The sequence below is a fragment of the Lactuca saligna genome, chromosome 5 (genome assembly GCF_052625555.1).
Source record: "Lactuca saligna cultivar CGN05327 chromosome 5, ASM5262555v1, whole genome shotgun sequence".
In the NCBI taxonomy this organism is placed as follows: domain Eukaryota; kingdom Viridiplantae; phylum Streptophyta; class Magnoliopsida; order Asterales; family Asteraceae; genus Lactuca; species Lactuca saligna.
The window spans coordinates 158,802,003-158,874,091 of NC_136421.1; the positions used below are offsets into that span (position 1 = coordinate 158,802,003).

General features: G+C 36.2%; 1 protein-coding gene and 2 long non-coding RNA genes across 3 annotated transcripts; all 3 read left to right on the plus strand.

The window, feature by feature from the left end:
• The first annotated feature begins 19,545 nt into the window (after positions 1-19,545).
• On the plus strand, positions 19,546-20,542 carry LOC144998447 (uncharacterized). Its single transcript, XR_013660327.1, has 3 exons — positions 19,546-19,610; positions 19,743-19,955; positions 20,050-20,542. It is a non-coding gene; the product is annotated as an uncharacterized LOC144998447 (long non-coding RNA).
• Positions 20,543-39,256: 18,714 nt separating this feature from the next.
• Positions 39,257-41,180, plus strand: LOC144997516 (uncharacterized). Its single transcript, XM_078957417.1, has 6 exons — positions 39,257-39,329; positions 39,415-39,769; positions 39,857-39,961; positions 40,228-40,413; positions 40,642-40,851; positions 40,948-41,180. Exons 2-5 carry the CDS (start codon positions 39,629-39,631, stop codon positions 40,840-40,842), a joined length of 633 nt encoding a protein of 210 aa, XP_078813543.1. The 5' UTR covers positions 39,257-39,329; positions 39,415-39,628; the 3' UTR covers positions 40,843-40,851; positions 40,948-41,180.
• A 10,893-nt stretch (positions 41,181-52,073) lies between these two features.
• Positions 52,074-53,059, plus strand: LOC144997989 (uncharacterized). The gene is made up of 3 exons (XR_013660048.1): positions 52,074-52,128; positions 52,261-52,470; positions 52,552-53,059. It is a non-coding gene; the product is annotated as an uncharacterized LOC144997989 (long non-coding RNA).
• The last annotated feature ends 19,030 nt before the right edge of the window (positions 53,060-72,089 follow it).

A 72,089-nucleotide genomic window follows, 5' to 3' on the forward strand; every position in this document is an offset into this window, starting at 1 on the left:
TGTATTTCTAATAAATATATATTTCTCAATTGTAATAGTCACTACAAGAAAAATGCTAAATAGTTACGAAAACTTGCTACAAAATTGAAATCCATAGCTATTCTATTACAGAATGTGTTACAAAATGATTTTTTTAGCTATTTTGCTACGCAAATGGCTACGGAGTTACATTCTGTAGCTAAACTCGGAATAACTACAAAAAATTACTACGTAATCAAAATATGTAGATATTATACTATGGAATATGCTACAAAATGATTGGCTGTAGCTATTTTTCTATAGAAATAGCAACGGAGTTGCATTTCTGTAGCTAAATCTTGAATGGTTGCTACAAAATCAAAATTTGTAGCTATTTTACTATGAAATATACTACATGGTTGTTGGTTGTAGCTAGTTTGCTATAACATTTGTTACGTAATCCATTTTTGTAGTTAGTTGGCTACAAAATCGGTTACGGAATAAAAAAGCATACCTAGTTGGCTACATAATAGAAATTCATAGCTACTTTGTGATGAAAATTTGCTACACAATAAAAATATATAGCTAATCTACAATGGAACTTGTAACGGATTTCTGTATCTAAGTTGTTTATGAATTTGCAAAATAGCTACAAAATCTAATTTTTTAGCTATGTGGCTATGGAATATTTCGTAGTCAATTAGTTATAGAATATACTTTCGTAGTGAAATACAAAATAAATATTTGACTAAAAAAAGAAATTATTGTTTTTAATAGTGTTATGATTTTTAATTATAATTTAATTATGATTAATAAAAATCTTTACATATTAGTATAGGTTTTCTATTTATTCTTATTATCATTATTTTGTTATATATATATATATATATATATATATATATATATATATATATATATATATATATATATATATATATTGTAATGCCCGGTTCCCTGGTATGCATTTACTTATTTATTTATTTTGAAAGAGGGACTCAACGAGTTGGTATCCCAGAATCATCGAGTAGAAGGCAGTTTACGCGCGGGATTTAAGTGAGCTACTCAACGAGTCGCGACCATGACTCGATGAGTAGGACATGCTGGATGAAACCTTAATATTTAGGGTTTGCACCCTTTTTAAGCATCATATTTGGCCTCCATTCCAGCCTCCATCAACTCCAAACCCTAATCTCGAAACCTTAATCCGCATATATATATATATATATATATATATATATATATATATATATATATAATGATAATAAGAATAAATAGAAAACCTATAATAATATGTAAAGATTTAAGAGGGAAGGAGTACATCCAGGAACTACACTCCATTTGCTACATTTCCTGGTAATCAAGTATCCAACTTGATCATTATTCTCTTAGATCTATTTGTTTCAATTTTATGAAAGTTTTGGTTCAAGAACCTTGGTCCTCGGGGTTGGGACGTCTCGAGTGACTTAGATCTCAGATCTGGTATCTAGGAAGGGTTCGATGGCATAAAGGTGCAAACTTTATGACCATGGAATCCCCATTCAAGTATATAAGCAAGTTGATGGTGTTTTTAGCGATAAAAGATGATGCATGGATGGAAAGCTCGGGACTTTATGTTTCCAACATATGTTAAAACCCTAGATCTAGGTTTACCCTTTTGTAAACACTTGTTTTACATAAAATCGAGCTTTAAATGAACTTTTGTTACTTATCCAATGCCGGATTGATCTTTGAACTAATATAGACCAGTCGCTCCAAGAGTCCCAATATCGACCAGTCCATTCAAAGAACATATATCGACCAGTCGCTCCAAGAGTCCCAATATCGACCAGTCCATTCAAAGAACAAATATCGACCAGTCGCTTCATGAGTCCGGTTCAGTCAATTTATTGACGAACCTACTTGATATATATTTATATATTTATATACTTTATTATAGCTTTACGTCATTTAAATATAGTCATTTATATTATTTATAGCTTTATGTCATTTAAATACAGTCATTTATATTATTTATAGCTTAACGTCATTTAAATACAGTCATTTATATTATTATAGCTTTCAGTCATTTACAGCTTTCATATTTATACTTATTCCGCAATTCTTATTCTTTATATATATATATATCTATCTTATATCTTAAACTAATATATCTGTCACACAGTAACTGGTAACCGAGCCTTTTGTTGTGGTGATCAGATTGTTATATTTCCAACAAATCGGTATCTGAGCTGATATATAAAAGGAATAATATCCAACAGCGTGGGATGATGACATGGCACACACCACCGTTTTTGTAACATCCGAACTCATAGGTATATTATTTATGTATTTTATTTTTTAGATTTACTGAGTGACTTGACGAGCTGTGTGACCAACTCGTCGAGTAGAGTCGTGACTGTTAAGTAACCAACTTGACGAGTCAGACAGCCGACTCGCCGAGTTGGCGTTGTGGGATGAAACCGTAAATCTCCGAGTTTGTGACCTATTTAAGGGGCCTTAAGCCCTTATTTCCGCCTCACCAGATACCTTACAACCTTGAGAGAAACCCTAAGCGCCCACTTGAGCTAGAGAGTGAAAGAGAAGCTAATCTTGAGATTTTTAGTACTTCAATTGAAAAGAAGAGAAGGACATCAAGCAAGGAGGAAGGAGGAGGTTGTTAGGTCTAGTGATACTTTGTCCAGAGCTTCAGGGGGAGCTAAAAAGTCTACACTTTTTTCATTATATTGGTTGGATCTCATGTGTATGGAGTTTTAGGGCTTTTTACCACCTTTTATCGGGTCTTCGAGCATACTAAGTTATCATGAGGTTTAGACCTCATATCTAGACCTTGTGAGGTCCTTAAAGTCCAAAGATCCTAACGGTATTCATCCATATGAGGCTTATTGTGCTGAACACCTTGTGATAGCATGTATTGGTATGATTGGAGAAAAATACCATGCATGAATGTCAAGATTGAAGCTTTACGTGACAATTGAGTCTTGGGATGCTAGACCTATTGGCTGGAGTGGTAGATCTGCTTTAAAACATCTGAATGAGAAATCAGATTGAAGGGACTCTCTGAGTCCATGAACTGACTCGACGAGTCAGTTAGGGTTTTTCCCGATGCGCTTGATCATGCGGTAACTCGGTGAGTTGGGGCTTATCTTGATGAGCTGAGCTGGACCTTCACAAGACTTCTAAGGAAAACGAGTGGACTCGACGAGTCACATAGGTGTACTCGGTGAGTCGCATCAAACATGAACTGTTAACTCGGATATTGACTTCTGTTGACTTAGGGTTTTGGGTCAAGACCAGTTATAAGAGCCATGAAGGGGTAAAATGGTATTTTACCCATTCCAAGAGTTGGAGAGGAAGAGAATAGCCTTGAATTATTTAGAGTGTGAATACAGTATTAATTAGAAATAATTATCCTATGTGTTAGGCAGAGGCTAGTTCGAGATTCGTGTACGAGGTCATCACTTGCTTGTTTACAAGGTGAGTCTTCTCAATATACTTACCTTGAGTGGTAATCTACATGTGACTGGAGGGTCTTATTTGCTTATATACTATGTATTGAGATATCCTGTTTTATGTCTTTGTGATATATGCGGTGTATTATAGAGAGCTTAGTAATTTGAGGTATCGGAGGGTCCAACCGAGTTGTAGGACCGGAGGGTCCCACTGAGACACATTGACCAGAGGGTCTTATCCGAGTATCGCCATGAGATGCTAATGAGTTATGTGTGGTATTTTGGGGAACTCACTAAGCTTCGTGCTTACCGTGTTATGTGTTATGTGTTTTAGGTACTTCTCAGGATCACGAGAAGGAACCGGCTTGATAGTACACACTGGAGCGAGAGTATTGTTATGATTCTGGGATAATGAATTTTACTTTGTGGATTTTTTCATGAAAATTAAGAATATTGTGGTTTTTGAGAAAATGTGATATGAGTTTTATTGTGTTTCAAAATGAAAAATTTGGTTGAAAATCTATAGTGTTACAAGTTGGTATCAGAGCCTTGGTTTAAGGGATTCAGATATATCTTCGGGTGTGTCTGGACTCAAACTGAGGATTTGAGAATAATTTTCAGAAGAAATGATTTTTCTAAAATTAGAAAGAGTTTAAGAGAAAACAAAACGGAGCAGTATGTTCAATCAACTAGAGTCCGAACTGTGATTTCCCAAAATACCCTTACTTATTTGTGTTATGAGATATTTATGACATAATAGTCATGCATGCTTGAGGATAGAGTAGGTATTTCATATCTTAAGGCTAGAGTTGCCTGATTTGTCATGCCTTAGCTTAGGAGTTGTTGCTATCTATTATGTGTTGTGAGTATGCGCTGAGTAAGAGTATCTAACATGAATCACTTAGAGAAAGGGTTCTGAGCCGAGAGATAATTTAGAGGAGATACATGGATGAGCTGTGATGGGTCTACTAAGAGAGTAATCTGATATTCGTGAAAGATTGAGTACTTGTGAGTTAAAATCCTACGAGGAGGACTTAGAGTGACTATAGGTTGGTGTGGAAGGTAGTATTGGGCCCATACTACTGAAAACACTGGATCTGTAAGCAACCCAAGTAAGAATCGTTAGGATGCTAAGGAACAAGTACGGACGGGTGATCGAGTGTGAGTAAGCTCGAGCGTGTCTCTGATGATTTTTGTATTGTGTTTCAGAGACATCATGGTGGGTACACGCCACAACCCATGGAGCAGTGGGAATAGCGATGATGAGATTCGCAAGATGATTCACAAGGAGGTGGGCGCAGCCATACGATAGGCGATACCTGAGAAGTTTGGGTCTATCAAGACCACACTGATTGATACATTTGACGAGTGATATGCCACAGCTGTCACCGCTGCCAGGCCACATGGAGGTGACTCGTTGTTTTTTTTGGAGTTCAACAACATGAAACCACTCAAGTTTGATGGGACACATGATCCGATTGCTACGATAAGATGGATATCTGATATTGAGGGGTGTTTTTACACATGTTCATGGCCAGATCACTTAAGGGTTCTATTTGCGCTGCACCAGCTTCGCTTGGGAGCGAAGGACTGGTGGAAGTTTGTGACAACCAGTTTTTCCCCTGTAGATCTTACTGCAGTGACATTGGAGAGGTTTGTTTTGATGTTCCGAGACGAGTATGTTCCCCCGGTGGAGAGAGAACGATTGACACAAGAGTTTCTGTCTCTCAAGCAGAAGACAGAGTCAGTGACTGAGATTTCGAGGATGTTTCATGAGAGGGCATTGTTCTGCCTTGAACGTGTGTGGTCTGAGCAGGCATATATGAGCCGGTACTTGAGCATTCCGAGGAGGGATATTCGGGAGTTAGTGGTGAATTCGTCTTATCAGACATTTTCCAAGCTTCAGGTAAATGCTAGGAGGAGGGAGATCGAGTTGGAGACACATGCCAGGGAGGAGTTAGAGTCTCAGGGGAAAAATCAGAGACCAGTACAGTCGCAACCGGAGGCTAAGCGGGTTAAGCCCGCTGATTCGAGAGCTGGGGGCCAGAGGGGCTGCACTTGTGGCAAGTGCGGAAAGAATCACGAGGGATCTTGCTAGGTAGGGATTTGCTACAAATGTAGCAAGGAGGGGCATATGGTGAAGGAATGCCCCAAGGCATTTTCGATTTTCTTTCATTTCAACCAGACTGGCCACCGGAAGGCAGAGTGTCCACAACTCACTCGAGGATTAGTTCAGACTTCTACTCCTCCTGCACTGCGAGGTACTGATAGCTAGCCGGTGAAGGCCGAGACTCCGAGGGTTCGTGGGAAAGCCTTTCAGCTGACAGCGGAGGAGGTCCGCATAGCACCTAACGTCGTGGCCGATATGTAATTCTTGTTTATGTTCTGTTGAGATATGTTGTGCTTATATTATGCTATGTGTGGGTACTTTTCTTGTGAGTTTTGTACCTGCTTTGGTGTTATTTGACATGGGTGTGAGTCGATCCTTCGTGTCTTTAGATTTTAGTCATCACATCCGTATCCAACGTGAGGCTGTTGAGTCAACCTCTGAAGGTTTCTATAGCCGATGAGCATGTGGTTTTTGCTACTAACATGATACGAGGGTGTGTATTAGAGATTTTTGGGGTTGAGTTTTTGATAGACCTAGTACCTATCACTATGGGTGATGTATGTGTCGTAGTGGGCATGGACTGGTTGAGTCAATTTGGAGCTGTGATCGACTGTGAGCGATAGTTAGTAACTATATGAGACCCTAGTGGGGGAGTGCTTACAGTGTATGATGAGGGTACTAAATTTGGATAAACTTTTTGCTCTACTGCCAGAGCGGGACAGATTTTACAGCAGGGTTCCATGGGTTATCTGGCGTATGTTATGGATACACGGGTTGCCATAGAGAGGCCGAGTTCTATCACCGATGTTCCGATATTGTGCGAGTTTCTGGATGTTTTTCCCAAGGAGTTGACGGGTGTGCCTCCTGAGAGGCAGGTGGAGTTCCGGATTGATTTGGTTCTGGGGGCGGCGCCTATCACCAAGGCACCTTATCGCCTTGCTCCACCAGAGATGCAAGAGTTATACTCACAACTCCAGGAGCTGCTGGGGAAGGGCTTTATCAGACTGAGTAGATCAACGTGGGAACGTCGATCCTTTTTGTCAAAAAAAGGATGGTTCACACCGGATGTGTATTGATTACCGGGAGTTGAACAAGCAGATGGTCAAGAACGGGTATCCACTACCGAGGATCGATGATTTGTTCGATCAGTTGCAGGGGACGTCTTAGTTCTCCAAGATTGATTTGAGGTTTGAATATCATCATATTAAAGTCTGCGAGTAGGGTATCCAGAAGACGGCCTTTAGAACTCGTTTTGGGCATTACGAGTTTGTGGTGATGCCTTTCGGACTCACCATTGCACTAATGGTGGTCATTTATCTCATGAACCGGGTGTGCAGGCCTATATTGGATCGATCAGTGATCGTGTTCATCGATGATATCTTGGTGTATTCGAGAACCAGAGAGTAGCATGAGGAGTATCTTAGAGAGATTCTTTGAGTATTGAGGACGGAGAGGCTTTATGCCAAATTCTCCAAGTGTGATTTATGGTTGCGATAGGTCCAGTTCCTAGGACACCTTGTTAATCAGAATGGGATATTGGTCGACCTGGCCATGATTAAGGCAGTTATGGGATGGGAGGTGCCGAGATCCCCAACCGAGATCTTGAGTTTTCTGGGTTTAGTCAGCTACTATCAGAGATTTATTAGGGATTTCTCTAAGACTGCTATCCCACTTACCAGATTGAGTCGGAAGGGTGTTGCTTTAGCTTGGGGGCCAGAGCATCAGGCCTGAATCGAGACTCTTCACCAGGGGTTGTGCGAAGCCCCAATGTTAGCCCTCCCGGAGGGAGTGGAGGACTTTGTAGTTTATTGTGACGCATCTATATCAGGGATGGGTGCGGTGTTGATGTAAAGGGGCACGTGATAGCATATGCATCAAGGCAGCTAAAGCCTCATGAGATGATGTATCCCACTCATGATCCGGAGCTGGGGACGGTAGTGTTCGCCTTTAATATCTGGCGTCACTAACTGTATGGGGTTTAGTGTGCCATATATACGGACCACAAGAGCCTAAAGTACCTCATGAATCAGCGCAACCTGAATATGAGACATATAAGGTGGTTGGATGTAGTGAAAGACTGACTGCAAGATCTTATATCATCCGCGTAAGGCTAATATGGTAGCCGACGCCCTGAGCTGTAGAGTAGTGAGTGCTCCGATCCGAGATGTGTGTATGAGGATGACAGTGATGACTCCAGTCTTAGCCACCATTCGAGAGGCCCAGGTGGAGGCCGTGAGACCAGAGAACCACAAGAGGGAGTGGGTGATTGGGCATGTTTCTGAGTTTGTGATGGATAGTCGTGGGCTTATGACCTTCCGAGGATGGATTTGGGTGCCCTATACGGGTGGAGCTTGCCGCATTTTAATGGAGGAGGCATGTAGGTCGAGGTTCTCGATCCATCCAGGAGCCACGAAGATGTATTTGAATCTGAAGAGAGATTTATGGTCCCTTGTATAAAGAGAGATATGACATGGATAGTTGAGATGTGTTTGACCTATCACCCCGGGTTAAGGCCGAGCACCAGCATCCTCATAGCAAGTTGCAGCCATTGGAGGCTCCCCAGTGGAAGTGAGAACAAATTTCCGTGGACTTCATTACCAAATTACCGAGGACAACGCGAAGTGTTGACGTGATATGGGTGATTGTGGACCGGTTAACAAAGAGTGCTCACTTCCTTGCTATCAGTGAGAGCTCTTCCACAGAGAAGTTGGCCAAGATTTATGTGAGAGAGGTGGTGGCTCGGCATGGAGTGCCGACATTGATAGTGTCAGATCGGGATGTGCATTTTACTTCCAGGTTCTGGAAGATGTTTCATGAGGAGTTGGGTACACGGCTGCAGTTCAGTACAACTTACCACCCACAGACAGATGGGCAGAGTGAGCGGACGATTCAGACCCTCGAGGTCATGTTGTGTGCATGGTTTATAGACTTTGGTGGAAGTTGGCACACTTATTTTCCCTTGGCTGAGTTTTCATACAACAACAGCCACCATTCCCGTATTGGTATGCCCCCCTTTGAGCTTCTTTACGGGAGGAGTGTCGGACTTCCATCTGTTGGGGAGAGGTGGGGCAGCGAGTGATGGTAACACTGAGATAGTGCTCAAGACGACTAAGAATATTCAGTAGGTCAGACAGAGATTACTGACGGCACAAAGTTGCCAGAAGAGTTACGCAGATAGGCGACGATCTGAGCTAGAGTTCCAGGTTGGAGATTTTGGCCTCCTAAAGGTATCCCCTTGGAAATGGGTGATCCGATTCAGGAAGCTGGGAAAAATGTGGCCCTGATACATTGGTCCTTTTAGATTGGACACCAGAGCGGGTAAGGTAGCATACCTGTTGGAGCTACCTGCAGAGTTGAGTCAAATTCATAACACTTTCCACGTGTCCCATTTGATGAAGTATGTATTGATGAGATGATAGTGGTACCACTTGAGGACATCCAGGTTGATGCGAGCCTAAATTATATTAAGAGGTTGATAGTGATTTTAGATCGAAAGGTGAAGGTTCTGAGGAACAAGGATGTGCCATTGGTTCAGGTCCAATGGCAACATCGGAAGGGATCCGAGTGAGCTTGGGAGCCGAAGTCCGAGATGCGCAAGCAGTACCCATAGCTATTTCCAGCTCATGACTTTAAGGGCGAAGTCTGATACTAGTGGGGAGAATTGTAACATCTGGACTCTCATGTATATTATTTATGTATTTTATTTTGAGAATTACTGAGTGAGTCGATGAGTTCTAAGACCAACTCATCGAGTAGAGTCGTGAATGGCCATGGTTAAATGCCCAACTCGACGAGTCAGAGAGCTGACTCACCGAGTTGGCATTGTGGGATGAAACCCTAAGTCCCTGGGTTTGTGACCTATTTAAGGGGCCTTAAGCCCTTATTTCCGCCTCATCAGCTACCTTACACCCTTGAGAGAAACCCTAAGCGCCCACTTGAGCTAGAGAGTGAAAGAGAAGCTAATCTTGAGATTTTTAGTACTTCAATTGAAAAGAAGAGAAGGACATCAAGCAAGGAGCAAGGAGGAGGCTGTTAGGTCTAGTGATACTTTGTCCAGAGCTTCAGAGGGAGGTAAAAAGTCTACACCTTTTTCATTATATTGGTTATATCTCATGTGTATAGTGTTTTAGGTCTTTTTATCACATTTTATCGAGACTTCGAGCATACTGAGTTATCATGAGGTTTAGACCATAGATCTGGACCTTGTGAGGTCCCTAAAGTCCAAAGTTCCAAGTTTCTTCATCCATATGAGGCTTATTATGGTGAACACCTTGTAAGAGCATGTATTGGTATGATTGGAGAAAAAATACCATGAATGAATGTAAAGATTGAAGCTTTTCGTAACAATTGAGTCTTGGGATGCTAGATCTATTGGTTGGAGTGGTAGATCTGCTTTAAAACACTTGAATGAGAAATCAGACAGAAGGTACTCACCGAGTCCACGAACTGACTCAACGAATTGGTTAGGGTTTGTCCCGATGCGCTTGATCATGCGGTCACTTGGGGAGTTGAGGGTTAACTCGACGAGCTGAGCTGGACCTATTGGGTTTTGAGCATTCTAACACTCCTAAGGTATGCATGCAACCCTAATAACCTTGGATCTATGTTTTCTCTAAAAATATATGCAAATAATAATTTCCAAGGTTTACATACTAACTAGCATAGCATGAAGAACTAGAATCATAAAACACTAGAAGAATGACATACCTTTTGATAGTGATTGATCACTTGGTGTTTGAGAGCCTAGCACCAATAATGTGAATGCCTCAAGTGGAATCACAAATCTCCACAAACTTGGAAAAACCTTGAGAGAATAATATGCTATGTAGAAATCGGCCACCGCAAAGTCTCACACAACTAGTTGCCATTTGTTGCAATATGTACATCTTTATATAGTGTGGAGGATTAGGGTAAACCCTAATAACCCATGTCTTTTCCTTTCCAAGGATCAATGGGTTAAAAGCTCTGTGGATCATCCATGGACCCCCATGCATGCTTAGCCCATTCATAATGAGTTTAAGCCACATTATATAAAATGCAATAGCCTATGTTTAATTAGTCTTCCTTTTAATCACTAAATTAATTCATAATTAATTTAAGATAAAAACTAATTAAATAACATGAGTTCATATTAATATATTATAACTTATAATATATTAATAAATCATAAACATACTGTTCTCATAAGATTATCCATATAAATTGTTCGGGTGAAGTGCAACCCAAATGGACCATGCCAGGTCGAGTCAAGTATATACCAAATAAGTTATGGCCTTAGACACCTTATCCAACAGTCTCCCACTTGGATAAGTCTAATAACTGTATTTGCGTATATTACTTCAGGAACCAACCAACAACCGTAGCTCTCAAAAACTCTGTTGAACTATGAAGCACCATTTTTGATAAGTGATCATATAATCCTCTTTCTCATGATATCAACCGGACAAATACATGGAACAACGTCATACTTATTGTCCAACAGTTTGTTTCCCGATTTCCGATTTGTCTGACAAAGAACTAAATTGAACACATCAATTAGGTTCTGACCGGGCCCGGTACATAGGTCAAAACAAAATCATCGAGGGGCCCAGATATCGCTTCTATTTCTAGAAGGAATAGATAATCGTCGACTCATATGCTTGTTCTACTACTTGTTGAATTGTACACAAAGATAAATTTTATAACATCAAGTTACTAATGCGTTTACATGCAATTAATGCACAACCAACTCATAGGTAACAACTCATATCTCTAGGTTTGAAGACTTATATGATATTATCGTCTCACGATCACTCGAGATAAATTCCATGAAGTGATACAAGTGAGCGTGGGTTAATTCCAATACTCATAACTTTTGAGTACTCATGAATGTTGTAGCAACCATTGCTATGTCTAAACACGTTTAGCCATCTACAAACTCGATTCATGACAGTCTTAATTCATACCTACTTCCAACATATGAACGATTGTGGAGTGTTTAAATAACTTAGTCATTCAGAAAGAATAACCTAGCTATTCTGGAAGTCAAAACATGCAAAGTGAAACACAATAATAATCGAATCCAATATGGTATCAGAACCCTTTTGAATATAAATAGAACCACCTTTTATTTATCACCATATTGATTACACATTATTCATTGTATAATGTTTCAAATAATCAACTTAATACTTGAATAAAACAACAGTTGTCCCATGCTCCTAGCATGTACACTTTGTTTTCTAAACAGTAGTTATGCCATACTCCAAGTATGCACACTATGTATGTCTATGATCTTTACTTTTGTGAAATAGATCAATTGAACATGATTCCAATGATGCTCATTTCACAATCCCAAATCCTTATTGTAAATGTAAGAACTCCTAATTCCTACCATTTACCAAAAAACTATTAGATTTCAAACTTTTATGCAATGTTCCTCTTGTAATGATTATGCACAAAGTCACAAAACTTGTCAACAGTGATTAAAGAGTATTCCAACGGAGATCAACTCTATGGAAATGAAGTCTCATATTCAAAGTATATTGCTTTGAACATCCTTATTGCATTAAGGTTTTCCTAATCTTACACATATTGAATAACTTCCACCTATGGAGACATTTCCATAGTCCTATTTTGACTATCATTTCCAAACAAGAGTTACCTATTTTCAGAATATGTTAATATGATCATTTACAACAATTTACATCATACTTCCAACTGTCCCTGAGCAACCAATCTTTGGCGAACCTTAGACTGTCCTCGACAATTTTTTAATCACTTTAGTCAGATCCCGTTCTAGACTTTTCCCTTCTTAATTCCCTAAGCATTTGGAAAATTTAGATATGATGAATATTATAGCACATGCAATCAATCCTATATCCAAAGCATATGGGACACGATTTATGATGTTTCACATAAAGACGTGATAGTAGACCAGTCTTTTGCTACAATATTTTTTATTTGCCATGTTTTCAAAATTTAACTATGAAGAAGGTTGCCGTAATCATAATCAAATTTTTGAAAACGCAATATATATATATATATATATATATATATATATATATATATATGTATATATATATATATATATGTATGTATATATATATATACACACACACACACATATATATATATATTATTTCTTTAAGTTAAACCATTCCAACATAAAATATATATATATATATATATATATATATATATATATATATATCTTGACTAAAGATGATTAAAATCTTAATCTAAGCTTTTAGGATTGAATTGAATTATAATTTCCTCTCCCTTAACTATAGCAAAACAATTTTCAACCCCTGCGACTTCACGAATTGAAACTTTTATTTTTCTATAATTAACATTGCTAGCTTGCAATAAAAAGAATCATAATTATCATGCTCCCACTAACATGATGATTATTAGCAAAACACTCATGCTCCCACTAGCTTTGATATGTATTCAGAAATCGGTTGGACATCTAAAATTTAGATTCATAAACCTTTTCGTAGATAGCTCACATGTGTGTCTGAGCAATTTCAAGAACTATGAAAAGGGATGCTGTAATCATAGTCTCAATTGTTTAGACCTTTGCCCTTTCTCACAATTTCATCTTAGTGTGCCGGTTAACCACACACGCTCCACTAACGACTTTTGAAAATGCAAATAACATAATTGCTATCTACTTAAATCTACTTAATGAAAGCGTTTCCTCACCATCATTCTTATGAATCGGAGAGAAACCTTATGACACTTAGATTTTATGGTGTATGAGTTACTATCCATGTGAATTTGTCAAAACCATAATCACAAGACAAGGTTAGTGAAAAATCAGCCTCACATGGATTAAACCTTTTAAATCTTAATTTCTTGTCACTTGGTAGCACAATGCCCACCAATGCTTCCAAGCTGTTATGCACGCAGTTTAGAACTAACAGAAAACATATGCATAGTCAATTTAGTTGGCACAAGAATTATGTCAACGTGATAGGTTACAAACCTCAAGTCATGTGGTAGTAACTAAAACACAGGTTTTACTCTTGATTATATCTTGAAACTCTTTATGATCTTTAAGGCTCCCACTGTCCTCTTGACATATAAGTTTCCGTAGTCAAGGACCATTCCTTGACATAACAAATATTTCGAGAGTTGGTGTGGATTCTTATCAAGATAAACACTTCACACAATTGGTCTTAGTTGGTGTTTGTCTTATCCAAGACATCATAGCTTACCAATTTCAAATGTACAGGAGTAGAAAACATTTTACAATACATTTGATAAGTGTTTTAAACCTTACTTTATGTCACTCAATGTTACAATCTTGAAGTATGACTCTAAGAGTTGTTTTGGAACGACGTATGATTCATCTTCTTGATTTTAACCATTCCAATAATTCATGGCCCATCTTCTTAGTCATAACAATGCACTAAGATGTCCTTATAATATGAATTTGTGATATGGTTTCATAATCATTAAGATGATCATAAAACATGATACAAAAGTACTCTCTAATCTTTTCAGATTTGAAAAACTTTTATCTCTTTGCCAAATTTGATTTTTTTCCATTCGTTCTGCCACACATTGAAAACTTTTCAATGCTTCAGAATTATACTTAAACTTGTAAGTATAACCATATTTACTAATCTTTAGTAAATCATGACGAATCAATCTTCGTGGTGGACCTTGAGCAGCACACACCCAGTGTACCCGATCCCTTTAGTCCTATCCTTGATCACATAAGGAATTAGTCTTAATTTTCCAAAGATGAAGATTCTTATTCATCATACAATAAAGCTTCTATGATTCCAAGTTTCGATCCAATTGAAACTTGGGTGATGAGAACCTTTCCTTCTTTGGTAAATTTTGACACTACCACAAACGAAAGAATCAAATCCACTTTCCAATATTGCTATTACTGGAAACATATAAGCAACAATTTTTCACAAATGCCATTATAAGGATACTTTTAAAATAAATAAAATTAAAACCCTTTTTTGATTTTAAAAATTTACGGAAAAACTTATCCTTACAATCCATATGAAAACCTTGTTGTTATCTATTCCTAAGTAATATATCATAACTCTCAAGCAACAGCTCAAAATTCTGATCACCGAACCATGCGATCGAAACCCAATTTTGCAATCAGAAGCAACATATACTTCCTTTAAGATTCCTATCTTCTCTTTGGTTCTTAAAACCATTAACATGTTACCCATTCAAATTATGTAATAAGAGTCTCCAAATAGGAACTTAATAGAGTTAGACAGTGGACTTTAACTAAAGTAGAGTCAAACTTCTTGACTTGATCAATCTTATGATCTTTCAGGTATATATGGCAACTTCGCAATCAATGTCCCTCCCTTTGGCAATAAAACATATGGACCCTTTGGTACTGGCACATGAGACTATCTCAGACTTAGCCTTTCTCTTTACTATTTGGTCAACCTAGTTGACTATGGCTGATCCCTTTCCGTTGGGAAGAGAAATCCTTTTCTAGATATCCAATGCTACCATTGTCAATGTCCATTTAAGGTTTGGGAAGTTGATCTTCTAACAAAATTTGCTTTACTAGTGTTCCAAATCATTGCTGATTCCGCAGAACCAAGCAAATAGATAAGATCACTAAGGCTCATGTCATAGTCTGTCTCATAGTAGTCCCAAAGGGACTCACTATCTTACCAAGAAAGTGATTGAACATCCAACTTTCACAAGACTTTGACACCCAACTCTCCTGGCTTGTCAATATGTGACTATATCTCCAAGATGTGAGCACACATAGACTATGCTTGCCCTATAAACATCGCTTCTCGAAACATTTTTGCTATTGATTCATCACCACAAGGAGTTTATCGCCCCCAACTCAATGCTCACATTCAATCCCCAATACAACTCCAATACCAAACTGTTGAACAATATTACCCGATGCATGTTCCAAATGTTTCGCCGCAAATGTTTTCAAACTCAAACCCAATCCCACCAACAATGCCAACTTGTCGACGAGTTGGATGACTCGGAAGAAGAAGAGATGGTTCCCGAAACTCAACCAACACCACCCCCACAAAGACGTAAAGGGAGAAAACAAGGGCCACTACAAGAATTATCGATATTAGTGGCAACACCTTTAGCGTTGACACCAGCTATTAGCGGCGACATGTAATTGACGCGTTAAATGTCGCCGTTAATAGTTGGTGTCATCGCTAATGATGCTACATCGTCGATCCGCATCAAATCAACCATGTCCGTTCGATCTGCTTTTCATCCAATGGTGGGAAATGAGGAAAAAGGGTGTTGTGTTTTCCCTCTAAGGGTGTCGCCACTAATAACCTATTATCGCCACTAAAACCCTAGCGTCGCCGCTAATACGCGTCGCTGCTAATACTCGTCGCAGATAACCCCCCCACTGCATCACTTTCCTGTTCGTTCTGCTTCCTTTCACTCTTCCAACGATTATCAGTGACTGCACTTCTGACGATGACCTCGTTTCACTTTCCTGTTCGTTCTGCTTCCTTTCACTCTTCCAACGATTATCGGTGATTGCACTTCTGACGATGACCTCGTTTGTGCCACAAGACTCGTCTCCGGCAGCCATTACCACCGGCCACCAGTGGAGCTCCATTATTACCGGCGACCACACTCATTTCCGACGACAAAAGTTCGATTTAAGATCCGATTTCTTCCCTATTTTCTATTCAACTTCTGTTTTGGAGTTTTGTTTACTGGTTTTAAGTGTTTAATTTAATGTTTTTTGAATCCTTGTCGGAAAATTTACTTATGCCGAATCTGTTGCCGAAATTGTTGCCGGAAAACTGGATTTCTTATCGGAAAATCGCTAAATTACACTAGCACAGGTACCTTTTCTTGACTTTTGAAATTATATATTTGATTTGTATGTTTTGGTATGTTATTTGTATGGTTATTATTTGGAATTTGGAATGAATTGTCGCCGGAATTGTGTTTGTGTGTTATTTGTATGTTTTTGTGTGTTATTTATATGGTTATTATTTGGAATTAGGTTGCTATAACAAAAAATAAGTATGATATTATAATGAATATGTGTAGGAAAATGTTTATATGTATTTGTATGTATAATGTGTGTATTTATGTATGTAATGTGTGAAAAACAAAGCATGTATATTACAAAGAGTAATTTTCAAATCAAATTTAATATTTATGTGGTATTTTAATTTTAAAATTATTCATAATCATAATTTTTTTTTGTAAAACTATTAAATTAAATTTTCTATTATTAAATATAGTTATTCATAATCATAAATTGTTTTGTAACTAACTTTTATTCATATTGTATTTCTATATTGTACATCTTTTAATTTTACAGGTTAAAAATGCGGTTTACGTGGACGATATTCTTTGTTATGATGACCGATATTATGGGCCTTGGTTACGGAGGTGATGGAGCTAGGTATACACCATCTCCAGGAGGCTTTGGTCACGGGTAAGATGAACAAGATGATAAGTTTTATTATGATATATTTATTAGCTATTTTAATTAATTTATTATAAGTTATCGTGACTAATATTCTTAATTGTATTATTGCAGTCGAGCTTCCAAAGAAAAGAAGGGGTTTGTCAAAGAATATAGAGCTAGGAAAGTGGATAAGGGCAAACAAGGAAAAGATTGTGGATTTGAATTTTGACTGGGAGATCACATATTCCCTTGTCGGGAAGCCTGCCAATTGGTTCACACATGAAATTGGGAGGTATTTGTGGAATAACGTCCCTTTAAACGTATCTAGTTGGGACAATGTTTCTCCCGCGTTCAGGAATGCGACGGTTGTGAATCTAAATGTAACTTGCATAATATTTTAAGTTTCATTGTGATTGTTATTTAATTAACTAAATTTTTGTATTTGTAGAATAAGTTTGATTTGGATAAGGTTAACATGGATCCGGAGCGTGCACAATTGTTGCGGAGCATTGATTCGAGTCTTGCAAAAGTTTACAGAGGCCGAAAAAGAAAAGCCCATTCTTATTTTAAGGATATCGGGGGGCCTGCAGATATCCCAATGGCACTAAACAACCCCCCCCCCCCCCTTCACAATGGTATGTCACCAGAAAATTGGATGAAGGCAGTCGAACATTTTCAATCGCCCGAAATTTTAAGTCGTTCGGCGTCAAACAAAGAAGTCTGTGCAAAACAACTGGTTGTAAACAGAGGGGGGTCGAGCTCGTACAGTAATGCATGTTTCAGAGAAGTAAGTTATGATATATTTAAATGTTTATTTAAAGTATAATAAATTTATTTTTTGTTAAATAGGATATGACTCGAATCGAAGCATTCCGTAAGGCTAATTCCAATCGCCAAGGGGTGTTTTATAGTCCTGCAGTCGAGCAACAATACGTAAGTGGTTAATTTGTATTTTCATATAAGTGTTTATATCGTCATGGGTATCTAGTAATCTATTTTTATGATGTTTACCATTTTATTGAAAATACAGAATGCTTTACTTCAGGAGATCAATCAACAAACCCAAAATTCTTCTTCAGCAAGCGGTCTAACGCCAAGTGATACAAGAAAATGTTTTGAAAAAATATTGGGTGTTCGACGCGGACATATTAGAGGCATTGGGCGTAAACCCCTTACCGTTGTGTCTATGTACGATCAAGAACAACTGATGACACAAGAACCACCACAATCACAGAAAATTGTTTGTTTAAGTTGAAAACTATAATGCTATAATGTTATAATGATATGCTGGTAGTTTTTGAAAAGTATAATACTATTATGATATATTGGTAATATATTTTGATTTCTTTATATATGGAAATGTTGCAAACGATACTGAAGGACCCGACATGTTCTGCGGTATTAGAAGAGTGGTTTCGTTCATTGCCACCACCAAATAATGAAGGAAATGATGAGAGTGATGGCGATGAGTAGGAATTTTAGAATTTTATGAAATGTTTGTTTAGAAGAATATTTTAATTAGGTTGTATAAAATAATATTTTTGATTGTGGATTAATATTTTATAATTGTTATATTGTTTTTGGTTGTGTATGAGTTAAATATAACTGATTTTATAAAATTGTAGATTTATATTCGATAAAATTGTAACAAAAAAAAAAGAAAAGGGTCTTTTGCAGCGACGCTTTTAACAGCGACATATAATTATTAGCAGCAACAGATTTTAGCAGCAACATGTAAGTATTAGCGGCGACAAGAAGGACATTAGCAACAAAACATTAGCGGCGACGTGTCGCCGCTAATATTTTTAGCGGCGACAAACCTACTCTTTTGCGGCGACGGCTGTCGTCGCTAATACCCGTATTTCTTGTTGTGCGTGCGAGGGTGTCGCACAACCGGGAAGACAAAACGCTACTGTATGGCTTCCACATGAAGAGCTAGTTTTGGTCAAAGCTTAGGCTGATATTTCTGAAGATTCGATTCAAGGAAACGCACAACCGAGAGAATATTTTTGGTTTCACATTTTAGAACGGTTTCGAGAGGAGCTACAAAAAGACGGAGAGAAAGGGAAAAGGGACTTCTTCAGATGCATCTGATTTCAGCAGGGACATTGACGAAATGCGAAAAATAACATTGTCGTTTGATCGATATGATCTTAATTTCTCCGAACGTTTGACGTTCGACATAGAAAAAGAAAAAACAAGGAAAAAAGAGTGGACGGAGAGACAAATTAATCTTGCATAGGAGTACTTTTTTTTTTAACAGCAAAAGTGTAACAAAAAGTCTGCAAAACGCCTAACAAGACATGGAAACAGAAGCAAAGATACAAAAGTTTTGACCCTTGTTTATCAAATATCAATGTGTTAGGTACTAATTATTGTTTGATGTCTGCTTGAGTGCTTGTAATTACTGCACGAAGAAATATAAGACGATCACACCTAGACTCCTTACACATGCATCATGTGAGTTTTTAATCAAACGCTTTATTTTGAAAATATTTTGTATCAATCGGATTAATTATTTTTTCAACAACCATCTCTAGCTTTTAGGAATTGGAAAACGTGCCTCACCTCGTTCTAACTCCACCATTCAATTATAAACCCCAAGCTATTCAATTATACAACCCCAAGCTCGTGTCTATATATAGTCAACCACTTAACGGACTAGACGTACAACTTCAGTTCCACACTAACCAAAATGGTACATACTTTCACCATATTCTGAGAGTTTGTTATCCATATTTGAATAGGGAATGTGAGGTTTAGATCGTTTCTTCATTGCTAAAGTTCTTTCATCTCTTTTAGTAATATTTTATTCTGGATCCATATGCAGGCAGCCAATGCAGAATGTGTATGGGGTACACCTTGGGGAGGAAAGGGTGGATCACGTACCTGGGAATTCATAATACCTGATGGTTCAACACTTACCAAGATAGCTTTAAGCAGTGGAGACGCTTTAGATTTCATCCGCTTCACTTACAAGGATGGGTATGGCCGCACCCATACTTCTGAAAAATTCGGTGGCGATGGTGGCATACCTCATATGGTAAGCTTGTAATTCAACTGTCATGCATACAAGTATCGAAGTTAGGTTCTTATTTTACAATATAGCAGTCATGATATTTATATTTGGGTTTCAGATCATCTTCGATGACAATGAGTATCTCATCGGGATTAGTGGGCGTGTCGGATCATTTGGTGACCACACCGTGATTACGTCAGTGACTTTCCGGACCAACATCAGAACTTATGGGGAATACGGCACAAACCCCGGGACTGATTTCTCGTTTGGGGTCACACGCGGTAAGTTTTCGGGATTCTATGGAAAGTGTGGCAGTTCCGTAGACTCTTTGGGTGTCATTCTTCAGGCGTGACATGATATATATGACAGCATGCATGCATGCTGTGTTTGAAGGAAACAAATGTTAGATGGTCGGTCGTACGTCATTTTGGTTTCTAAATTTGGTAATCCTATATATGTATTTTATATGTTTTAAGATCGTATCTAGTTTCTTCAGATGTGAAACTAATAAAATAAGGTAGCATACCAAGTCAAGTTCAATAAGCATGTGCACGTACATTTACGTTTCTCATGTACCCCTTAAGCTTTTAGCTTCTAAATGGATTTTTCTAGCTTTCTTCTTTCCTAATACTTCCACGTACATTTACGTTTCTCATGTACCCCTTAAGCTTTTAGCTTCTAAATGGATTTTTCTAGCTTTCTTCTTTCCTAATACTTCCACCATAAATTTGTTTGGTTTTAGTTTCTAGCTAGCTAGTGTTGATTTCTTTTTTTTTGTTCACACAATAATTTTTTCTTAGAGACAGATCCATATCTTTTGGAGTATTTGATGAGGAGTCCAATTTATCCTTTCATACATGTAACCATATAAGGAAAAATCAACATACAAGTGAGCTGTGTCGCTCAATGGAATCTATGGGTTCAATTAAGTCACTACAAAATTGACCTATTACGACAGCCAAATCCGTTGCTATCAAATATCCGGAATATGAACTTGGGGAGGGAATGAAATATAGGAGCGGAAAATAAAAAAAATATTAAACTTTACTTTTCTTAAATTATAGTAAAAGTAATTAGAGTTGTCGAAAATAACATCATTTAGTCCATATGATTCATTTGTTGCACTATTAATTCTTCATTCGTTTTTTGGCTGTCCTGTTGGCCCCTAAACTTAACCTCCTTGAAGGGAGAACATTTAATACCCTTTATGTATATATCCCTCTGCATTCATTAACATTTACCAATTAAGAATACCAAAAACACGATGACAATAAGAACACAACGAACAATCATCTTCTTCATTGCCGATATACTAATTTTTCATATACATAAACCTTTAAATCCATAAGTTTTGATCTTTGCAAATCGTTGTTGAATCAGGCTTTGAAAGTTGAATTGTTTAACGTTGAGCTAATATGATCATTCTATTTTAGGCTAAATCAACAAATTTTATATGTAATTAAATTGTAATATAAACTTCAGATTATGTTAATTAATAAAAGTCGTAGGTTGACCATTCATAGCATTCCGATGAATGAGGTTTCGACTTCTCACTTAGAATAGGTGATAATTGCGATTTTTAGTATTTTTTTTCTTTCAAAACGATGAACTAACGTTTTATATAAGCTACTAATTTGCTTAAAATATCATCTGATCTGGAGGTTAGTTTATGGATGTTGTGATTTGTGTTTTTGAAATTAAGGAACTATATAATGTGAAATTGTGAAGGTACAAATATTTTGCACTAGATGAGTTTTTTTTTGAGAAATTATTATGATATTCTTTAAAATGACTTTGTTGAAACCATGAGTTTAAAAAGTCAATTTTGATCTTGAATAGATATAATCAATATTTCATTGCTCTTATCTACAAGGATAGTAATCTACTATGTATGACAAATTTTAGAGTACTTTCATCAATTGAGAACTTAGAACAATTGCAAAAATTTTAGCAAATATATTCAGAGATGTAGTTTCTTCGGTTGAGAGTCTAGTTAGAACTAGGATAGACAAATGTTTTTTAGAACGACAAATATATAATTGAAAGCTAGCAAAAATCTAGACAAAAGAAACTATGACATGGAAGCACTAAACAAAATTGAGACCTCCAATCAGGCAACACAATTCACATTGTTTTACAACACCTACTATTAGCCGAAAAGACACTTTCAGAAACCACCTTATCAAACAACAAACATTTTTTAGGCTTAATTTTACAAAAAATAATAGAATTTCTACAGCTCCAAATCGACCACCAGAGAGCGTAAAAAACAGCCTCTAGAAACTCCTGACAAAGAGAAGACAAACACAACAAGCCAACCCAGTTAATCAAGTCTTTCACTGAAAACAAAGAAGGCATATGAATATTCCACCATCTGTATAAAAGTTTTAATAAGTTGATAGCTAATTTACATTCAAAGAATAAATCAGTGACTATCTCGACTTCCTTCTCGCAAATAGGACAAAAACATCAACTTTTATTGGAGTGACACAACACCATCTAATAGTTGTACCCAATGAGAAAATGCTTATCAATTTTTGATCTCATAGAAGACACAAAAAAATAACCGAAACCATCAAGGGATCAATTCCACCTATCCGAAGATGAAGAGGATAACCAAGGATATGAAATATGAGAATCAAACCACTGCTCTTTCTCTAAACCCGGTCTCGGTTTTCTTCTAAAATATGTAACCCAACCCGGTTGATGCATATTCAAAGCAACATAGATTTGGTTATCCAACATGAGGGCATATAATATGTGGAATGAAATTTTTAAAGGGTCATTACCAATCCTGTGATCCTACCAAAAAGAAGTAAGCTTGCCATCTCCAATCACCATTTTGCAAAAAGACATAAGATCTATACCTTTAGAACATAAAGAATCAGTAAGTGATACCCAAATGGAGTTACCGACACTCCTCAATGAATAATGACCAAGTAACCATGTTCTCTGTGTATGGATTTAATCACTTTAATCCAAAGAACAATGGGAAACGAAAGAAACCGCCAAATCCATTTAAAAAGAATAGCATAGGTTAGAGAAAAAAAGACTATTAACCCTGAGACCACCATATTGTTTTTTGAGCCAATACATTCTTCCATTTAACCCAATTCATTTCACGTTCTTCCCAATCCCCAAGAAAAGAACATTACGAAAGGATTCTAAACGGTTAACAACAAATTGCGAAGCTCAAAAAATAGACATAAAGTACGTTAGGGTAGCACCCAAAACTAACATATGTAACATCAGTTTCCCCTACCGAAGGAGTTTTATCCCTCCAATTCTAAAGTTTAGAAGTAAATTTCAGGATCATATCGTCCTATGAAGCAATCCAATACATATTACCAACCACTGTGTGACCTAAATAATATATCAAAGTTTTACTAGGAAGGTAACCAATAGAAACTGTCACATCCTCCACTACCAAAACCTAAACTCCAAAACCTATCATGGTATTCTTGTACCTGTTAATCATGAGGCTAGAAGGTAAGGAAAAACAATGAAGATGTAACGACACAAAAACTATAAGGTAAAATTTTCATTTTAATTCAACCAGAAACTCCAATTATCCTTTTTTCCAATCATTCAAAAAACAATTCAGAATAAAAAAAGTTATCAAAGTACAATCCCAAAATCATATAGTTGTGGAAACATGGGTGGATGCACTGCGATCAAGCCGAACCCTTCCCTTTCAAACCGGAAGTACCTGAAATCATAACCATAAAAATCATAAACACAAAGTTTAGTGGGTTCCCCAAAATACCACATACCATACATACCCTTGGGCCTAGCTGTAACACCCATAAAAATCATGCCAAATTTAAACTTTTAAAAATGTATCAAAACCATTAATCATTACCAAACTTGTTTTCAAAATATTATAATATCAAAGTATCCTAGAAAAAAAGACATAAACATGAGGAGTTGTACAATCACGCCTTTAACTTCCTGCGATCATCTGATGTACATGAAACAAAAACTGAAACTGTAAGCCCAAAGCTTAATGAGTTCCCCCAAAATATTGATACACTGCAACTAACATATATACAAATAACAACATGTACTGGGTTCACAGCTTTACAAACTTGATTACCCCTAGGCTCATAGTGTGAGTCTGGATTGCCTTCCGGGCCCATAGCTCACATCTGGATTGCCACTGAGCCCATATTACGAGTCTGGTATGCCTTACCCGGCCCTCAGCTTGTATCTGGAATGCTTTCGATCCCACAGTACGAGTCTGGCATGCCCTTCCCGACCTACAATACGAGTCTAGAATGCTCCCGAGCCCACAGTACGAGTCTGGCATGCCCTACCCGACCCTCAACTTGTATCTGGAAGGCTCCCAAGTCCTCAGTATGAGTCTGGCATGCCCCGCTCGGCCCTCAGCTCATATCTGGAATACTCTTGATTCCTCAGTGTGAGTCTGGCATGCCTTCGTGTTTTAGTGATCTACATGCCGAGTCCAAGAACGGACTCGACGAGTTGGAGCTGACAGATGAAACCCTAAATCTCGGGGTTTCGCACCCTACTTAAAGAATCATTGGCCTTCCCCAGCCTCCCTTTACAGCTTCTTGGCACCCTTAAACCCTAATTGTGTGTGTGTGTGTGTGTGTTTCTTTGGTGTGATAGAGATTTGTAGAGAGATCTTGGTGAGGAACACTTAGGGAAACAAGTAAATCAAAGTTAGGAACTCGTGGGAAGCAAGGATCTACATCAATTAACATTCTCTGGAAGGTATTAAGCTGTCTCTTTGGCTCATCTCATCTTTAATATACATCAATTGACATTCTCTGGAAGGTATGCAGTATGCAGTATATGTGTTTATGTTCTATGTTATGCTTATGCTATGTTGAGTCAGTTTCGGACTTCAGTCCGATGCAGTAGTAGTATGTTTGATGTTTTCGTGACTCGGGCAGGATTATGTGTTATGTGTTTCAGACTATGGTTCGATGCAGTATGGAGTATATGTGTTTATGTTCTATGTTATGCCTATGCTATGCCATGCTTAGTCAGTATATTTATTTTATAAATATATGATCAGCTATTATAAAAAAATATTAGTATAAAAATACTACTATTTTGTTATTTTGTTTTAAAAATATAAGTATGTAGTTTGAGTAAAAGTAGAAAGTATATTTCTATTTTGATTTCAGAATACAAATAAATTTTTGTCTTCAACTAAAAAAAATCGATGCAAACTATTGATTTTAAAAATATTAACTGAAATACAACAAAATAAGATTCAACTAATTCGTTTAATTGGTATGGTTAAAAGTTAAATATGTATAACATACGATAAGATGAGCCAAAGAGACACTTTAGCCTCTTTTTTCACCTACACCATCCTAACATAACTAACCATATTAAGATAGATCACTCAAATTCTATCAGGTAAAAATTAAAAATACACAAAAATGACATTTCTATAACTTAGACAAAGAAAATATAAAATAAAAGTACAGAAAACTACAATAAAGTTCCTACATATTGGCCTTATAATCGATTTAGCCCTTATATATTTTTTTTATTCAATTATTTCCAAATACCGGTAATCGTATTCAATTTAACCCTTTGATCCGGTCAACAGGTCATCCACCTTTCAAAAATTACATTTTCGGCCCAGATTTCAAAATTTATTATAAATTTGGTCAAAAATTTACATTGTTGGCCTAGATTTAAATTTTTTGTACAAATCTAGTCCACAATTTACACTTTTTTCCCAAATTTTAAAATTTTATTTTGAATTCATCCTAACTTTTGTCTTTTTATAGCTTTTTTTCTCAAAAGTTTGTTTCTAATATGTTTTTTCTTTAAAACTCATATTTATACAAAAAAAAAAACATATTTTCACATAAAAATCTTATTTTTTTCTATATAAAAACTGTTTTTAAATACTTTTTTGTATATCAAAATATCTAATTATAAAAATAGGTTTAGATTATTTGTATGAAGAAATTAAAAATAACCCTAAATTATACTATTAAATTATAGTTTTTCAAAAACTAGTTACAGTAGGTACCCTAAATTAAAAGTAACCCTAAATTATACTATTAATATAGATATTTTAATCTGTGTTCTATTTAGTGTGTATTCTTTTTTCTATGAGATTTTAATATAGTTGTTTATATATATATATATATTTCAATCTGTTGCATCTTTGTAAAATTAGATCATACACTCGATCACATATATATGACAAAAGGTATGTAAAGTTGTTCTAATCTCATATATGACAATCCATATTGATTTCAATAGGAGTTGTAACTATCAACGTTTTTTACATTTGGTAAATGCCATTTTCTACCAAAAACCTTCTTATCGACAAATGACAATTGCTCCATTCTAGATAGTTATTTTTTGTTATTACAACAAACAAAATTGACACATGAATCCGATTTTACAAAGAAGTTTAAATAAAGAGATCCAAAGTGATGCTGAAGTATATGTATAAACATGTATTCAACAAGAAACAAAAAATATGAAGTTTTCGATATGTAGCATTTTCTATTATTTAAACTTTTCCTATAAATGTGATTAAAAAACAAATAAATAATATTAAAATGAGTGTAACTAGTTTTTGACAAACTATAATAGTATAATTTATGGTTACTTTTAATTTCTTAATTGATTTTTTTTTAAGAGAAATCACATAAATAATCCAAACCTATTTTTATAATTAAATATTTCATATGCAAAAAAAGTTTTTTAAAAATAATTTTATATAGAAAAAATAAGATTTTTATGTGAAAATATGTTTTTTTTTTGTATAAATATGAGTTTGAAAGAAAAAACATATTAGAAACAAACTTTTGAGAAAAAAAAGTTGTAAAAAAACTAAAGTTAGTATGAATTCATAATAAAAATCCTAAAATTTGGACAAAAAGGGTAAATTTTGGACCAAATTTGTAAAAAAATTTAAAATCTGGGCTAAAAATATAAATTTTGGACTAAATTTGTAATAAATTTTTAAAACTGGGCCGAAAATGTAATTTTTGAAAGTTGGATGACCTGTTGACCGGGTCAAAGGGTTAAATTGAATACGATTACCGGTATTTGTAACTTAATTGAACAAAAAATATATATAAGGGTTAAATCGATTATGAGGCCAATAAGTAGAGATTTTATTGCAGTTTTTCCAAAAAGTATTTACTATGTATTGTACTTTAAATATTTTAGATAAAGTTTAGATAGCATACATTAAATAAAATGTATCTCCATGGTGATTAAAGTTGTTCTATTTTTATTTATCTAAATACTACATTTTATATGTTTTAGTTTAGGGTAATTATACGAATCGTTTCTCGTGCAAGTGTCAAAAGAAATGTTCGGTCTTTAATTTCAAAAATTAGCTCGAACTGTCCTTTATTTATTTAAAATTTGCACGTTTAATATAAATACTACATTTTATATGTTTTAGTTTATTGGCTTTTTTATTTTATTTACGATAATTAATACAAAATAAAATAGACTTTTTTAAAAAAAAAATTCATAAATGGTTTTTATATGAATATGGGGAGTCTCTTTCTCTCTCTCATACATAATGATCATGTAACTTTTGATTTAATAATAATAAAATATTTAGTAAAGAAAGAAAATTAAAAAATAAATATAATAACAAGAAGATAATCATTTTAATTTTACATCAAACCAAATAACAACAAAATTTGTTGGAAAAGAATATGTTTCAAATTTTGAAATTTTAAGTACCAAATCTCTAAAAAAAAAAAAAAGCAAACCACAAATATTATTTTTGCAGTTTGTCTAAATATAAACAAATTGTATGATAAGATTTCATACTAAAAAAAGATTGAAAAGCTAGAGGTGTAATATATACCATTGATTTCTGTCGGAGGACCTTAAATAATGGTGGATTTACGTTGATAAGTAACGTTTATGCATTACACTAATTAATGGTGCATATAATATTGCCTTTTTTTTAATAGCAAAAGTGTAATAAAAAGTCATCCTGCTAAGTAGAAATATACAAAAAGCGCCTAACAAGACATGGAAACAGGAAGCAAAAACACAAAAGTTTTGACACTTGTTTATCAAATATCAATGTGTTAGTTACTAATCATTGTTTTATGTCTGCTTGATTGCTTGTAATTACTGCACGAGGAAATATAAGACGATCACACCTAGACTCCTTACACATGCATCATGTGAGTTTTTAATCAAACGCTTTATTTTGAAAATATTTTGTATCAATCGGATTAATTATTTTTTCAACAACCATCTCTAGCTTTTAGGAATTGGAAAACGTGAATCTAGAGAAATGTTTTAGACATGCCACCTCACCTCGTTCTAACTCCACCATTCAATTATACAACCCCAAGCTATTCAATTATACAACCCCAAGCTAGTGTCTATATATAGTCAAGAACTTAACGGACTAGACGTACAACTTCAGTTCCACAATAACCAAAATGGTACATACATTCACCATATTGTTAGAGTTTTGTTATCTATATTTAAATAGGGAATGTCAGGTTTACATGGTTTCTTCATTGCTAAAATTCTTTCATCTCTTTTAGTAATATTTTATTGTGGATCCATATGCAGGCAGCCAATGCAGAATGCGTATGGGGTACAACTTGGGGAGGAAAGGGTGGATCCCGTACCTGGGAATTCATAATACCTGATGGTTCAACACTTACCAAGATAGCTTTAAGCAGTGGAGACGCTTTAGATTTCATCCGCTTCACTTACAAGGATGGGTATGGCCATACCCATTCTTCTGAAAAATTCGGTGGTGATGGTGGCTCACCTCATATGGTAAGCTTCTAATGCATCTGTCATGTATACACGTATCGAAGTTAGGTTCTTATTTTTTACAATATGATATTTATATTTGGGTTTCAGATCATCTTCGACGACAACGAGTACCTAATCGGGATTAGTGGACGTGTCGGATCATATGGTGACCACACCGTGATTACGTCAGTGACTTTCCAGACCAACATCAGAACTTATGGGGAATACGGCACAAACCCCGGGACTGATTTCTCGTTTGGGGTCACACGTGGTAAGTTTTCGGGATTCTATGGAAAGTGTGGCAGTTCGGTAGACTCTTTGGGTGTCATTCTTCAGGCTTGACATGATATATGACATCATGCATGCATGCATGTTGTGTTTGATGGAAAAAAATGTTAGATGGTCGGTCGTACGTCATTTTGGTTTCTAAATGTGGTAATCCTATATATGTTTTAAGATCGTATCTAGTTTCTTCAGATGTGAAACTATTAAAATAAGGTAGCATACCAAGTCAAGTACAATAAGCACCCTTGTTGTGCATGTGCATTACGTTTCTAATGTACCCCTTAAGCTTCTAAATGGATTTTTCTTGCTTTCTTCTTTGCAAATACTTCCACCATAAATTTATTTGGTTTTAGTTTCTAGCTAGTGTTGAGTTCTTTTTCTTATTATTTACACAATAATTTTTTCTTAGGGAATCCTTTTCTTTTGGAGTATTTGATGAGGACATGCACCAATTTATCTTTTCATACATGTAACCATATAAGGAAAAATCAACATATCAGCACTGTCGCTCAATGGAATCTATGGGATAAAGTGACTACAAAATTGACTCATTTACGACAGCCAAATCCGTTCAATCAAATATCTGGAATATGAACTTGGAGAGGGAATGAAATATAGGAGCGGAAAATAAAAAAATATTAAACTTTATTTCCCTTAAATTGTATTAAAAGTAATTACATGTTTGGTCCATATGGTTGTTGAAAATAACATCTTTTAGTCCATAAGATTCATTTATTGCACTGATCATCCTTCATTGTTTTTTGGCTGTCCGATTACCTCCTAAACTTAACTGCCTTGAAGGTGGAACCATTAAGCCCCTTCATGTGCTATGCATATGAGTGTATTTTGGTCTTTTCATCTATCCTTTCACTACTAGAAACTTGAGTTTCAGCTACGGATTTTGCTACGGATTTATTCTCTAGCAAAATTTAGACTTATAGCTAGGAAAAAACGACAGATCTACCATGGTTTTGATAATTATTTTATTTATTAAATATATGGAATATTAGTGAGGATTTACTGAGGGATCAGCTATGGATCTTACAAGTATTTAACGACGGACGACTATTCCTCGCTAATCACTCGAAAAATGAAGACACTTAGCTAGGGTTCAGCGAGGGATAAAAAATTGTGCCATATGGTATGCGTTTAGCGAGAGAACGACGACGGAAACTTTATTTGGGTGCGCGCATTTTCTTTTTTTTCTCTCGCTGAAATTGACACACCCAATTCCATCTTCACGAAGGCAGTGTAACTTTACTTCCCTCCAGATTTATCACTCTTGACTAAGTGAAATTAGCTTCTGCTTTATCTCACTATCTCTGTTCGAGCAGATGACGATGCTACTCACCCGATTTCGGCAACCTCGATATCTTTAAACTTGAAAGTATTCTTCGTTAACCTCCGATTCAGGTAAATCTCATCCCTCTTAGGTTAGTTTTAGTTCAATTTCACAATATACTTTGTTAGGGTTTAATTTACCTTGAAAGTTTCTGGTTACTGTGTTTCGTAGCCATATGAAATGCCATCAATTGCAAGTTAGGTTCAGGTCTACCATCAATTGCATCTATATAATAATAGACACTTAGAATTGGAACTTGAGTTAGGGCTTGATTCATCATAGTTTGTCTTCCAGTTCATGAGAATTTAAGGATTCATGAACCCTTACATTTGAATGTAAACATTGTTATGTATTTGAATGGAACCGATTCCACATATGACGCATGAAGCGACTCCAACACTCTGTTCAAATAAAACCCACAATAACGTCAGAAGGGTAAATTGGGAATTTACTTCATGTCAAATCAAAAGGGGGCTTACTTGAAACGTCGACCAGTAGGGATGAAAAAGAGCAACAATCGTTCCCAAAATTGATTTCCAGGAAGACTATCGATTGACATGTAGGCGAAGTAACCCCAAAGAACTGAAGTGGGAATCATTCTGATAGCAGGAATAGCAAAAACTGCAAATCCCACAAGTGTAGATTGAAGTAAATTTGTGACTCGCTGTTCATTGACTCTAACAGGTAAATAAGCCTCTATGTGTTTTTCGGGGTCAAACTTGCATCTTCACACCAAACTGAAACGCAGCTTTTGGCATGGCTTCCTAATGTCGCCCATTCCTCTTCTGTCTCAAAGTCCCACCTATGAAGCCAACCCTTTTCCTGTTTTATACATATTACATAATTAACATATTTCATCTCCCATTAACATACAATTGTAAATGAAAAAAAACACTTACTCGACCACCCATATCCATTTTGGATAAATCAGCTTCATCATCACTATCAACAACCTCACGATTATATTCTTGATAACCCGGATAACATTCTGAATAGCTCTCGGATATAAAATTCGGATCTTTCTTACGAGCATATTTTTACCTTAAATGTTGAAGCCTTGTATCATCCCGCTTAAACACCGACCCTAAACCTCTATCTTTCTCTTCTTGTGTCATTAAATGTGGGTCCCCTTCTATGGTCAAACCTCCTTGCATATTATACATTTGACCATCTTGGTGGACATATTGTTCGGGGTACCCCATCGGCTCCACATATTGATACTCCTACTGCCACTCTCCCTGATAGCCTTGTACTTGCATATCATCATACCCATTATAAAAATTTGGTAAATTGTTAAGCAAGGTGAGGGTAAAATATTAAATAAAAGTATTTTGCTATTTTTCTCACTGTTTGTTGCCAGTCTTGAGATGGGTCCGAGGGTGGAACAGGGCCATAAGCTGGCTCATTGAAATTGGAAGGTCTCTCTTTTCTTTTAGGAGATTCTTCCATGTCTTCTGACAATGGGCTTTGGCTTATATCTTTACTAGGGACAGAATAGTCAATTCCTTCTCCTACAAAGATGTCATCCTCCTCAACACGAGCAACAGGGGGCTCCACTTCAACTTTCTCTATTTCATCGGAATGATTGCTTCTGGGAGGTGGTGGTGGTGGTGGTGGTGGACCTGGTGGTGGTGGTTACACAATTGTTCTGTTCATTACTCAATTTTCAGATGGTTGCTTCATTCATCAGGTTTTGCAAATCAGCTCATGTGAAACCTGGTGTTCTCCTAGCAACCTTATCAAAATCCACATCTTTTGCAAGTGATTTTCCCCTTGAATGCACCTGTGCAACATATAAGAAACTTTAGATGCTTTTTTCTTTTTGACTAATTTCATGATCGAACCTGAAGGATCCTGACTCTACCAGCAACATCAGGCCGGTCAACTGTCACCTATCGGTCAAACTGCCCAGGTCTCAACAAATGTTGTTCCCCATTCCCTGAAAATATAATCATTTACAAATTATTAAAAAAAATAGAAGAAAATAAGCACATTGCTAATATAGGAAAAAAAAATACCTGATAATAAAGATCGATATGATCTGAGATAGATGAAATTAATATAAATACTTATAATTTGTTTAGATTTTTGAATGCAATCTTTTCTTTATTTTTAGATGGATTCCACCCAAAGTATCCTTGTTTTTACCTGCTATTAATCTTTACAAATTATTGATGACACAAACTGCTGTCCAATTTTTTTTTCCCGTTTCCTGTACCAAGGGTACTTTAGGTATTTCATATTATGAGTCATCATCTACAACGTTTTTATTAACAAACCAGATTTGGAGGTTTTATTTATCCAACAATCCAAATCAAATTTTATATCATAGCTGAGTTTTTTCAACCCTTGAATGCATGTTTTTATTAACAAACCTGAAACATCTATTTCTGCAGCTTCAACTTCAACTTCAACTTCCTCCTCCACATCTATTTTTGCAGCTGATATCAATGTCACTCCTCTAAGACAGGTACACCATTACAAACTCAACATAACTTAATAATGTTTTTTAGAACATTTGTGCTAAATGACCACTATACCCTTCTGTTTGTCTAATTCATATGGACTTAATGTGAGTAAATCACCATTTTACCCTTCTTGTTTTGTGTATTTACTTATCGACATAGATATGAACTTCGTTAACAATTGGATCGTCTCAGATCTAGAGAGAGAGAGACAGAGAGAGAGAGAGAGAGAGAGAGAGACGGTCATAATTATCCAGATTTCTGGTGATGGTTACAAACTTCTTTTCTTCAAGAGACTAAACGTGCAACATTTAAACTTATAATGGATAGTCTGAGTTGATTTTTAAAAAATATGAATTTAAACTTATAATGGATAGCCTGAGTTGATTTTAAAAAAATATGAATTTAACGTACAATTTGAAACTTGCATCAGGGACCAACTTTGTAATTTACCCAAAAAAAAATATAAAAAATTAAATACTCTTCTACATTTTGTTTTTACATATCTTTCTACTTATATATAATAATAACATATGGACAATACACCACTAATTTACTTTTAATTACATCTTTTAAAATTGATACTTGTCTTGATATAAATAAAAATATGAAGATATTTAATTTACCACTAATTTACTTTTAATTACATCTTTTAAAATTGATACTTGTCTTGATAGAAATAAAAATATCAAGATATCTCAAAAAATATTGTAAATATGAAGCATGATGACCTCAGACAAAATTCACTTAGACAGTTGTATAAAGGGCTATTTTTAAGTTTAACCATTTTTACCACGATTTCCGCCGATTAAATATTGACAAGTTTAAATGTATAGTCATAGAATTTGGAATTTAAGTTTATCAAACTAATTTGACAACTTACATATTTTGGGAAAATCTATCCAGGTAGGTACATGGGTGTCACAAACTAAACATATTGTTGACTTGTTTAATTATTTTGTTAATACGGTTTTTTTACTTAATTTCCTTATTTTATTTGTTAAATTAGTAAATGAACAATATATTATATTTAACTTATAGTTCTAAACCCAAATCTGAAATTAATAATATTTGATTTTATATGATCAGTAAACAAAACTTCATCGACCCAACCCAATGATGAATCACACATGAAAAGAATTTTACGAAGTGAGAAGTTATAACTATGACAAAAGAAAAAGCCCAAGAAGAAAATATGCCAAATGGCAAATACTAGTTGGCTTGATTGGCTCATGGATAAAGATCGATATGATCTGAGATAGATGAAATTAATATAAATACTTATAATTTGTTTAGATTTTTGAATGCAATCTTTTCTTTATTTTTAGATGGATTCCACCCAAAGTATCCTTGTTTTTACCTGCTATTAATCTTTACAAATTATTGATGACACAAACTGCTGTCTAATTTTTTTTTTCCCGTTTCCTGTACCAAGGGTACTTTAGGTATTTCATATTATGAGTCATCATCTACAACGTTTTTATTAACAAACCAGATTTGGAGGTTTTATTTATCCAACAATCCAAATCAAATTTTATATCATAGCTGAGTTTTTTCAACCCTTGAATGCATGTTTTTATTAACAAACCTGAAACATCTATTTCTGCAGCTTCAACTTCAACTTCAACTTCCTCCTCCACATCTATTTTTGCAGCTGATATCAATGTCACTCCTCTGAGACAGGTACACCATTACAAACTCAACATAACTTAATAATGTTTTTTAGAACATTTGTGCTAAATGACCACTATACCCTTCTGTTTGTCTAATTCATATCTATTTTGATTCAGCCTATTGACATGTTCAACATTTAGGAAAACAAAAATAAAAAAACATGGATTGGTTGTAATTATGAAGATTGATTACAACATTTAGTATCTATACCCAATCTATATGCATGATTAAGATAGTCATATGACAAATAACTAAAATTACAAGAATAAATATTATCCATCTCCAACATTTACCTCCACAATACAATAAGCACAATGAATATACTTTGAAATGTTAATGACTTCATTTTTTTATTAATAGATTATATAACATAGTCACTTGTGTAAACATATTAAAGCTCTATCTTATTCTTTGCTATATGTCTATCACTTAGAATTTATTTGATTACTTTCTCTCCTTTCCGGTTCTTGTTTATTCCCAAGGATTTATTGTCATCCACTTCTTCTTATTTTGTTGTAGCTAGTTTTTATCTAATCTCTATCTAGGTTCTGAATAGTAGTTATATATTTTGTTGTAGCTAGTCATTATGTCAACACGTAGTGATAGAGATTGGATGTACAAAAGATTAGATCATGGGTATCTTAGCATAGCATATCATGCATCCGTCAAAGGATTTCTAGATGTTGCTTTTTCTAATGAAGCAACTGTTGATGGAGATTATATTAGATGTCCTTGTTTTAAATGCAAGAACATGTATTATAAAACAAGAGGTGATGTAGAGCTTCACTTGTTACAAAACGGTTTCACTCCTAATTACACAACTTGGTGGGCACATGGTGAAAGAAATACGATATCTCAGCATGAGGAAGAATCTTCTAATCCGATGCAGGATCCGATGGAAGATGATGATGATGATGATCTTAATGGGTGTACACAAATGTTGATGGATGTAATGGAGGAACTCCCGAATCCAACTGCCAAGGGGTTCTATGATATGTTAGAAGACGCTGATGAACCTTTGTGGGATGGATGTGAAAATTATTCAAAATTACAAGCTGCAACAGAGTTGTTGCATTGGAAGTCAGAATACAATATATCTGAGGCTGCCTATGATCACATACTTCCTATAATTAAGCGAATGCTACCCAAAGGTGAGAAACTAGTTGAGAACTTCTATGAGACAAAGAAGCTTTTGAAAATAATTAGACTCCCAGAAAAAAAGATTCATGCTTGCAAAAACCATTGCATGATATTCTATGGGGGCAGATTCGGATTTGACTAAGTGTCGGGTGTGTGATCATGATCGGTACAAGAGTGGCAGACTGCCTTATCTGGTTATGAGGTACTTGCCGATTGCTCCTAGACTCCAAAGGTTGTATTTAACAAAAAAACGGCAAAGCAAATGAAATGGCACTATGAACATCAGACCAAACCGGGTTTGATGGTCCATCCAAGTGATGGTGAGGCTTGGAAGCATTTCGACTCATTGCATCCAGAATTTTCAAGTGAACCACGGAATGTTCGCCTTGGGCTATGCACCGATGGGTTCAGTCCAAATAACTCAAATACAACCCCATATTCATGTTGGCCTGTTTTCCTTTCAATTTATAACTTGCCTCCTTGGATGTGCTTAAAAGAACCATATGTTCAATTAAGCATAATTATTCCTGGAAAAAAGAGCCCAGGTCAAAATATAGATGTGTTTCTCAGGCCGCTAATTGACGAGTTAAAGATGCTATATACAGATGGTATTGTGACTTATGATGCTTCGACTAAATGCAATTTCACAATGAAAGCTATACTTCTTTGGACAGTTAGTGACTTTCCTGCTTATGCAATGTTATCGGGATGGAGCACACATGGCAAGTTAGCATGTCCGTATTGTATGGGTGAGTCGGGGTCATTTCGGTTACACCATGGTAGTAAACCATGTTGGTTTGACTGCCATCGAAAATTTTTACCTGAACAACACACATATAGAGGTGATAAAATAGGATTTCTGGCTAATAAGGTTGAGCGATCTAGCCCCCCACCAATATTAACCGGTGATCAAATTTGGGAGCAAGTACGACACTTTCCAACTGTTTATGAAGGCAAACCTTTTAGAGCGAAGAATGCAAAATTGCCTGGTTTCGGATTACTCATAATTGGGTTAAGAGGAGCATCTTTTGGGAGCTACCATATTGGCGGAAGTTGTTAATACGACACAACCTTGATCCCATGCACATTGAGACAAATGTGTTTGAAAATCTTTTCAACACCGTGATGGACACTCCAAAAACCAAAGACAACATGAATGCAAGAAAAGATATAGAAATGTATTGCAATCGAGTGCAATGGCATACATGGAAGAAGGGAAATAAGGATATGAAAAAGAGAGCATCATTTTCTTTGAGCAAAGAACAAGTAGCTAAAATATGCCAATGGTTGATTAAACTTAAATTCCCGGACGGATACGCCTCAAACTTGGGGGGGGGGGTGCGTTAATGTAGATGATAATAGCTTTTACAAATTCAAGAGTCACGAGTGCCATGTATTTCTTCAAAGATTGTTGCCTATTTCTCTAAGAGGTATGGTGCCAAACTCAACATGGGATGCAATTACAGAGTTGTGTACATTCTTTCGTGTAATATGTTCAAGGGTGTTACGCGTAGATGACTTACAACGCTTGCAAACTACTATTGTTGAAACCATTTGCAAGTTGGAAAAAATATTTCCACCTGGATTCTTTGATTCAATGGAGCATCTTGTTATCCACTTAGCTCGAGAAGCTATGCTTGGTGGTCCGGTTCAATATAGGTGGATGTATCTTTATGAAAGGTATATTTTTTACCATACAAAATATTCTACCATAAAACCTATGGAATTTCTAATAAGTCTTTTCCAACATCTTCTTAGGAAATTGGGATCAATGAAAAGAAAGATAAAAAACCATGCAAAGGTTGAGGGGTCCATTGTTGAGGCTTACATGATTGGAGAAATATTGACTTTTTGCTCACAATACTTTTTGCCTACAATTGAAACCCGGTTGAATCGTGAGTCGCGTAATTTTGCCCCAGACATTCCTAGTTATACCATGGTCGACTCTCGATTAAGCATTTTCAAAGTTCCATCTCGAAGATTATTCGAAAAAAGTGGTCAACGGAGGCCTTTGACAGATGATGAGATGCGTATTGCTCATAATTACATCTTGATCAATTGTGTTGAGGTTCTACCTTTTTTAAGGTATGTCAAGTTATCTATTTTTCCTTGATTTCGTGAAACTCTAAAATTTTTGTTATTTTTTAAGGTTGTTTGAAAATTATGTGATCCAAAGCCAACCTGATATGGATGATGGAGCATTTGAAAGGTTTAGGGATCAACATTTTGCTAAGTGGTTTAAAGATCATGTGAGTATGATACGAGAAAATTTTGTATTACCAAAGTGTATTCCCCTGTGAATTAGTTAACAAATGAATTTATCAATGTAGGTTTTTCAACAATCAAATTATATCAATCAACATTTGAAATGCCTCGCACGAGGACCATTACGACATGTTAGGTCATATAAAGGATACTTTGTCAATGGATACAAGTTTCATACTGAAAAATATGGTGATGGACGGGTCACACACAATAGTGGTGTATGTGTAACAGGTACTTGTTACAATGAGACTGAGTGTGACTATTATGGGTTGTTGGATGAGGTCTTGGAAGTAGAATATCAAGGCATAGGGCGTTGTGTCGTAGTATTGTTCAAGTGTACATGGTTTAACCCTACTGAAGGGGTACGTGTGGATCGAAAGCATAATTTGGTTGATATTAAATACAAATCAAGGCTAAGAAATGAAGATCCGTTTATCCTAGCGTCACAAGCAGAACAAGTGTATTATGCACCATATCCTGCAATGAAGGATTTGAAAGATTGGTGGGCTGTCGTCAAGACAAAACCAAGGGGTGTATATGATCTACGACAATGTGTTACTGAAGAAGATGATGATGAGGATGAAGAGGACCAATTCTTTCAAGAAAGTGAAGCGACTTTACCTTCTACAAGTAGCGGTGCAAATGAGGTGGCAGGACCCCTTTCTCATGTAATTGAAGGAGAAATAGAAGAAGTTAATGACAATGACATTGAGAGAGAAGAGGATGAAGAAGTTGATGATAACTTGGATGATTCATCCGAAGATGATATTGAAGATGAAAACATATGTGATGATAATTCTGATGATGAGTAATTACTAAAAATGTAGAACGAAACAATGTATTTGGAACTATATATTTTACCTAATGGACCTTATAAATAACTTTTTAGCTAAAATGATCGTTTTCTTTTTCTATATACATTGCACTTTCATTTATTTGTGTATTATAGCATGTTACCTTCTCTTACTTCTATAATTTTCTATTATAATACATACTTATTCTAACCAATAGTTTATTAATTCTTGATTTTAAGGGTTATTTTTTGACTAATGGCGCAACGAGGAGCCCGTGGTGGTGGTCGCAGTGGTAGTCACATTAGTGGTCGTGATGCTGGAGATAGAAATGCATCCCAATCATATAATGATGCAGAAAGTCAACCTTCTTCTTCAGTTAGAGGATCAAACATCTTAGAACAAGTTCCAAGTAACCCATCAAAAAGGAAGTTCATTGAAGTCGATTCTGAAAAGGAGTACTAAAGTTAATTTTACAATTGTTTATGAAAATGAATTTACTTGTTAATGATAATACCAATGCTAATTTTTTAATTTTTAATTTTTTGCAAGATTTACGGATCAGATTTCAGTGATCAGAGCCATCACATGTATACTGAAGACGATGTTTGATGGCCCATGGACCTCATGGAAGAAGGTTGACAAAGAACATCGTGATGCAATGTGGGAACACTTCAAGGTTTGTACTTATTATTTTTATGATTTATCAAAGTAAAAATTGGTATAAAGTGAAAAAGATAATTGTCTGCGTGATCTACATGTAGGGTTTGTATGTTTGGCCCGAAGAGACTGATGTTCTTGCTCGCAAGGTATGGGAAGACTGTATGAAGAAACGATTTCCTGACGTAATGCGAAGAGCACGTGAAGCATCTTTAAAACTTGCCAAAGCTGCAAATGTGAATGCCTCACTAGAAGGTGATTTAAATTTGCTAAAGGACTATCGCCCAAATTGGATAAAAAAAGGAGTATTGGGAAAAAATGATCAATGAAGTGTGGACCACATCCAAATGGAAACGTTTATCACAATCAGGGAAAAATAACAGAAATAAATTAGAAGATGGCTCTGTTTCCAAACATATCGGGGGTTCTATATCTATTCGTCAACATAAGAAAAGAATGGTAAGATGTTTGCATCTCACGTTAGTTTCCACTTAGATTGTTGAGTTTTTGTTTTGTTTTTTAATGTATTACTAATGGATTTTGTAGCAAGCAATTCTTAAACGCCCTCCTACAGGAGTTGAACTTTATGCAAGGTTGCACACTAAACGGTCTACTCAAGAGTACATTACACCAAAGGCAGCTAAAGTTAAGGTATTTTCAATTCTTTTGTAGGAAACAAAACTTCCTACTACTCGGGTTAATGACTTTGTTAAAGCAACTAATTGACAGAAAACAAATCTTTCGTAAGTAGTAATCAACTAAATGTTTGATCCTCTGCCTAGTTGTAATTAAGTGTTTTGTAAGTAGTAATCAACTTTATGCAAGGTTTGAGTATTATGAATTTAATGGGATGGAATGAATCATTCTATTCCTTATTTCATGTTACTATTTTTTCATTTTTTTTTTTGCTATAATAGGAGGCTTATGAAAGTGCTATGGTGGCTAAGTTTGGTGATGATACTAGTTGCCACCCCCTCTTGGATAATGAAACATGGTGTGATGTTTCTGGAGGAGTCAAGAAAGGAAGAATATATGGATTCGGATCTGTGTCTGATCCAGCGAGCTTTTTGGAAGGAACATCTAGTACAATAACATCCCAAGAGGTTCGTTTAATTTTGTACTTTATAAAAATTTCCTATCATAGCATTGTACTTACAAAGTTTCCTATCATGGCATTGTACTTGAAAAGTTTCCTGTCATGGCATTGTACTTACAAAGTTTTCTATCATGGTATTATACTTACAAAGTTTCCTATCATGGCATTGTACTTACAAAGTTTCCTATCATGGCATTGTACTTACAAAGTTTTCAATCATGGTATTGTACTTTAGGTTGTCTATGAACGTGTACGAAACGAGATGCGTGGCGAAATGGATGCTAAAGCTGCAGAAATGGAAGCTAAACATCAACAAACGCGTGAGGAAATGGATGCCAAAGCTGCAGCAATAGATGCCAAACAACAACAAATTGATGCAAAATATGAAGCAATGGAAAAGATGTATGCAGCCTTGCAAAATATGATGGGAAATTGAAAAGTAAAGGTAATATGATGTTAACCATTAGTATTTGATGTTTTTGAATGACTTGTTAACCTTTTGTATTTGATGTTTTTGATTGTTTTGAATAATGTTTTATAGGAATGAGAACCGAAGATGATTGGATGGACATGAAACGAAGATAGCAGCTAAAATGTTATTTTGAAGGTTAAACTTTTTTCTGTTTGTACCTCTTTTGCATACTTTGGATTTCTTGGTTCTAAAATGTTATTTTGAAGTTAAATCGTTGGGAGTTTGATGTTATGTGGATAGTTTCGTTTTTGGATGTTTCTTGAATGACACTTTGGTAAACTTTGATAATTTTGGTATTGTAATGCTTGGTTGTATCATTATTTGATGTTCTTTAGTATAATAATTTGATGATTGTAGTATTTTTTTTCTTTTAGAATCATAATAAAAAAAAATGATATTACAAGTTCGTGGTGAGAAAATAAAAAGTATTTTAATGCATGAATTTTGCGAGGGATTAGCTACGGAAAAAAAAAATCATGTCTAAAGTGCGACGGATCAGCGACGGAAAGGAAAAAAAATTTAATGTATGAATTTTGCAAGGGATTAGTGATAAAAAAATTCATGTCTAAAGTTTGCGATAGATCAGCAACGGAAAAAAAAATAGTGTATGAATTTTGCAAGGGATTAGCTACGGAAAAAAAAAAACTGTTCATGGAAATTTGCGACAGAACAGCGACGGAATGCATTGAGTGACATTTAGTGACATTTAGCGACAGATATTCTGTCGCTACCTTTGTGGCAAGGAAAAACCCAATCCGTCGCTAAAACCGTAGCTGAGAAATTAGCCACCTTTTTATTACCTATGGAGTGAATCTGTCGCTGATCCATTGCAAACAGCATTTAGCGACGGAATAGCGACGGATTTTTCCGTCGGTAAAACCCATGTTTCTAGTAGTGTTTTGTGTTCATTTTCATTTACCAATTAAAAATACTAAAAACATGATGACCTTAAGAACGCAAAGAACAATCATCTTCTTCCTAACCTAAATATTGATTTTTCATATACATAAACCTTCAAATCCATAAGTTTTTATCTTTGCAAATCATTGTTGAATCATACTTTGCAAGTTGAATTGTTGTTAACGTTGAGCAAATATGATCATTCTAGCTATTTTAGGCTAAATCAACAAATTTTATACGTAAATTGTAATATAAACTTCAGATTATGTTAATTAGTAAAAGTCATAGGTTGGCCATTCATAGCATTCCGATGAATGAGGTTTGGACTTCCCATTCCGAATTGGTGAAAATTGCGATGTTTAGTCATTTTTTCTTTCAATACGGTGAACTAACGTTCTTTCTAATCTACTACTTTGCATAAAATATTATCTGGGGGTTGCTTTATGAATGTTATGATTTGAGTTTTTGAAATTAAGGAACTATATAGTGTGGGATTATGGAGGTAAAAATATTTTGCACTAAATGAGTTTTCTTTTATTTTTCTAAGAAATTATTAGGATATTCTTGGAAATAACTTTGTTTGAAGCTATTAATGAGTTTAAAAAGTCAATTTGGATCTTGAATGGATATAATCAATATTTCATTGCCCTTATCTACAAGGTTAGTAATCTACTATGCGTGACTGATTCTATAGTACTTTCATCGATCGAGAACTTAAAATAATTACTACTAGTAAAGCTAATATATTCAGACATGTAGTTTCTTCGGTTGTGAGTCTAGTTAGACTCAGGTAACTATTTTTTTAGAATGAAAAATATATAATTGAAAGATAGCTAGAATCTAGACAAAATAAACAATTATATTGAAGCAATAAACAAAATTGGGTCCTCCGGAACACAATTGGCATTAGTTTTACAACACCAACCATCAACCTAAAAGAAACCTTGAGAAATCATCTTATCAAATAACAAGCATTTTTTTGGCTTAATTTTACCAAAAAGAAAAAAAATTCTAAAGCACCAAATCGACCACGAGAGAGTGTAAAAAACAGTCTCTAGAAACTGATGACAAATAGAAGACAAACGTAGCAAGCCAACCTAGTGAATCAAATGTTGCACTGAAGACTGAGAAGGCATATGAATATTTGACCATCTACAAAAAAAATTCAATAAGTTGGTAGCCAATTCACATTTAAAGAATAAGTGAGTGACAATCTTGACTTCCTTCTCGCAAATAGGACAAAAACATTAACTTTTATAGGAGTGACACGGCACCATCTAGTTGCACAATTAGACCAATAAGAAAATGCTTATCAATTTCTGATCTCATAGAAGACACATCCAAAACCATCAAGGGACCAACTCCGCCTATCCGAAGATGAAGAGATGATAACCAAGGATATGAAATCTAAGAAATCGGACCACTACTCTTTCTCTATACCCCCTCTCGGGTTTCTTCTAAAATAAGTAACCTAACCCGGTTGTTAGATCCTCAAAGAAACAAATATTTGCTTATCCAATGCGAGGGAATATAATCTATGGAAATAATTTTTTAAAGGGTGGTTACCAATCTAGTGGTCTCCCAAAAAGAAGTAAGCTTCCCATCTCCAATCACCATTTTGCAAAAAGACATAAGATCAATACCTTTAGAAGTAAAGAATCAACTATTGATTCCTAAATGGAGTTACCAACACTCCTTAGTGAAGAATAACCAAGTAACCATGTCCTCCATTAATGGATTTAATCACTTTAACCTCAAGAACAATGGGAAACGAAAGAAACCGCCAAATCCATTTATAAAGAATAGCACTGTTGAGAGAAAAAAGGCTATTAACCCCGAGACCACCATATTGATTTTCAGCTAATAACTCTTTTTAAACCAAGTTATTCTATGTTCTTCCCAACCCCAAGAAAAAAGCATTACAAAAGGATTCTAAACGGTTTGCAAAATACTCCAAAGCTCTGAAAATATACATAAAGTATGTTAGGGTAGCACCCAAAATTAACTTAAGTAATGTCAGTTTGCCTCTACTAAAAGAGTTTTATCCTTCCAATTCGAAAGTATAGAAGTAAATTTATGGATCATATCATCCCATGAAGCAATATTATATATATATATATATATATATATATATATATATATATATATATATATATATATTACCACTCACTGTGTAACCTAAATAATAGAACAATGTTTTACTAGGAACATAACTAATAGAAACTGTCACATCCTCCCCTACCAAAAACTAAACTCCAAAACCCATCCTGAGGCCAGAAGGTAAGGAAAAACAATGTAGAAGTCTCAATAACATAATTTAATCATTTCAGAATATAAAGTGATCGTTATAAAAAACAATTAAGTAAACAATAAAAGTCTAATTAACTGAGACATTCGTTTATTCAAGATAAATTAAAACATACATTTGTTCCCAAACAAACATTGTTTAACAATACCAATACTTTATGTTCTAAACATAAATAATAAACCAAACTCCGAGAGTGAAATTTCAACTTACTTGTGCTCGGCTGCTAATTGCTCTTCTTGAATATATGTAAGCATTTTCAAATATTACGTAAACATTAAGTGTCAAGTACATGAGTGTTAAATGAAAAGTATAAGTTCTATCTAGTAGATACGTGAATGAGTAGTATGGCTAGATATGGCCAATCCTACTCAGATAAGAGGGATAATTCCTCTTCCACTGTTATGTTTCTCTATAGTAGAAACAAGAGCAATCTATATGGGCCTAAATATATCATTTCCATGAACTTTTTGTTACACCCCCAAACCAGAACGGCGGAATCGTTCGAGGATGGATGATTTCATGTAGTATCGTAACAGTTGAATACATAGTAAAGAAAGTAAAACAACCATCATATATATATAATTTAAAAGTTACATTATTGAATGATACTTGTTTCAAAACAAATTACAATATGATGACAAAATGAGTTTTGAACTGACGTCATAGCATCACTTCTCCAAAAGCTGAAGTTTACCTGTATTACTAAATCCCTGAGAAATACAAGTAAGTTTGAAAGAGTAGATCGACATTTAAGCTGGTGAGTTCATAAGTATTTAATGTTAATGTTTGTATATATTTGAATGAAATTGTTTGTAGATGTTTGAAAACTCCTAGAAAATCCCATATTTACTACTAGTATAAATGTAGTCTCCTACCAAGACCCAACTGTTTGAATGTTTGCTTCTAGAAATCAAATATTTTTCCATAAGTGTGTGGTAGTTTAAAAGTTCCAAAAATGTAATGAAATAATGTTTTTCATGCCTAGGATAGTAGATTTATGTATATAAAATAACTAAGGAATTTGAACACCCCGTAAATCAACGTGTTTTTTAATACTCCATGTGAGTTTTATAACCATGTTATTGACCCAGATTGCCTGTAACAACGTTTTTCAGGTGTTGGAAGGTTATGACATTTGTCATCCCAGACATACCGGTCTAATTGTAGCCAAAATAATATGGGCTGAGACCGGATGATATGAGTTGCTACCGAATGATATGGGTTGGGCCATCACATGTATGTTTGGTTGGGCCCATTCTTATTTGATATATAGTATTTTGGGAGAACTCAGTAAGCCATGTACTTACGGTTTATATTTCAAATGTTTTCAGGTACCTTTTGTTTAAAAAAGGAAGGGTTCGGCTTGATCGCACTGCATCCCCTGAAGATTTATTATGCATTAACTGTTTATGATTTTATTCTGATTTTTTGAGAATACTTTTACTCTGATCGTTTTTGAAAAAAAGAAACGAATTATTTGGACTTATTTTAAAATGAAATTTTTACTCGGTATTTGTAGGACGTTATAGATAATTTGAGAGATTTATCCTGATTTTTTCTTATTTAAATATATTTATTTTTATAAATAAATGATCAGTTATTATAAAAAATATTAGTATAAAAATACTACTATTTTGTTATTTTGTTTTAAAAATAAAAGTATGTAGTTTGAGTAAAAGTTAAAAGTATATTTCTATTTTGATTTCAGAATACAAATAAATTTTTGTCTTCAATTAAAAAAAAACAGTGCAAACTATTGATTTTAAAAATATTAACTGAAATACAACAAAATAAAATTCAACTAATTCGTTTAATTGGTATGGTTAAAAGTTAAATATGTAAAAATACGATAAGTTTTTTATTTTTTTTAATAAAATTATTTAGTTGTATCAAATTTTGAACATACTCTTTATGTAAAAGACATAAATTTTTCAATGCAAAATAAAAAACTTTTGTTAGCTAATAATAAAAAACTTAAATGCTTATAATCACTTTAGCCTCTTTTTTCACTTACAACATCCTAACATAACTAACCATATTAAGAAATTAAGATAGATCTCTCAAATTCTGTCATGTAAGAATTAAAAATAAACAAAAATTATGTTCTATAATTTAGGCAAAGAAAATATAAAATAAAAATATTTAAGTATGTATTTTAATATAACTATTTTAGATAAAGTTTAGATAGCATATATTAAATAAAATGTATCTCCATGGTGATTAATGTTCTATTTTTATTTATATAAATACTACATTTTATATGTTTTAGTTTAAAGTAATTACACGAATCGTTTCTCGTGCAATTGATAAAAGACATGTTCGGTCTTTAATTTCAAAAATTAACTCGAACCGTCCTTCATTTGTTTAAACCTGCACATTTAATATAAATACTACATTTTATATGTTTTAGTTTATTGACTTTTTTATTTGATTTACGATAATCAATGCAAAATAAAATAGATTTTTTAAAATATTTTTTTTTATAAATGTTTCTTATACGGATATGGGGAGTTGACGTCTCTCTCTTTATCTCTCTCATACATAATGATCATGTAACTTTTGATTTAATAATAATAAAATACCTAAAAAAGAAAGAAAATTAGAAAATAAATACAATAATGACAAGATAGTGATTTCAATTTTAAGTGAAACCAAATCAACAACAAAATTTGTTGGAAAAGACTATGTTTCTCAATTTGAAATTTAAAGTGTCAAATCTCTAAAAAATGCAAACCAAAAATATTGTTTTTGCATTTTGTCTAAATATAAACAAATCGTATGATAAGATTCCACAGTAAAAAAAAGATTGAAAAGTTGGAGGTGTAATATATACCATTGATTTGTGTTGGAGGATCTTAAATAATGGTGGATTGACGTTGATGAGTAACTTTTATGCATTGGGCTGGATGGGGTGGGAGCGGGGAAGGGTGGTGGGGGGGGGGGGGGGGGGGGTTCCCGCCCGGCGGAACACCACACCGTCGGCGCGGAGAAGGGTGGTGCGGGAATGGGTGAGGGAAACTTCTCCCGCGTTCTCTCTACTGCTGTGATTGGGTGTTATTTTTTATTTTTTATTTTTTATTTTGATATTCAACCGTTATTCAACGGTAAAAAAAAATTATATATTTTTTTTGGGGCTGCAACATAATGGATTTAAATCTATATATTTTTTTTTTGTTTTTTTAACCTTTTTACACATCTATAAATACACTACTATTAACCATCAAACAAAATTCACACAAATCTTCTACTCTCTCTTCACTTTCTTCTAAAAAAAAGAAAAAAATGAATCCTGAAAATCAAACCTTACTTTCCGATCGAAGGAAAACAAACCATGGTTCGAATATAAACATCGCTTCTCGAAACATTTTTGCTATCGATTCATCACCACAATGAGTTTATCGCCCCCAACTCGATGCTTACATTCAATCCCCAATACAACTCCAATACCAAACTGTTGAACAATATTACCCAATGCAAGTTCCAAATGTTTCGTCGCAAATGTTTTCAAACTCAAACCCAATCCCACCAACAACGCCAACTTGTTGACGAGTTGGATGACTCGGAAGAAGAAGAGATGGTTCCTGAAACTCAACCAACACCACCCTCACAAAGACGTAAAGGGAGAAAACAAGCGCCACTACAAGAAATATCGATATTAGTGGCGGCACCTTTAGCGTTGACACCAGCTATTAGCGGCGACATGTAATTGACGCGTTAAATGTCGCCGTTAATAGTTGGTGTCATCGCTAATGATGCTACATCGTTGATCCGCGTCAAATCAACCATGTCCGTTCGATCTGCTTTTCATCCAATGGTGGGAAATGAGGAAAAAGGGTGATGTGTTTTCCCTTTAAGGGTGTCGCCACTAATAACCTATTATCGCCACTAAAACCTTAGCGTCGCCGCTAATACGTGTCGCTGCTAATGCTCGTCGCAGATAACCCCCCCCCCCCCCCACTGCGTCACTTTCCTGTTCGTTCTGCTTCCTTTCACTCTTCCAACGATTATCGGTGACTGCACTTCTGACGATGACCTCGTTTGCGCCACAAGACTCGTCTCCGACAGCCATTACCACCGGCCACCAGTGGAGCTCCATTATTACCGGCGACCACACTTATTTCCGACGACAAAAGTTCGATTTAAGGTCCTATTTCTTCCCTATTTTCTATTCAACTTCTGTTTTGGAGTTTTGTTTACTGGTTTTAAGTGTTTAATTTAATGTTTTTTGAATCCTTTTCGGAAAATTTACTTATGCCGAATCTGTTGCCGAAATTGTTGCCAGAAAACTGGATTTCTTATCGGAAAATCGCTAAATTACACTAGCACAAGTTCCTTTTCTTGACTTTTGAAATTATATATCTGATTTGTATGTTTTTGTATGTTATTTGCATGGTTATTATTTGGAATTTGGAATGAATTGTCTCCGGAATTGTGTTTGTGTGTTATTTGTATGTTTTTGTGTGTTATTTATATGGTTATTATTTGGAATTAGGTTCCTATAACAAAAAATAAGTATGATGTTATAATGAATATGTGTAGGAAAATGTTTATATGTATTTGTATGTATAATGTGTGTATTTATGTATGTAATGTGTGAAAAACAAAGCGTGTATATTACAAAGAGTAATTTTCAAATCAAATTTAATATTTATGTGGTATTTTAATTTTAAAATTATTCATAATCATAAATTTTTTTTGTAAAACTATTAAATTAAATTTTCTATTATTAATTTAGATATTAAATATAGTTATTCATAATCATAAATTGTTATGTAACTAACTTTTATTCATATTGTATTTCTATATTGTACATCTTTTAATTTTACAGGCTAAAAATGCGGTTTACGTGGACGATATTCTTTGTTATGATGACCGATATTATGGGCCTTGGTCACGGAGGTGATGGAGCTAGGTATCCACCATCTCCAGGAGGCTTTGGTTACGGGTAAGATGAACAAGATGATAAGTTTTATTATGATATATTTATTAGCTATTTTAATTAATTTATTATACGTTATCGTGACTAATATTCTTAATTGTATTATTTTAGTCGAGCTTCCAAAGAAAAGAAGGGGTTTGTCAAAGAATATAGAGCTAGGAAAGTGGATAAGGGCAAACAAGGGAAAGATTGTGGATTTGAATTTTGACTGGGAGATCACATATTCCCTTGTCGGGAAGCCTGCCAATTGGTTCACACATGAAATTGGGAGGTATTTGTGGAATAACGTCCCTTTAAACGTATCTAGTTGGGACAATGTTTCTCCCGCGTTAAGGAATGCGACGGTTGTGCATCTAAATGTAACTTGCATAATATTTTAAGTTTCATTGTGATTGTTATTTAATTAACTAAATTTTTGTATTTGTAGAATAAGTTTGATTTGGATAAGGTTAACATGGATCCGGAGTGTGCACAATTGTTGCGGAGCATTGATTCGAGTCTTGCAAAAGTTTACAGAGGCCGAAAAAGAAAAGCCCATTCTTATTTTAAGGATATCCGGGGGCCTGCAGATATCCCAATGGCACTAAACAACCTCCCCCCCCCCCCCCCCCCCCCCCCCCTCCAATGGTATGTCACCAGAAAATTGGACGAAGGCAGTCGAACATTTTCAATCGCTCGAATTTTTAAGTCGTTCGGCGTCAAACAAAGAAGTCTGTGCGAAACAACTGGTTGTAAACAGAGGGGGGTCGAGCTCGTACAGTAATGTATGTTTCAGTGAAGTAAGTTATGATATATTTAAATGTTTATTTAAAGTATAATAAATCTATTTTTTGTTAAATAGGATATGACTCGAATCGAAGCATTCCGTAAGGCTAATTCTAATCGCCAAGGGGTGTTTTATAGTCCTGCAGTCGAGCAACAATACGTAAGTGGTTAATTTGTATTTTCATATAAGTGTTTATATCGTCATGGGTATCTAGTAATCTATTTTTATGATGTTTATCATTTTATTGAAAATACAGAATGCTTTACTTCAGGAGATCAATCAACAAACCCAAAATTCTTCTTCAGCAAGCGGTCTAATGCCAAGTGATACAAGAAAATGTTTTGAAAAAATATTGGGTGTTCGACGCAGACATATTAGAGGCATTGGGCGTAAGCCCCTTACCGTTGTGTCTATATACGATCAAGAACAACTGATGACACAAGAACCACCACAATCACAGAAAATTGTTTGTTTAAGTTGAAAACTATAATGCTATAATGTTATAATGATATGCTGGTAGTTTTTGAAAAGTATAATACTATTATGATATATTGGTAATATATTTTGATTTCTTTATATATGGAAATGTTGCAAACGATACTGAAGGACCCGACATGTTCTACGGTATTAGAAGAGTGGCTTCGTTCATTGCCACCACCAAATAATGAAGGAAATGATGAGAGTGATGGCGATGAGTAGGAATTTTAGGATTTTATGAAATGTTTGTTTAGAAGAATACTTTAATTAGGTTGTATAAAATAATATTTTTGATTGTGGATTAATATTTTATAATTGTTATATTGTTTTTGGTTGTGTATGAGTTAAATATAACTGATTTTATAAAATTGTAGATTTATATTCGATAAAATTGTAAAAAAAAAAAAAAAAAGGGTCTTTTGCAGCGACGCTTTTAACAGCGACATATAATTATTAGCAGCAACAGGTTTTTAGCAGCGATATGTAAGTATTAGCGGCGACAAGAAGGACATTAGCAACAAAACATTAGTGGCGACGTGTCGCCGCTAATATTTTTAGCGGCGACGGCTGTCGTCGCTAATACCCGTATTTCTTGTAGTGCGTGCGAGGGTGTCGCACAACCGGGAAGACAAAACGCCACTGTATGGCTTCCACACGAAGAGCTAGTTTTGGTCAAAGCTTAGGCTGACATTTCTGAAGATTCGATTCACGGAAACGCACAACTGGGAGAATATTTTTGGTTTCACATTTTAGATTGGTTTCGAGAGGAGCTAGAAAAAGACGGAGAGAAAGGGAAAAGGGACTTCTTCGGGTGCATCTGATTTCAGCAGGGACATTGACGAAATGCGGAAAATAACATCGTTGTTTGATCGATATAATCTTAATTTCTCCGAACGTTTGACGTTCGACATAGAAAAAGAAAAAACAAGGAAAAAAGAGCGAGCGGAGAGACAAATTAATCTTGCATAGGAGTACCTTTTTTTTTAACAGCAAAAGTGTAATAAAAAGTCTGCAAAACGCCTAACAAGACATGGAAACAGAAGCAAAGATACAAAAGTTTTGACCCTTGTTTATCAAATATCAATGTGTTAGGTACTAATTATTGTTTGATGTCTGCTTGAGTGCTTGTAATTACTGCACGAGGAAATATAAGACGATCACACCTAGACTCCTTACACATGCATCATGTGAGTTTTTAATCAAACGCTTTATTTTGAAAATATTTTGTATCAATCGGATTAATTATTTTTTCAACAACCATCTCTAGCTTTTAGGAATTGGAAAACGTGCCTCACCTCGTTCTAACTCCACCATTCAATTATAAACCCCAAGCTATTCAATTATACAACCCCAAGCTCGTGTCTATATATAGTCAACCACTTAACGGACTAGACGTACAACTTCAGTTCCACACTAACCAAAATGCATTCAGATGCGAATAACAACACCAAATAGTTAAATCCGTAGGAGGGAAATAGGGGTAAACGAATAGATTGAGCCGTAATTATTGTTTGATGTTGCTTTTAATTATTGATAAAGGAAATATCAGATAAGATGACAATTCTTACGCATGCATCATGCCATGAGTTTTTTAATCATATTTTTTATTTTGAAAATATTTTGTATTAACGGATATTTTTTTTTATAATAACCATGTCTAGCTTTTAGCAATTGTAAAACGTGAATCTCGTGAAATCTTTTGGACATGCCACCTCACCTCGTGAAATCTAGCTTTATTCAACTATGCAACGCAAGATGGTGTCTATATATAGTCAAGCACGTAACCGGCTAGATGCACAACTTCAGTTCCACACAAGGAACATCGCCCAGCTTCTCTGAAAATACACTCAGACCAAAATGGTACAGACTTTCACCATATTCTCTAGAGTTAATTTGTTATCTGTATTTGGGAATGTCAGGTTTACAACGTTTATTCATTGCTAGCATTCTATCAACTCTTTGAATAGTATTTTATTTTGGATCCATATGCAGGCAGGCAGTGGAGTGTGGGGTACACCATGGGGAGGTGAGGGTGGAACCGGTGTAAAGACGTGGGAATTCATAATACCTGATGGTGCAAGACTTACCAAGATAGACTTAAGCAGTGGAGATGCTCTAGATTTCATCCGCTTCACTTACAAGGATCAGTATGGCACTCATATTTCTGAAAAATTCGGTGGCGATGGTGGCTCGTCTCATTCGGTAAGCTAGCTTTGAATTCATCTGTAGGTTGTTATTTTATAATATAGCAGTCCAGTCATGATATTTATGTTTGGGTTCCAGATCACATTCGCTGACAATGAGTTCCTCATCGGGATTAGTGGACGTGTCGGATCATTTGATGGCTCCACTGTGATTACGTCAATTAGTTTCGAGACCAACATCAGCACTTATGGGCAATACGGCACAAACCCAGGGACCGATTTTTCGTTCGGGGTCACACGCGGTAAGATTTCGGGATTCTATGGAAAGTACGGGAGTTACGTAGACTCTTTGGGTGTCATTCTTCACCCGTACGTAGCATGATATATTGCTGCATGGATGCATGTTGTGTTTGATGGAAACAAATGTTAAATGGTCGGTCGTAAGTCATTTTGTATTCTAAACGTGGTACTCGTATGTATTTTATATGTTTTAAATTCGTATATCTAGTATCTTCAATGAGGGACTAGTAAAATAAGGTGGCATACCAAGTTCAAGTACAATAAGCACCCTTGTTGTGCATGTATGTTTTTCATGTACTCTTGAAGCTTCTAAATGGATATTTCACATGCTTTCTTCTTTGCTAATACTTCCACCGTAAATTTATTTGGTTTTAATATCTTGTGTTGGTTTTTTTAGTTTACACAATAATCTTTTCTTAGGGACAGATCCTTAATTTTCTCTTAGAGTATTTGATGAGGACTCGCATTTATCCTTTCAAATACATGTAACCAAATCAAGAAAAAACTCATCATACAGGTCAGCTATGTGGTTCAATAGAACATTTAAGATGGATTTTAAGTTATTACAAAACTGATCCACTTACGACACCAAATCTGTTGAAATGAAATACTAGTATGTGGAATATCAGAATATGAACTTGGTGAGGGAATAAAATATAAGAGCAGGAATTAATAAAATATAAAACTTTATTCTCCTTAAATTATATTAAAATTAAATTATTTGTTTGGTTGCTAAGGTTTGTTAAAAGTTACGTCCTTATTCCACAAAATTCATTTTGGTATAGTTGATCGTTCGTATTGGTTGTTCGGTTGGAGTATTGGTAGCTCAACTTAACTCCCTTAAAGGTGGAACCGTTAAGACTCTGATGAGGGCATTTTCGTGGCCACACACACACAGAGGGAACAAAAAAAAACCTAAAAATCATTTATTTATGTTTTTTTTCGGTTCTTTCAAAAATAATTTAAGCGAATTTATATAAAAAAAGTGCAGTTTTAAATAATATAAAGTAAAAAAAAAAAAAAAAAAACAGATTTATGATCTCTGAATATTTTTTTTTATAAATTTTTATGATTTTTAGGGTTTTTTGTTTTTTCATAGAATATATATATATATATATATATATATATATATATATATATATATATATATATATATATATATATATATATATATATATACCCACTTATTTTAATTTAAATATAAATCTAATAGATATAAAATATTAATTAAACTAAAACGGAAAAAAAATAATTGTGGTTATTATTAAAGCACCAGCACTACCATCCAACACCACCCGCCAAACAGCTCTACCACCTACTATCGTACACCACTACGACCAGCCACATAATACCACGACTCACCACCTACACCCTGATCCACAACCACCCACCACCCTTACCTACTACAAATCACCACCACCCACAACCCACACCTATAGCCACGTACCATCCATACCTACCACCACCACCACCCAATATCTCCCCCACCATTGCCATAAACCACTCCCACCACCCACCTCCACCTACCACCATACAACACACACTACCCACCAGTAACACCCAATACCCACCATCAACACCAACCACCCACCATTACCACCACAAAACACGCACCAGCACCAACCACCCCATCCAACACCGCCGACGAACCACCCCCACCAACCACTACACACCTACTTCCCACCACCGACATCACACATCACAATCACCCGCCATTCACTGCTTTTTACCACCATTACTAACACACCTACCACGGAAAACCACTAACCAACACCGATAACAACCACCACCACCTTCATACCTTACTACACACTCATCCCACCCCAACCCCCACCAAACCTTCTACCCTACCAATACAAACACCCACCACTACCGTTAACCCCCACTTCAGCCTTCACCTTATCCCCTACCACCCTACAAACACCACCACACACCACCAACATAAACACCTATTCTGACATTCCACCATCACCACATGTAGTTTAATTATTCATATGTGATTAAACTATGTTACTCACAAAAGATTAAGCTATTCACATCGACTAAAGCATGTTATTCACATGTGGTTAAACCATGTTATTCACATGTAAATATACACATAATAATTTTTTATTTTTTTAATAATTTTTCTTATTATATCGCATACGCTTAAACATATAATTAAGTTATTTACATATGATTAAAACCTATTATTCACATGTGAATATGTAGATTTTTTTTATAGTTTTATAATTTGTTTTATTATATGTCTTTAATCATATATGATTAAACAATTTTATTCACGTATGGTTAAGTTATTCACATATGATTAAAAATTGTTATTCAAATATGAATATACATATAGCGATTATTTTTAATAATTTTTTTTATTACATGTATTTATTCACATATGATTCAACCATATTATTCACATATGATTAAGATTTCCGTATGTGATTAAAACCTTTAGTTCACATGAGTATACAAATAATCATTGTTTTAATAATTTTTCTTATTATATGTATTTAATTATATGTGATTATACCATGTAATTTCTATATGGTTAAGTTATTCACATATGATTAAAAACTTTTATTCACATGTGAATATAAACATAATGAATTTTTATTATTTTAAATAAGTTTTTTTTTTGTTATGTATATCTATTTACATGTGATTAAACTGTGTTATTCGGCATATTATTAAGATTTTGATATATGATTAAAACCTGTTATTCACATATGAATATACACATAATGATTGTTTTTATTTTTTAGTAGTTTTTTTCTTAGTATATGTATTTAGTCACATGTAATTAAACCTTGTTATTAAATATGCTTAAGTTATTCACATATGATTGAAACATATGATGTGATTAATCTATTCTCACGTTCTCAATTCCATAATTGGTGTCATCTGAATAACCCACATGCGTAGTATTTATACAAATGATTTTTTTGTAAATATGTTTTATTCAAATATGTATAAACATGTTTTGTACAAATATAAATAAACATGTTTTGTTAAAATATCAATAATGATCAAGTTGAATACAAATCAAGAATACACTCCAATTTAAAAAAAAACACACACACACACACATAGACACACCAAGATTACTTGAACAAAAAAAGGATGTGTTATAAATGGCTTCGACTTTTGCTGGTGTCTCATATCTTGGACCCTTAGCGTGTTCTAGTAACATAATGATGGATAAGAATATCTCAACTCCAACAAAAAAAAGCTATCATCTTTTGCTCAGTATCTCTTGGCTTGCTAATCGGGATACGGAAAATTTAATTCCGAAAAACCACACAAACTTCGTTAATAAAAGTTGCACGAAAGGAATTGTACTTTAATAAAGACATATCATCTATCAAAAAGCTTGAAGTGAGTTAAAGAAAAACACTAAAACATACCTACTTTATCACTCGCATGTTTTTCTTTTCTGATCCCCAACACGTACTATCATGTTTGTGTGTTAACTTTAGCATATAAGCACATAGTAGAAAAAAAAACAATAATGCATATCATTATAACAAAAATGGAATATGAAGCTCATGGGGTCGTAGACATAAAATAAATTATAAAAACCTATGACATATTACAAAAGAGTTACCTGATTACAAATTACTTAGCCATAACAATACATATCAACAATGGATATGACACATTTCAAAATGAAAATAAATCAGAAAATGATATAAGTATTGACATAGTAAGTTCACAAAGTACATATTAGCAATACATATCACTATAACAATAATGGATTAAGAAGCACATATCTATAATGCATACCAACATAAAGAAGCTGGAGAAGAGTTTTAAAGATAGTGTGATAGGGGCAATTTCATCATATCAAATAATACACATAATCTAAATATAGAAGTATAGATCAGTTTGCATCTCAAAGAAATGATCTCTAATACAGTAGATGATGAGTTGTGTAGATGATGAGTTGTCTGAAAAAGTACTATAATTGGCTTCAGATGGTTTGGGGTTGCTTATTTTCTAGGTTTTACTGCATGACGACCATCGTAGGCGAGATGAAGGCAGTGGGGGGTGGTGAAAGTAGATCAGGAAAGCAGATCTTGTTGCTTTCTACTTCAGATCCAGTGATACCACATTTGATATCCAGTTAAACAAGATAAGATATTAGTGTAGATGAAAGTGGTTTCTGACGACGGATGAGTGAGGTGGAGGGATGTGTTGAGAAGAAAATCGAAGATGCGAGATTAGACGTAGGAAGCCAGGGATTTAGTTTCTAGCATGTTTACGAGTGTAGGATGTTTGGTGCTTCGATGGTTCTGACGATAATTGGTGGTTCGGTGATTCCGGTGGAGGTTAGGTGATTCGGCGATACTTGGGTGGTTTATATGGTGGTCGGACGTGAAAGAGATGTTATAAAGAACATATATGATTAATAAAATATAAATAAATAAAAACTAAATTAAAAGGGCTAAGTGGTAAATACTTTTAACTTAATAAAAGTTAGTGGCTCACATTTGTCAGCGTCAGCCTCAACTACGATGACGGTGCGAGTGTATCAAGCTTATCAGCGTCAGCGTATAGCGTAGTCATTTTATATATAGATTATATACAGTCCCATTATTCATGGGATTGATGTGTGTATATATATATACACACACACACACACACAACAATAGGGGAAATCCTAATGATGTAAACACTGCTTGGTGTAGTAATCGTCTTTGTGACAACTGTCTTCTTCGTGAGGACAAAACCTCTTTCTTGGTGAAAGAAACAATTTGGAAAACTCTATTTGTCTTTTAATTTATGTTCTTTATTTTTGTCGTTTAAAGTTTCTCTTTAATCTTTATACTAGAATTGTATCCGATCAGTACAAACCTTTAATTGGTATCAGAGCAGGTTTGTGATACACTGAAGTAATCACGTCGATCTCCCTCTAAAACATCTCGATGATGAGGTATTTTCAATTTTAAACCAAGTATGACGAGATATAATATTTTGGACCTTTTACATGAAAATTTTTGCAAATTGGCCCATAGTGGAATTTTTGTAATAAATGGCATCGACTCACGTATGCGGGGCGTAATCCTAGAGTAGGCGGGCGTACGTGGCTCAGCCACAAACCCTAATTTTTATGGTTTTAACCCTATTTAAACATCCTTAAGTCCCCTAACTCACCTTCTTTCATCAACCTCCAGCTTACCATCATCCCTAAACAAACCCTAATCCATTTTGATCCATATTGAGCTGAGAGTGTTTGTTTTTGTCACCTTGAAGAAGATATGAAGAAGAGAAGATAATCTTGGAGGAGTTAGATTATTTGGATCTAAAAAATCATCATCATTTGTTATAACCTTGAGGTAAAAAGCTTTGAACATGATGAAAGATAAGAATAGATCTATGTTAGCCTTGAATTTGTGTCCTTTTGGTCCCAATAGTTGGGTATTTTGAGTATGACATACTTCAATCCATTCAAGACGTCCTTTCAGACATTTTGAGGTGCTTAGAGGCATAAAAATGTGGACTTGATCATTTATTCCCTTCTATGCAAGTGCTAAAAGGTCTTAATGGGTTAAGTACACCACAACAAAATGGTGTATCTGAAAGGAAAAATAGGACAACAAAATGGTTAACTCCATGTTGTCCTATTTTGGATTAAGTGAAGGGTTTTCGGGTGAGACAATGTTAACTGTATGTTACATCTTGAACATAATTCCAAATAAAAAGAGTAAGAATACACCTTATGAACTTTGGTGTAAAAAGGTATCAAATTTGAGTTATCTCAAAGTTTACGGATGTAGAGTAGTTGTTATTGGATAAGGTGTCTAAGTCCATAACTAATTCTGGTATGTACTTGACCCGATTTGGCATGGTCCATTTGGGTTGCATGGCATAATGCATTTGGTTAGACTAAAATGAGAGAAATAACACTTATGGTTTATTAATATATTATAAGTTCTAATATATTAATAATACTATTTAATTAGAATTGATCAAGAATTAATTTAGAATTAATTAAGTGATCAAAAAGGTGACTAATTAAATATATAGGTTGATTGTGTAAATCATCCATACTTATATAGTGGGATAATGCTTCATGGATTATCAAGTTGGGCTTAGACCCATTGGATGCTCCATGGAAGTGTAAACCTATGGGTCATGGAAATGAAGAGTCATGACAATTAGGGTTTACATGGTGTAACCCTAATTGTAACACATTATATAATAATCCTTATGTTCACAAAAATCAGCCACTTAAGGAAGAGTGAGAGAGCATAGCCGATTTCTAAGTGTGTGACATTTCTCTCGCGTCATTCCAAAAGCATTTGGTGTTGTGTGAGACATTTGAGGCATCACACTTGGGGTGCTAACCTCACAAGGTTTTCAAGGAATCCAAATTGCTATAAGGTATGTATTTCTAGCTAGCTTTATGTTTAAAGTTCCCCATGTATGTTAGATAGGATTAAGAACCATGGAAATCAAATTTTGCATGTATTTTGGACAAACATAGATCAAAGGTTTCTAGGGTTGCATGTTGTAACGACCCAAAATTCAAGACCAAAAATTTCTTTTAATAAAACATTACTTTAAGCAAAGTCATCATTCCAAAACATAATCTGAGTATAAGTTTTCAAAACACATGTTCACTAGAGTAAACATCCCCAGGTTGTCTAATCTATGGTGTGTGCCATGCGATCACCCCGAGCTCTTCCCTCCGCTACCAGAAGTACCTGAAACCAAAATTGAAAACCATAAGCACGAAGCTTAGTGAGTTCCCCACCCTACCACATACCATGCATAATCGCATACTGCACATACTGGGCCACGCCCGCTATCTTGGGCCTCGCCCCTGCCTCGGGCCTCGCCCGCTATAACGGCCCCGCCTGGCTTCGAGCCCCTCTCGGATATAGATCTGTTTCACTCAGGCCTCGCTTGTGACAGGGCCTCGCCTGCCAACGAATAATAACACATAAACATATCAGAAGCCATAAACTAAACACATACAACTGGTTCTATCTTAAGTCCTCGCCTATCCTGGGCCTCGCCCTTGTTTTGCTACTGATGAGCCATGGAACCCCGTCCACGCTCCTACCGGTAGTGAGATACGGGCCCAGCCCCCTCTCACTCCTTCCCTAACTTGGGCCTCGCCCCTGTTATGCTACTAATGAGATGTGGAACACCATCCACACTCTGCTATTGGTGAGATACAGGACCTCGCCCACACTCACCTCCCTACCAGGCACATACATGTATCACACAGACGACAAGTATAGACTATCATATAAACAAATCCTTGGGCACCAGCCCGCTATTAAGGGACCCCGTCCTGAAAATCATACTAGCATAATGTGCCTAGGGCTAACCCCCGGGTCTTCTACTCATAACTACATGGGCCAGCATTGTGGCCTTAGACCCATTCACACAAAGGGAAACTCACCTGCACTGGCTGAACTTGCTGATGATCTCACTAGCTGCTGCCCGGAAACTCACTGAACTCCTGCTCCCCTTGCTCCCCAAACTACCAATATCAAAGCAACACTGAGCCTAACTGACCCCCGAAAGACAACCAAGTCAACCCTGGTCAAAGTCAAAGTCCTGGTCAAAGTCAACCTTCCAGGTCAACCCTACTCGCCGAGTCACCTTACTGACTCGCCGAGTTCAAATGTTCAGATTCCTTCCATTCGCGTCTCGACTCGCTGAGTCAGTCCATGACTCGCTGAGTCTACTGATATCTGAGTCCTGACCTTTCCAACTCACCGAGTCTCCACCGTACTCACTGATTCGAGTCTCAACTCGAAGGGTTTGGGGTTTCGCAACCTAACTCACCGAGTCCAAGAACAAACTCGCCGTGTACAAGGCAATCTTCATCTGACTTGACAAGCTGTTCATCCCACTCGTCGAGTTGCTCCTCACCTTCATGCTACTCACCGAGTCCACTCAAAGGACTCGCCGAGTCCATTCAGATCTTCTTACATGCAGAGGACTTTTGAGTCATGGATGGACTCCAAATTGTAGATCTACCCTTCCCAAGCCTATTCCTCACGTAAATTTGCAAACTTTACGTGTAAAGAAGGAGATCTAAGCAAAATACACCATAAACTAGGGTTTAAGGCAAAGAGGCTCCAAAATAAACTCAAGGGCTGCTACTTTATGCTTCTCAAGACCATAATGAGCTTAGATCTGAAGTAGCAACTACAGATCTGGCTTCTAACTCAAAAAAGGTAACTAATCATGGCTAGAAAACCCCCAAAACTCACAACCATACTAGATCTAAAGGAGAGAACGACTTAATACCTTCAATAACTCAGAAAACTTGACTAATCTTCGGATCCAAGGCCAATCCTTGAAGCTTCAATGATTCCCCTTCTTCTTCTTCCTTCAAATCACCCCACAAATGGCTTGCAAGCTTGAATGAGCAACAATAGGGCTTAGGGTTCGATGTTCTGGGTAAAAGAGGCAGTAAAGGAACCCTAGGGGTGAGAATGAGACGTTTAAATAGGCTCCAAGTCCCGATTTTAGGGTTTTCCTTGCACAGACCAGACTCGTCGAGTCCCCTTGGCCGACTCGCCGAGTTGGTCACTTACTCCTCGACCCGGATCCCGCTCGGACTCGCCGAGTTCATCCTTGGACTCGCCGAGTCTCCCTTAAAATTAAGGTTTTCTTTCTTTTCATGGCCTTCCAAACTTCGGGTGTTACAACTCTCCCCCGCTTAAACTAAACTTCATCCTCGAAGTTTGCTATGATCCACTGCCTGCGATCTGCCTCCAATACCCCACCATTAATTCTAACACCAGCTACCTACCTTCATCGGCCTTTTGCTCAGTCATTCAGACTAACGTCGATCCTTACAGACAATAATCTCGGGTGCATCCTGACCCTGAACATCCTAGAAACACAACTTACTCAACCGACAATCTTTCTGGTAATCTCCAAATACTGCACTGACCCCATAGGGGTTCACCCCTTCTTTCCTTGCACGATTTCCTTGCCTCCCCAAGGCAATGCTCCATAACCATCTATCCCCTCTGCCACTGTGAAGACCCTTTTCCTCACCAAATCTATTACTCCCGCTACTCCCAGTACGGGTCATCATCGCCAGTATCCACTAGGCATTCTTTCTACTATCATTTGGTGTCGAGCCCCCCCCCCCCCCCCCCCCCCCCCCGCGATCAACTAACTGAATTCCACCATACACTGCATACTCGCACTGCTATTGACTGGAAATTCTACTATTCCTTATCGGGCTTCCGGATGAACTGAGACCACCCTGGTCCCTACCAACCTATCAATATCTGGATTACCGACTTCCACCGATCGCTGACCCAACATAACCACTAGTCGCTCCCAACACTACAAGAAAAAGACCCTTTTACGACGTTCAAAATACGACGCTCATTGATTTATGTTACGCAAGAGAGAGTGACATTAAAAAAGTGTCATCTCTTAAAAAAATTTAAGTATATATGTCGCGCTTTATTGAGTGCCCTTAGAGTTAGTGTCTAGTGTAAAAAACTTAAAAACACGGAGGGCACTTAATGTAAAATGTGCGCCGTCTCAATGAATGCCGCATTATAATTTTAGTGAAAGGCGCGCGTCTCTTCACAGTAATCGAGGTTACTAATAAAATATCTAACACTCACTATTCATCACTCACTTCACTCTCTACGATTCGATCAACTTGAGACCTCGAATCGCCTCCCCTTGCAGACAACGTATCCTCCTCCGATCGTTACGTTACTTCTCCTCATTTGCAGGTTTCGTTCTCTGATCAAGTTGTTGTTCGGGAAGGAATAACGAATTCATCCTCTCCACCAGCCGGCAATCTTTACTCTCTCCTTCTCCTTTTCTCTGTAAACCCTAATCCGCCTCCACCACTACTGAATCCCTTTTGTTTATCCTAAAGGAATAACGCAGCCAAGCTCGTATCTCAGATCAAGTACTCCGACGTGGAGTTGAGAATTGAGGGCCCGCTTCAGCTCACACCCTCGCTGACGTGCATCACTTAATATTCCAGGCCATTGAGGTTTGATCGACTTGAGGCTAAGCGGAGTGGAGCTCGCCACCAACCTCGCTAGGCTCGCTAGCGAGCTTGAAACACTGTCCCCTAGCACTCTCTAGGGGGGTTGCTAAATCAAAATCGCTAATTGCTTGGCGAGAGGAGAGAAGGAAGTTTGCTGGATTGTGATTGGCTACATTCTCGTTCAATGGATCCAACCCAATTTCATTTGAACAATCGAACCATTCAAAACTGGGTTCCAATCGATATCGCCTTCAAAATCGCCTCCTTTCTTTAGGTCTGTTGATTTCTTTCGCTAATCTTCTTCCAATCGATTTTTCAATATTTTGAGAAATTACAAATTAAGAATTGCTTTCTAATTTTGGAAAATTTTTCTATGAATTCAATTTGGCATTCTAAAGTAATTGGAATCGGTTTTCAACTCCCCACCCCCCCCCCCCACGTTCTCACAGTCGATCGTGAATCGATTTTCAGGTTCTTCCAAGATTTGGGTTCCGATTTCGTATCAAAAGACTTCACCTTCAGGCGAAACAAAAGCCTAGGGCTCAGTTCGATTAATTGGTAGCAAAAGTCAGACGTAATCTCAAAAGTTGGCATGGAAAGAGTCTCGGAATCCACTTCAGGTAAGTTATTCAACACGGATTGTCTATCTCTTATTTCTTCTCTCAAATTAATAGCAGTCGACACAAGAACTTTGAGAATGTTATCTGGTGCTTTCTTGATTTTCACCCAAATTGTGTTTTCTTCTTATGATATGGCAAGTTCGTTTATTAAGTTGCTACCCCAATCGACACACAATTATATTAGTACCGGCCAAATGTGCTACAAGCCTACTCCATTGTTAAGGATACTGAAGATGACCAATCTTACCTTGAAGACTGTGGTAGCGTTGATGATAATCCCAATGATTCATCCTGGAGAAATGTGGTTATCTGGACTGATGGAAGGTGAATATTCAGATTTAAATATTGAAGAGAAATTGAATGCTCTTTTGGCTCTGATTGATCTGTAAAAAGTAGGTTCCAGTATAAGAACAGAGGTAAATTAAATAATATAATTTCTTTCATAGTATTTTGCAAATTTACTGCATCATAATTCACATAATCTTTCAGGAACCTGTATCATCATCATCATCATCATTGGGTGCTCAGTGTGTTCCTCCCAATGTTTATCATATTGGTTATGGAGCAAAAATAAAGAGATCAAAATCAAAGCAACTTGAGAACGAGTTCAACCAGCTGATTCATAGTGAGAAAGATGAAATGCAAGATATGCAAGTTGATTCATCAGCAATTATCTCATTGATCGTAGGTATAATTGATACTGGATTTTCGTGGGCCCGTGTACCACATGTGATCCATGCCACAAATGGATTTACTTTGAATCATCTGAAGATTGAGGGATTAAGGTTTAAAAATTTAAAGTCTTTTTTCCATTTTTACCTGCTACAAGAAACTGTTTTACCCTTGCTCTAGGCAAGGTTGATTATCACTTCACTTGTATATATTCTTATAAATTCTTACTAGTATTCACTTAATAAACATCCAATATTTTTCTTTTTAATGGTAATACAGGGTCCAAACAAAAGGATACTTAGCTAATTATCAATGCTTGAAAGACGAATGGCTCAAGGCAAGAAACAGTTCTTGTTTTATCCAGTGTGGTTGTTTATGTTATATATGTGTGTGTGTGTGTATATATATATATATATATATATATATATATATATATATATATATATATATATATATATATATATATATATATATATATATATATATATATATATATATATATATATAGTGTTTTGTGAATCTAAACATTTTTTTATAAATCTTTAGGTGCTAATAATCAAGAGGAAATTGTCGTTGAAAGCATAAAACACGCAAAGGAAGCTATTGCTTTAGATGTCAAGGATGGGAATTCATGGTGTAAGTTTATTGCATAATTTATCATCAATACATAAGAATTTATGTGTATTGGCGATTTTACCCTTTCTGTTCTTCCAACAGACAACTTGGGGAATGCTTGTTTGACATGTTTCTTTGTCACGGGGGCATGGGATCACAGCAAATTACATCAGTCTTTAAAAGCATACCAAAATGTTGTATGTTGGAAATCTACTTTGTAGATTTGACTTGAAAAAGTCAACTTTTATCTGATATTGTTTCTTTCATGATGTAACAGGAGAAAGATGAAAGCATGAAGTCAAACCCAAACTTATATTTCAATTCTACTACTGTGAATACATATCTGGAAAATTACGAAAGGGCCCTCAGTGGATTTGAAGCAGCCGCTACATCAAAAAATCCTTGTCTTAATGCCACCGAGGAAGTTCAAAAAATGGTCAATCTTTTTAACAAGCTAGACACTTTGTTGAAGGCAAGTTTCTGTCTTTGTTATTACCTTTTTCTTTTTAAATTTCAAGAAAATTGTATCTTAAATATTCAGATAAATAAAAGTAGAAATCAAGATTGGTTTTCTTGGATGAGAGCTTGAGTCTTTGATGTGAACTAACTATTTGTTTTACAGGGACAAATCAAGGCCAAAAGGCTAGCTTCTTAATTAATTCTCACAAAAGGTGGTTAACTCTCTTATCAACATGTATCCTAGCTTCTACTAATTATCAATGTTTATGTGTTCAGGTTTGTCCAATCTGTTGTTGCTTTTACTATCTTTTGAGAAGGCAACAGGGAAAAAACCACTGGGGATCATATTCTACAGGTATACATAAACATAATTTCAAGTGGTACAATTAAAGAAAAAAAACTAAATCTTCACTTTGTTTTTTATTTGCAGGGATGATGTAAGTGATGGGCAACTAATGAGCCGAAAGCAACTTCTTTAATATAAGAGTGGGGACACTGCTGTCTGTTGGTGGATGTTGTCTTTATATGATGCAGTGGGTTCATCAGAGGGACTGGAGAGGACCTGAACCCTTTCATTCCATGAAAAGTACAAACAGAGCCCCTGTTATCGGTTGTAATTTGCACTTTCAAGAGTGGGCCACCTACTCATAGAGTTTTGAAGTCGTTGGGCTGCATTATATGACAATGTTTCGATCAATTGTCCAAGTAGGCGTCTGAATTCCAATGTCTATAGTCTAGAATATCAACAGTATAAAAAAAAATTAATTTGATGAATACTTATTAATGCAGGAATAGGGCTTTGAACTTCCAATAGGGAATATTTTAGATCGTGCAATGATCAAATATATAGATTTCTTGCTGGCAACAACATCTGGAAAAGCAGTAGCAGAGAGATTCCATGGTAAGCTCGCAGCTCCATTTGAGAAAACTAAGCTTTCTGCTTATGCCCTTGCTGCCATGGTCGAGAGTGCTGTTCTTTCAGAGGTAAAAAAAATAGTAAAATCCTTTTCTTTATTTTGGAAAAAGACTTAATTACCTTTTTCTTTAACAGGAATTAATGCAAGGTTTTGATCATGAGACTGCTGCTGTAGTAGTAGCTAGATTAACTTCTTATAAAATGGAAATGGAGGTGAATTTGCACTTTTCTTTCTAGTACTTTTTGCACAAATCAAATATATAAATTTTATTTACAGAATCACCCTTTTCAGGAATCATTTGATGCAACAAGGTGGATAGATAGAAACCTAATTTGTCTATGTTTCAAATTTGGGGACTATAGAAAAGATGACCCTTCTTCATTTTCTTTAAACCCTAGTTTCTCATTGTTCCCTCAATTCATGTTCAATCTTCGAAGATCACAGTTTGTTCAGGTAAAAAGTTGTTAATTTACCGAATTGCCCTTTTGTTATATGTTCTTAATTTTATGAAATGTTGGCAGGTGTTAAATGATATTCCAGATGAAACTGCTTATTTTCGAATGATGTTAAACAGAGAAAGCATAACAAATGCAACTGTGATGATTCAGCCTTCATTAATTGTAAGTGTGATTGACATTGCGTTCTCCTTTAATTTTATTTCCACTTTTTTTATATCTGAAAGATTTGATAAGCTTGCATACCTTTTTGTTTCCTTGATTGTGCAGGATCATACTGCAATCATTACTTTTTGCGAATGCTTGCAATGATTGGCAAGGGTCATTATGACGCTTCTTACAATGCAGGTACATAATTCATATGTGTTTCAAAACATTAAAATTTAAATGGAGGGGAAGCCAAGGAGTTGTTTCCTCTTCTTTTTGTGTTCTATTCTTTTACCCTTGGCTTATAGTTATTTGTATTTGTTGTCATCTGTTTTTATCTTTTTGACGCAATGCAACATGTTGCTGCTGAAGGCATAGCCTTGGTCAAACATGCAGAAGATGTTGCAAGTAATAAGAAGGCCGAAAAGAGATTGCAGGTTGATCCTACCACATCGCCAATAATGATCTTTAGGGTCTGCTAGAAGGATTGGAGATTGCAGTTAAGCTTTTATCTAATATTTCACGCCAAGGACTTGATGAATTTAAGCTAGCAATGTTTTACTTGATTTTGGACATGAACCCTAAGATATCATATTTTGACATGGCTAGAAGCTTTGGAGGAAACGAGACTCAAACAAAAGTAAACACACACAGAGTTGTTGGCACATAGTAAGCTAGATAATGTAATTGTATATAAATGAGTTCATTTTTTTATAACATTTACTCACTATTGGAATAATTATTTGTATTTGACATATTAGTGAAATAAATTATCTTTGTTATTTATGATATTTTATTTTGTATTATGATATTTTTAATGTATTATTTAATTTGAAAATTAGTAAATCAATAAATAATTTTTTTTAAACATTTAAAATTACGATACGCAAAAATGTGTGTCATCTTCATTTATGACATGGCTTTTCTTGACAGGGTCTTTCTTGATACGCATTGCATGTCATTAACACGCGCGTCGTAAGGTTATGACACGCGAATGCGTGTCGTCTTCCTTTATGACAGGGCCTTCCTTGATACGCATTGCGTGTCGTAAACATGCGTCGTAATTGCACGTCGTAAATGAGCGTCGCAAATGCGCGTCGTCTCTCTTTATGACAGGGCCTTCCTTAACGCGCATTTGCGCGTCGTCTGAGCCTTTTACGACGCGCAATGAGCGTCGTAAAAGGCTGTTTTTCTAGTAGTGCAACGATATTCGAAGAAACTTCAATCACCTATACTGCTCAATCTATTCTACCATGCTGGCACTACAATTTCCTGGGATCCCCGATCCCCTATCTAGACACTAAGATCCTTACCAAGTCCCACCTGTCTAACCACTCTCGCACGGGCCTCGCCCAAGGGTCTCATCCAATCATACTACTGAGCAACCCTGCACTTAGGTCTCACCTATACTACTATTCTCATACGGGCCTCGCCCACGGGTCTCACCCGATTATATCGTAGAGCGGCCTCTCCCAAGGTCTCACCTCTCAAGGGCTATACAGGCAAACTCCTTACCATTCTCATCCATTACCCATTCCTGATGCCTATCTAAATGCTAGGAGATAAGGGCCTCGCCCCGACTCCGCGAATGAAGCCACTATGGAATGCTACGGCTTACCCGCAGTCTTACATCACCTTTTATCGTCGTCTGCTAGTGAATGCTACGGCTGCCCCATAGTCTGACAACACTTCCCACCACTGACTGCTAGTGAATGCTGCTGAAGAAAGCTGAGGCTCTTCTGCCACTCTTCCATGCTCTACATGCTGCTTCTACCACTGACTACTAACACGAAAGCATCTTATGCTATCTGACCTCAATACCTTCATTCCGACTCACACGAGTCCTACAGGCGACCCTTCAACCTGAATCCGAACCACATACTCACCATTACCATTTACACGCACGAACTGATGGGGAATTTCTCAAACTCCCAACCCTGAACTACCCAATCCATCAAACGCTGAACTACCTCTTTTCCTTCTCAGAAGTCGCATTCTCGTTCTGGATTTGCGTGCTCTTACCCTTGTACATTCGAAGGATTCTCCCCCACTTCGATCCTGCTTACACCTCGCTTCTCAATGAATAGAAATCCCAATCCTTGCTACCATTCCATAATCAATCAGCTGAGGAACCCCAAACTTACCACAGCTAGGGATCTAACCGATCCATTTCTAAAACTTATACGGCTTCGAACTAGCGAGACATACCGAGTCCCTCCAACGCATGCTACAGGTACTGCACCCTAAGTAACCTTCTTCGATAGAACCCATCCCTTAACTACTAACCAAATATCCAAGCTATGCAGATGGCATATAACTCGATCACAACCAAACCGCTCAAAAATGAAATGCTTATACCGATAATGATGCAGAACCATAACAATATAATATCATACACAAACAAAAGAACTGAAAATGGAAATCGCATACCTGCAATGTCCGGCACTGCTCGCACCTCCAAAGTAGCCATCTAAAAAGCCCTGCCTCCTACCGCAGGCGCCTCTGCACGGCCCTGACGGCTGTCTGTGATCCTCAAGGTTGCAGGGGCAAGTGTCGTCACCCGTCCTACTGAAAAAAAACTGGGGCACTGGGCCTTCTTGTGGCCCCACTGATTGCAGTGAAAACATATCAAGTCTGATCCCTGAGTGGTGGTTAAAGTACAATCCCTGCTAAAATGACCAGTCCGACCGCACTTGAAGCAGCCAGACTTACCACCACTACCACTCCTGCACGCGCCCCCGTGCGCCCTGCCACACTTTCCGCACCGACTACGGTCCTGATACTCCCTCGATCTCGAATCCGATCCCTTGGGCCTTTTGCCCGAACTTACGGCTACCTGAACCTCATCCGGCTTCCTCTTCCGGATCTGCTCCAAATCAATTTTCCTCTCCCTGGCCCGAGAAATCATATCTTCTAGTATCTTACAACCGGACCTGCTCACGAACTCCCTTATGTCATCCCTCAGCATCTCGTGATACCGGGCCTTCTTCATTTCCTCATACGCGACATACTACGGTACGAGAAGAGCCCTCTCCCTGAACTTGGCGGTGATCTCCGCCACAGTCTCAGTAGTCTATGTCAAATCCTGAAACTCCTGGACCAGCTGTTGCACCTCATAAATTGGCGAAAACTCCGCCCTGAACGTAGCTAAGAAATCGCTCCAAGTCATCGCGTTCAACGCGGCATCATCACCTAAAACATGACCCATCTCTTCCCACCAATCCCTCGCTCTGTCCTTCAGAAGACAGGAAGTGAGTTTGACCTTGTCCTCCTCAGGACACCGGCTCGTACGGAACGCGTTGGCAACATCAGCCAACCACCTACTGCTAGCGATGGGGTCCCTAGCCCCATGATAATCTGGTGCCCCGCAAGCCCTAAACTCCCGAAATTTCAAGGTACGCGCTCCCATCAATGCCATCATCTCAGTACGGAAGGCTCCCAACCTCTCATCCAAAATTTCCAATATACCCTCCTTAACCGTGCCAAAGATCACAGGAGTCTGAGCTAGAATACTGCACATAACCTCAGCTGATATCAACTCTCTCATCCGCTCCTCGAGCTGCTCGGCCCCTGAACCTGAGCCTGATCCCTCTACGACGCCTGACCCGCCCACTGGTCTCTCTCGCAATGTCACCATGGTGAAACATATAACATAACCATTATCAGAATACTCCTCACTGCTGCGAGACCAAACATACTCACTACCAGGTTCCCAGTCTTGTCTCGGCCTTTCCCGAATCGAGTACGGATCCTATGCTTTCAGTAATACGGGCCCATACTACCTTCCACATCTATCCGTACTTTCCTCAAGAACTGCTTCGACTCCACCAGGTCCCTTTTCTACTACTACAGCTCCCCGCACTACCTCATCCTAGGCTTACCCTAGGGAAACCTCTGACTCAACTCAAACCAGTCCTCAGCTGCTGAAGGTCTCCTTGTGATTTCAATTAGCCATCACCTGGATACCATCACATGTGACGAGGCTCAGATAATCCTTCAAGTAAAATACTCATCCCTACAACGGTTGGACTCAAACAAGAGCTGCACAATAGGACCAAATCCAACACTCTAAGATTATTCAACCCTGATCACATGCGACGTGTCGTATCCACCTAATGGCTAACTCCCATCACTCAGAATCCCACAAATGTCAAAGCAAGCAGCATTCAGACAAAGGGAAAATCTAACCATAACATACTCAAGCAATCATAATATCATACCAAGAATTTGAACTAGCATGCAACAAAAACTCATAAACTCAGGCATAACCTAAACAGGCTATCCTACTACTGTCTAACCAATACTATCATCCAGCTCAAAAGCACATATAACAGGCACATAAGGCATCATCACTAGATCCTTAGTCCTAATCTAGCATGCTGTTCTATTAACTGATAATCAAAACATAGATTATATGGGTATTTTGGGGTACTTACTTGAGCTCGGTTGATTGCATGCACCACACCTCTTTCCTCTATTCAAAGTTCTTTTCTTTTTGAATTGTTTTTGCTTTTCTAAAACTGTTTTCTTTCTCAAAACTCTCTTTTTACTAAACTGTCTTTTCATTTTGAAAACTTCTATACCAATTCCTCAGTTTGAGTTCAGACACACCCGAGAGCATGTCCGAATCCCTCAAACCAAGGCTCTGATACCAACTTGTAACGACCCAAAATTCAAGACCAAAAATTTCTTTTAATAAAACATTACTTTAAGCAAAGTCATCATTCCAAAACATAATCTGAGTATAAGTTTTCAAAACACATGTTCATTATCAGAGTAAACATCCCCAGGTTGTCTAATCTATGGTGTGTGCCATGCGATCACCCTGAGCTCTTCCCTCCGCTACCGGAAGTACCTGAAACCAAAACTGAAAACCGTAAGCACGAAGCTTAGTGAGTTCCCCACCCTACCACATACCATGCATAATCGCATATTGCACACACTGGGCCACCCCCACTATCTTGGGCCTTGCCCCCTGCCTCGGGCCTCGCCCGCTATAACGGCCCTGCCGCTCCAGGCCCCGCCTGGCTTCGAGCCCCGCTCGGATACAAATCTATTTCACTTAGGCCTCGCCTGTCACAAGGCCTCGCCCACCAACGAATAATAACACATAAACATATCACAACACATAAACTAAACACATACAATTGGTTCTGTCCTAAGGCCTCGCCTATCCTGGGCCTCGCCCTTGTCCTACTACTGATGAGCCATGGAACCCCGTCCATACTCCTACTGGTAGTGAGATACGGGCCCAGCCCCCTCTCACTCCTTCCCTAACTTGGGCCTCGCCCCTGTTCTGCTACTAATGAGATGTGGAACACCATCCACACTCTGCTATTGGTGAGATACGGGACCTCGCCCACACTCACCTCCCTACCAGGCACATACATGTATCACACAGACAACAAGTATAGACTATCATATAAACAAATCCTTGGTCACCCGCCCGCTATTAAGGGACCTCGTCCTGAAAATCATATTAGCATACTGTGCTTAGGGCT

Bases quoted from the DNA above. Each gene is read 5' to 3' on its own strand.
- LOC144997516 (XM_078957417.1), top strand. From the start codon at position 39,629: ATGATCAATGAAGTGTGGACCACATCCAAATGGAAACGTTTATCACAA. The intron at 39,770-39,856 runs GTAAGATGTTTG...TGGATTTTGTAG, and splicing joins GTCAACATAAGAAAAGAATG to CAAGCAATTCTTAAACGCCC. The intron at 39,962-40,227 runs GTATTTTCAATT...TTGCTATAATAG, and splicing joins CAAAGGCAGCTAAAGTTAAG to GAGGCTTATGAAAGTGCTAT.